Raw genomic sequence first — 71568 nt, forward strand, 5'->3', positions numbered from 1 at the left:
GGAGACAAGCAGAGCTAAGGTAAGGGAGGGCGCAGTGGCAGACTGGAGTATTAATGCCTGCCGTTGTGTGTTCTGCACAACTGCAGATGTGGCCCAGGCTGCCAACAAGGTACTAGCCATTCTTTATCTCACCATCTTTTTGGGAGGGGACCTTAAACCCATTCCAACTCAGATCAATAGGTTTCTGCACATAGATATCTCCAGCTTTACTTACAGTGTTAGGACTGGTCACATTCAGCAGTGATGGAAGTTACAGAGTGCCCAAGAACATCAGCTTGAACATGAGAAGATTGTTTCTGTGGGCCCTTCTGCATCAGTAGCTCTTAGTCAGTCTGCATCACTTAAGGTATCCAGGGCCTTCACAGAGACCCTTTTGGTTTTAAAGCAGCAATAAGAGCTTAATGCATATGGATAATAGGTCTCAAAAGGACATGCAGAATGTATTAGAATAAATGCGTTGCTGTTAGTAAAGTTTTCAGAGAAAGCATTTCTGTGGTCTTCCTTTTGTATCCTACAACTAAACCGTCCCATTTATGTTTGCAACAAAAGTGTAGGTGAATGTTTAAGTACCAAAAATGCCTTTTCATTGGCTTGTGTTAACCTTCCATGTCTTGTGTTCTAGGAGTCTTCTCTTTCCTATGTTGTAAGCTCTGATGCTCCCTTGCATTACTAAATTCACCAAGGCCAGGTTTGCAGTTGATGGAGTCTGCAGTTCTGCAGCTTGCAGAACTCCGCAAAAGCAGTAGGCCAATGTTCAGCAGTACAAAGAGAACTTTCTTATCTTTCTTCCTTGTTCTGATTCCCAAATGTATACACCAGCAAGCTCAGTGCACACACTGTCCAGTATTTCCTATTAAAAAATAGCTTAAGCTTATAACTGCAAATGGTCTTTACGTGATGGTGTAGTGGTAGTGTCCTCTACCATTAGACTTAGGCTTTCAGAAGAACTGGCCTGAAAATAAGCTCTTTTTGGATCAAGTGTCCAGAGCTGAAAGCTAAGTCTGCCACTGTTGCAAGCCCCAGAGCACCAACTGTCTTTGGTGGCAGCAAGTTCGAGCTGAAATTGTAAAAGGTTGTTCTTAAAAACTCCAAACTTTCCACATTATTTTATTTTTGTGCTGTTTTAAATTGTATGGTATGTGATGGCTGGCTAGGAAATATCTGAGTTGTGAGTATGAGGTTGTCAAAAAGCATCAATTCATCTTTTGCTAGACAAGAAGGAAGTGACATAGCAGCTATCAAAAAAACTCCCAAACCTGTCCTCACAGAGTGTCCTTAAAAGAACCCTTTTCAAAAGATAAAAATCTGGTTTGTATATGTGTGAAGAATTTTCTTTTCCTCTCCTCCTTACAGAGGCATTCATTACGTTTCAGTGTGCCCAGGTTGGTTCTGTGCTGGACTCCTGCTGTACCCAAATACCTCTGTCATCCCCAGTAACCAAGATTCAACTTGAGTATAGCTTTATTGATGTACATGGACCAAATCCTGTCATCTAACATGGGATGTTAATGCAGTCCCAGGGATACGTGACGTTCCTCTGGATTTGCGTCTGTGAAGTAAAGGCTGAGCCTGACTTTGAAGGTGTTCCAGGCTCCTTTCTGATGTCGGCAACTATCACGCTCAGCAAGGGTGGGGTTACCTCCTTGCTGCTGAAGGCAGAAGTCACCCACTAGTCTTGGCTGAACACCTAGCAACCCTTGAAATTTCAACCCTTCAGTTAATTTTATTGAAGAAAGAAGTAATGGGCAAAGTTGAATCTCTCTTTGTGGAGCTGCTTACAGAGCAGGGTTGTGCTGTGCCTGGGAATGCCGTGTTTGACTCCTATGAACAGGAGCAAATTCTGATAAGGCGTTCTGCCGAACGAGCTCTTAAAATGCTTATGCTCTTATGGAGTGCTGACTGAAAATAGACTTCATTTTCTGCGAACATGAATAAAATCATGAAGGGAAATGAATAGGGTAGTAAAATGCTCTTATACGTCCTAGATTTCTAATGGAGAAGATAAAAGAGTCAGTGTATATATGTGTGTAGAGAGACCATAATTTTCTCTTTTTTATTTTTTTTTTTATTCCTGGTGGAGAGAAGAGAAGCTCGTATTGCTTTCTGTTACTTTTTATGTTCTTTTCCTGGAAAACATTTTGGATATGGAATTGAGGAGAAAAAACTTTTGATGGATTTCAAAACAAACAACAAAATACAGAAACTTGTTTTTCTGCTCCTTTTTATAACACATCTCAAAATGAAAATGTAGTCAAATGAAAGTGGAAAGAGTTTCAATGAAAACTCATTTTTGAACATTTTTCTTTGGGTCTACAAAGGCAGGGGAGGGCTACTTCTATGTGAGGAAAATACCGCTTTTATCCTCCCTTCAGTTTTTGAAGGGGAAGGTCTTTGTAGCATTTACCACACAGGAGGGAGTTATTGCCCAGAGCTGAGCACAACTGAGAAAATAATTTTGACCTGATACATAGAAGTACTGTCTAGACAGAGAGCATTTGAAGTGCTTAAGGGGAAACTCAGAGTAGGAACCAGTTATGACAAACTGAGCTTTTGAAGTGACAAATAGAAGCAAACATGTATAAACTTAAGATCTGATAAAGTAAATGTGAGATTTGCTGCTGACCAAAACGAAACTAGAATACAGGACCAGCTAAATTAGAGTGTGGTTTGTTTCTGCTGCCCTCCTCTTCCAAACAGGAGCCAGAGCAATTGCTTGTGGGGCCACCAAACAGGAGCCAGAGCAATTGCTTGTGGGGCCATGCTATGCAACCAGAAAGGTGAAACCACCTTTTTTTTTTTTTTTTACAAACCCGAGTCTTTCTTGTTTTACCTGGTCCATTCTGCAGTCTGGATTGGTCTCACAAGGGTTTTCATCAGGATGACCCAGAGGTTAATGAGCTGCTGTGTGTGGGCAAGAAAGGACCATAATGTACTAAACTGGGCTCTGCTCTGCAGGTAGCTGAAGGGAGCTGTATTTGTGGGTCCTGAATATGCCATTTTCGAGGGTGTTTTGCCTTAGCAAAGCTAAATGCATACTTCATGGTGTTGTGGGTTGTAAAGACACCAAGAGAAATGTTGCCTGCATCTGGACAAACTGAACTGAAGAGTGATTTCTGACTGTCAGTGCTTCTGAAATGTTAGAAGTGGAAATCTGTTATTGGGATGAGAATCTTGATTACAGAACAGAATTATCAAAGGCAAAGCCCTGTAGACAAACTGGTCATTTGCACCCCCACAAAACGTCATGAAGTTTAGAAGATCACATTCGAATTCTTGATCTGTATCAAAGCATTCTTGGTCTCTGCTAACCCAGTGAAAAGCCTATGGCACTGACACAAGCTAAGGGAAGTTATTGAAATACTGGAGTTTCTTAGACTAGAGAAAATAATTTCACAGATAATGCTGATTAGAAGAGACTCATTAGAAGTTTCAGGAGAAACTTCTGTTGCTGGGGAGAATTGGACGTGGATCTCCTTGATCCTAGTTCAGGGTTTTTATTCTAAATTAACCTTTTAGAGTGTCTGTTCATGTTATACTTGAACTACTTAGGGAGTAGGAACACTTGTCACTGCTAAAATACATTATTACATGTGCTTTCCATGTATCTTCCATCATATTTAATCAGATGTGGCATAATTCTTTGAATGAAGGGTTTTACAAGTACATAGCATGATTATAGTTGGTATATGTGTAATTGTTAACTATTATTTATCTATTTCAATTTCCTTCTGTCTGAATCAATAACATAACAACGCTTTTATGAAATCTCAATTAATTACTGTGGAAGTGAGTCAGATGTCATCTTCCACTCCAGCATTTATGACTGACTAAGTTAAGAAGGACAAATAAGCTGACTAGACGCAATACTTGGGGTGAAGAAAAGCTCTCCTATTCCCATGATCTAAAAATACTGTTCCTAGTTGTATTTGCAGGGGGCATACCACAGTGGAGGTCCAAGGTGACACCAAGAGGGCTTTGTGGCTCCAGAGTACCTTCAGCCTTGCTGCTGTCCTCCCCTTTTCTCTTGTTTCCTTAACTGCAAAACGTTGATGATCCTGTCATTGTGGTTTAGCTCTCAGTTTTGCCTTCTGAACTATTTAGGCCCCAACTGGCAAAGTGTTTTCTTCAGGCAGGATTTAAAAAGCACATAAGCCAAAATCCAGTGATGTCAGAAAGATGAGGAAAGAACATGCATAAGCAGGGATTTTGTTTATCTTTAAATAGGCACACCAAATCAGAACTTTCTTTCTTTCTTTCTTTAGGCCCTAGTGTTTTGGGGTTTTTTTTTTCTAGAATGTCTAAACCTACAGTAAGACAAATAATAAATCCTCATGATCTTATTGAAAATGACAACATGGAGCATGCAGTAGATACTGTTCTTCCCTAACTTCTTTTGGACCACATTTTTCTGCTGTACATGGTATGAGGACTATTTAATTTTGAACTACAGTAAATTATTGAAGTCCTCCAGTTCTCATGCTTTTTCCGCTATCAGCTTTAAGACTATGTGGATATATTCTACATAGTGGGAGATCTTACATCCAAGCTTTTTGGTCCCTTTACTTCTAAGGGGGCTGGAGCAGCAAAGTGAGAGGTCAGCATGAGTCTGGAAGCATTAGGTGATCCAGTGCAACATGCTGTAAAAATATTATACTATGCTTGTCTGAAATAATTTGATCTCTCTTTTTTTGGGGGGAATAGATGTCAAGGAAAGATCTTACTTCATTTATTAGTCCAAAGGACCCCAGAATAGTTAACATCGTCTAAAACCAGGACTTACTGCCACTTAAATGACTACTTTGTTACTCACAGTCAATGACCATAAGAGTTATGCATCATTTAAAGCATGGTGATGGTTTAACAGAACCTGTTTCCTTCTGTACTGTCCCATCTTGGCTTTCAGGGGAATGACTCCATCATGTATCACAGGACAGGGAATGACCATAAACATGGCAGAAGAGAAGATGATGATATTACAGGCTTTAGCATTTCCAGGACATTTAATTCTCTTTGGATACAGCAAGGACATTGGAGGTTTAATCCTTGAAAGTAGATTAAAATGAAGGTAAATTATGGGGCATGAGAACTACTCAAGGAGAATGTCTTTGAAGAATAAATCTCAAATTGAAATGTTTGTAATATCTTGCTGAGATTTACTCAAGGCACAATCAAACATAACAACAACATAGTATTGCCAGTTGCAAAAGAGTATGTAAATCATATGCCAAGTGCAATGTACTGTATTAACAGGTGTTCTTGGGTTGTAGCTATAGTCCTGCACCAGAAGTGATGAGAGATAAGAAGGAATGACCTGAGAGACTTCTAAAAAACTTTTCCAAAACTGTATTACTTCTGGGCAGGTCTTGGTAACAATCCATGGCCAATAATCTGATCCAACCAGAATTACAGGGTTACCGGCATGATGCAAATCATAATTTGCAAGCAAGGTATGAATGCTTAACAAAATATATGTGATAAGACTAGATAGCAGTAGCATTAAAATGTGCTTCCTTTTGAACCAAATAGTAAATACTTATCATGTCTGACCTGATCTTTAGTGTATCACTATGCATGCCTATACAGCATGACACATGATGCTGCATAGGCATGACAATATGTTGTAATGAGGCACTGTTCATGAAAGTTTTCACTTCAAGTATAGTGAAGGTGAAATTGCTCCTAAATGCAGTTGAGAGCTGCTATTACATCATGCGTCAGGACAGTGTGCAAGGGGTTGCCAGCAAATACACCATAGGTTTTCTTCTGCTTCCCACCATGACAAGAGAAACTGTCACTTTCTTTTTTGTCTTCCTTTGTCTTCCTTTGCCTTCCTTTGTGTGCAATACATTTTTTGCAGACAAGCAGAACTAAGCAATGGGATTTCCCTTTTTAAATGTTACTATTTATTTTTCTTTCCGTCACTGATTGTTAGTAGGAATCCCAAAAATTCACACTGGAAACATTACAAGAAAGGGAAGAATTAAATCCTCTGAGTGCTAACAGTTCCTTCTTACATTTACTAGGATGTAGATGCGATGTAAAAATACTGGGTTTTAATCTTTGTTTTCCACAATCGTTCATGACTATTGGCTTTCTTCCCCATCATAAACACTAGATCTGTTTCTGGAACATCTTTCCCTGCCTAGAGGGGTATGTTGGAGACACAAAGCACCCTCCTGAAAAGAATGCAGTCCATATACATAATAAAATTCTTCATTAGCCCCATTTATAACTTTGGTTATAGTGAATGATATCATATTTGCTTGGAAGGAAAAAGTTTAATTATCCCTTGCGTTTTGCAAGGAAAAGCTTTGCAAACTTCTTGTAATTACAGGCTGCTAAATATTACCTAGAATTGAAATTTTTTCTTCTTGAATGTACAAAAATTTATTTTCTGTTTATTGAAAATTCCTGTATTATTTACTTAACTAAAGACTCGAATGCTTCTTTTTGTGTGGGTGAGGCAGAGGAAAAGAAGAATTTTGCACCCAGGGTTTTTCCCTTTGAAACGTGGGAGTTGTGCGTCATTGCACACCAACATTAAAATGAGACCTACACCAGCACAAGGCCAGGTTCAAGCCCTTGGAATGAAATCCTACGTGTGAAATCTTATGGTAGAGCCCTTGTCAACTTCAGCAAAGACGGAATTTTATCCTGAGGCTTTACCATCTCCTTCATGGTCATGACCATTACAGCTTTAAGACTCAAGGAAGCATGTGCTTTTTATTCCCCCTTATTTTGAATGATGGAGTATAATTACAGTTCCTATGCTCCGGATTCAATTTTTCCTATTTTGCAAAAGTGCTAAGACTTCAAAGCAGAGAAGATTCATGGGTAGGGCTTTCTACCACAGAACTGCCAAAGAAAATGCCACTTTTCGAAAGGTTGGTTTCTGAAAAGGCATTATATGATTTTAATATTTTATTCTGCATGTTGTTGTTGAAGGTCTAATCCTCCTACAAATTCCCCAAAGCATTTTTCTTGCGGGGTGGAGGGGGTTCACTCTGGAATGCTTTTTAAAATACAGATGTATATGAAGGAGTATTTAAACTTGCATTACCCAAGCAGGAATAGGAGTTAATTTGAAAACAGAGTGTAGCATTTCAAAGCATGGAATGAGGTAGATTTTCAACCAGAGCTTACTCTTCACCCTATAAGTTGCCATATAGGCGATCTTTCCAGATCAGAAACCTGTAATACACCCAGATCTAGTTAAAAACTCTTTTTCATGTGGAATCTGATCTTGCACATCTTTTTCAAGTTGGTCATGAAGAATTAAGCCAGACCCATGGTTTTCGATGTTAAAAGGGCTAATGCAGCAGAATGAGCTGCCCTGTCTGGCCCTTTGATGGGACATGCAATAAGCACTCTGGACATTTCTTGGCTATCCCTGTACAGCTGAGAGGACTTTAGAAGTCCTTGTGCAGATGGTGGGGAGCAGCCTTCCCCGCTCAGGTCCCACAGGCCCCTTTGACCAACTTACGTGGCTCGTAAATTTAGGAGCTGAGAGTGTTATACAGCTTCTTATCTGGGAAAGAATGATATGCACTATCTGCTTCATTTGATGCCCTTTCATTCTTCTTATGCAATACCTAACTTGATTGGGTTTTTTCTTGTACAGGCGTTTATGCTGAGATTCAGCAGGGCGTGCATTTCTCCGTCCCCGTGGTGTAGATCAAGAGGAATTTCTTTCCTGGGGAGTTGTTCAGATTCGGGCCAGTGTAAACAGGATAAGAATCTCCCTGGATGACACTAGCGGATTTAGTCTGGTTTTATGTTTGTAGAGCAGGGGAGCAGGGATTTTCTTGGAAGAAACAAGCAAAAGTCCTATTTCAAAAGCTTCAACAGCAGTTAAGCTTTAATAATACAGTCCCTTCTTTGCTTTGCTATGAATATCTGCCAGAAGAAAGGAAAGGATTTCTTTCTTCTGAATCCCAAATGCATTAATCTCTGAAGTGACTGGTCAGCACAAAGTTTAAGTGTCAGATAATGATATCTGGAGTAGATTTCAGTATAATGGCTCAATATTACATGTTGTTGAGGAAGGGGGGGGTGTTTGGTTTTGGTTTTATACATTGCATCTGAAAAATCCTTCTTCCTAAAACTTCACAGTTCTACTGTGACAAGGGGCGGACTTTTTTTTACTTGTTCATGTAGTGATCTTGCAAGTTTTATTGCTTTGTAGTTTTTTATAAAACCATTTAGGTTAGAAGGGACCTCAGGAGGTCTCTAGTCCAACCTCCTGCCCAAAGTAGGGTTAGTGATGAGATCAGACCAAGTTGTTCAGGGCTTTATCCAGTGAGGTCCTGAAATCCTCCAAGGACGGAGTTTGCACAACCTCTCTGGGCAACCTTACCCACTGCCTGACTGTCCCAAAGGGGTATTTTCCCTCTTCTATCCCTGTTTCAATTTGTGGCCATTGTCTCTCTGCTGTGCACCTCCCTCCTTATCTCTTCTCAAAGATTCTGGATGCTTGCTGTCAGGTCCCCGAAGCCGTTCCTTCTGGAGGTTGAACAAGCCCTGGTCCCTCAGCGTCTCCTCACAGACCTGTGTGCCAGCCCCTGCCCCTCCCCTGGACTTGTCCTAAGTGTCTGTCCTCGTTCTTGCCCTGGGGCCAGAACTGGATGCCATATTCTAGGTGCAGTCTCATGAATGCCAACTAAAAGGAAATAATCGGTGTCCTTGATCTGCTGCCCGTGATGCTGCTGGTACAGCCTGGGATGCTGCTGGCCTTCCTGGCTGCCAGGCAGGCTGTGGCTGGTGCCCAGATGGCTGCTGACCACCACCCTGAGGTCCTTCTCAGCAGCGCTGCTCCCCGGCCAGGTGGTCCCCAGCCAGCACTGAAGCCAGGGGTTGTTCCTCAGAGTATTCCTCCCCAGCGCAGAAGCAAGCCCTTGAGCTTTCTGAAGACCATTTCTTTAAGGACTTAAAAGCTTGGTGATCCTTTCTGAGCACAAGAAACCTGTGGCCTAATAACTGTGATGAATTCCTTCCAGCGGTCTTTCCTCTCCTTGGGAATAGAAAGGTGGTGATGGCGCTTCTGTGAAACACGTGCACCCCAGTAATGATCTCCGTGGGAGACTGAAATGCACAACAGGGGCTTCTACTGTACATTGTGTTTCTTGAATCCTATTAGGGAAAGCAAAGCAAAGTGTTACTTCTATTTCTAAAATGATCATTAGTTGTTAAAGCAACCATTACTTTCCAGAAATACCATGGTGCTATCAATAAGGCAAAAAGTACTGCAAAAAACCACACTTCTAATTACTTAACATAGAGATGAACTCTTATATTCTGTAGTTGGCATCTACACTTTATTTTGAAGGAGTGGGGGCGCTGCTTGGAAAGGAATAAAGAAGAATGAAAATCTGAATTCTGACCTCAGTTACGCCAGCTAGTATGCAGGGGAGCTTGGATCCAAATCTGTTTCAGGAAGGACTTTTAAGATTTAGCTTGTTAAATCTGTACAAAATTAATTACTGTAACAAAGGAAGAAAGCAAGCCTTGTAGTGATAGGACAATAAGGGTTTTATTCCTGTTTTTTCACAGAATTTCCTTGGTGATCTTGACATTTTCAGGCTGTGTGACTCGGTCAAGCTTGAGCGCCTGTGGGTAGGCACCAGACATTCAAATGCAGAGATGCTTCTAGTAAGCAGTCTGATTTTGAGAGAGTTTGATCATCAAACCTCCCAGTTCTCAACGGAACAGAGGATGCTGTGCTCCGCTTGGCCTCTTAATTTATCCGATGTGCTGCGGTCTGACCGGATCTCCCCGAGTAAGCCGCTGTAACCTCATCTATGCTTCATGCTTTCTTGCAGAAAGGACTGATTCAACATGCTGTTCTGCCTTAAAGCCAGACAAACAGAAGTTGAGCCTCCAGTCCTGTTCACTGTTTTCTGAATTGATTTTTCAAGTTTCTGAATCAGTGGGAACAGTTAATATCTTGGAAGTTCCCACTGCTGAGTGGGAAACTCAACTGAATGTCAGCAATGTGAGAGAAAAATAAGAGATGACATTTCACCTTCTTCTCAAAGAAGTCAGCCTCAAATCGACTACTTTTTTTTATGTCCCCTGCTATCGGAGGAAATCTGAGCAGGATTTGAAGAGGAAGACCTTTATAGGGGAGATCATATCACATGTATTGAAGCAACCTGGAAAGCATTATGTATTTTTAATAGTTCTATGCTGACAATGGTGGGAAGTAGGCTGGAGACAATGGCAGCTTTATAGAAAGACATAGCCTGTTACGTATTTTGATATTTATTTCCCTCAGTCATGTGCTGGGGTCTCTTGTCTGGTAGTGGCAACCACGTAAACGGGTAGCTACTCAGGCTCTGTCTTCCATGATGGACAACTTTGTCATTGCTCCAGGAGGCAAAGAAGGGTTGCTTTTTCTGAGAAAAATTAGGCCAACTCATTTGAGTACCAAATATGGCTTTCGAAAACTACTATGGGATAAATAGCTTCAGGGCTTACACCAAAAGAAACTGCTTATCAGTTTTGAAGGTTGTGATATAGCATTGAGAAGGATGTGGAGAGTAATGACTCTAGGGCCACCCTGTTTCACCATCTCAGGTGTTATGGCATCACCAATCCTTGGAACTGAAATCAAGATGAAAAATGATGGCATTGGGAAAAATGAGCGCTTCTGTTTTAAACCACACTGTGCCATGGTTTTGGGTTGTATTGTGGTAAATTTCTTTGTAGATCTTTTTATTCTATCCATGTGGTTTACTTTTTAAAGGGAGATAATTCTTGCTAGAAATCGTCAGAGAAGCTAAAAGATAAATTAGTTGGTGATTTTCAGCACTTAGAATTACTAATATTTTTCTGCTGTAACTGTCATGTGCTGCTATTATATACTGGCACTTCTCAGTAGAAGATAGCAATGCAAACATGTATTTTAACAAGTCTCTGCTGCAGCACCATTGATTGTAGCCAGCTATTGTTCTCCCAAGTTCTGCCTCAGACAGGGAGTGAGAAGTTTCCTGGGATTTAGGTCCAGACCTTTTTGACGGGAAGCTGTGGAACAATTAGGAGGCAGTTGAATCTCTCTACACACACACACGCACACACGCTTTTTTAAAATTAAAACTGTGGAGAAGAGGAAGTTGACTTGTTCTACTCAGCTGCTGTGCAAGGGGCTGGCTATATATAAAATAGTTATGTTCTTAACTGCTTTGGAGACAGGTTTTTTTCTGGCGTGTGGTGGAATCAAGCCACTCTAAAGACAGAAGTTGCTCAACTTCTTGCTTGAAAGAAGGTGGCATTTGTGAGTCGAGGCAAGGCAGGAACAAAAGCTTGCCGCTGCCCCACCTGCCAGAAGGATGGGCTTGCGCCCGTCCATTACCTATTGGAAACCATGCCAGTTGCAGCTCCCCCCAGGCAGATGGCTGATATTTATGCTGTTTTGCCTTTGTGCCTCTTGTTTCCTTTCAGGATAGGAGGGTACACAGCCCTAGCATTGATTTTTCTGTGCAGCTAAAAAGACAAGAAAGCTACTGTGCTTTTGAAGCTTTAGACTGTCAGTTTTCTTATTCCCTCTAGGTCTTCCCAAGGTCTCTCATCTCTTTTTCATCTATGCAGATGCCCCTGTCTTCCCTAGATCCTTCCTAGTGACTCCTTTTAGGAAGGAAAAGAAAACTGAAATTCTGGTCCCATTGAAGCTTTTCGCTATAAAGCTCCGATTCTGTGGTTAATTCTGCATGGGCTTAACTGGCATCTGTGTTTAATTGTGCTGACACATAGTTGTGCATGGGAGCGATCAGAGGTCCCTAGTGATTTGCACTGATGAAGCTGTGTTTCTGTAGTTACATTACTCCAAAATGTCCAGAGGCAGAAAACCTTCTAATTCTTATGGGGAATATCTTCAGGGCTGAGGGAGAAGGCGTCTCCCATTGCCTTTAGTCCTCACAAAGACTGTTCCCCCTCTATTCCCGTCCAGTCCTGCCAGCTGAATTATTAGAAATTTCTTGCAGCAACTAACAAATCTTGCTTTGCATTTGGGACCCTGGGAGCAAACAGTATCCTTATAATATTAACAGTGCTTTTAATTCCAGATCTTTTTGTTCAGAAGGTTCACTGCACAAAAAGCATTATGGGGTTTGATCACAAGTGCTATGAGAAAGCAATTGATATGCAAAGAAAACAGATCCTCACAAAACCATTACCATATATGTATTTTTTTTTTGAAACAGGGCATGCACTGGGAATATACACTGACAAGCAGGTTTCCAAAAGTAAATACAATTCAAAGAAATTTGCACATAATAGTGGAATGTGCATCTCTTGGATAAAAAACATCTAGCTAACTGTATGTACCTCTCATTTAATCTTAACTTTTTTAGTAGGCCTAAGTGCAGTAGTTACAATGGGATAACATAAGAACTAACATAGGATGTTCACTAAAGATTGGAGGAGAAAAAATATAAGTACTAGTTTAGCAGCTACAAGTTACCATTCTAGGCATTTTTTGTCACCTCAGCTGAGTTAGGGTAATGGGAAATGAGACAACTGAGAAACCTAAGCGGTAGGAGAGGAAAAACAAGCCTTACTGTTTTGCAGGCAACAACTGAAGAGAAGCATCTTGATCAACAAACTAGCCAGTAGATGCAATTTTTACTTAGATTAAGATAAGATTGTATTATCCTATCTCTTTGCCTTATATAATGCAATCACTTAATGTTAACGATGACACTGTTAGAGTCTGGCATAAAAGAAAAGTCTGGCACCAAGATGGTGTTCCCACAGCAATGAACCTCTGTTCATGCAGAGTTCCCATCTACAGAGGCTGTGAAAATCTCTTTGACGGTTAGTCCCTGAACTGAAGATAAGTAAGATTTTCAGCCCTCATTGGTAAATTCCCTACCAGAGTTCTCCAGAAACCTTTTTCTTTTATCTTTAGATATTTATGATTTCTTCTTTTGTTACTCTTTGGTTCTGCTTAGACAATATGTACTTTCCATAAGAAGTCTGTATTGCATCATTCTTTGCTTACTCATTGTATTGCATCTTTGTCTTCTTAAAGTCAAATTCTTTTTAACTATTACCATTAAAACCTAGTCCTAGGGGAGAGCTCCTTGAACTCTCTCAATTTCCAGCTATTTTCTGGGGCCAGTGATCGTATGCACAACTGCAAATGTCTAATACAATTCATTTCTATTTGTATTAGTTTCACTGAAGCAACAGAAGAGATGGTCTTGGACTAAGGACTGCATTGGGCTTGTATAGTGCTCACTAGGGGTAAAGCTGTGCTGGGGAGCCCTAAAGAAAACATGCACTGCATTTACAGTAGTCTTGCAGTAGGAAATTGCAGCAATTTCTGCTGCGTAGCCTCTGCTTGCAGCAGAAATTGAGGACTTGTACTGTTGACATTGACTGTGAAGACCCTCCTTCTCCCACAAGATGAGCTGGGTTGGTGTACCATGTTGCGGTGTTTGTTGGCTCTGTCCCATGGGACGTGACAACATTGTGTGCTGAAACCAGGAGGCTTCTGTAGATTTTTTAGCTGGTCTAATTTGGGCCTGACTGTGCTTGAAATTTGGGCTGGTGTCCAGTGGGATCAGCACTGGAATACAATGAGCTTTATACCTGCATTGTATGGAAACAAGAACCAGACAACTCCCACTGGCTTTGCATCCCCTTTTCTCCCCAGTGAAACAAACAGAATATCATTAATGTTGAAACCCAATGGATTTTTGTGCTTGGAGCATCTATGCAATCAAGCCCAAAGGTTTTTAACATGGGTAGAGGTTCTTTTTCCAGCAATCTGTACTAAAACCACTGTATGTCTTTTGCTTCATTCTTCATGTTCCTCTGAGGCTTCACAGTGTGTTGAGTCAACGCTTCATAGTTGAGAGTCAACCCTTGGTTGAAGTATTTCCCTTATTTGTTAAGGGAAAAACTGTCACTTTCCTATGCAAATACAAAAATTTTGTAGATGCTTTGTTAGCCTCCTTAGATTGAGAGTGATAAGAGTTGTCCATCAGATCTTGCCCTTTATTTGCAAGAAGAAGGTGCTATGTTACCTTTCATGACCTTTTTCAGTGTGTGTTAAGTTTACATGAACTAAACCATATGTATGTTAGAGGTACTCTGGTCTTTATAACATGACAAATAATAAAAAGGGCTTTAGGGAAAATATTTATCATATGTCTGGCTGGAGGGAAAAAAATGCATAAGGCCACCACAGTAATTGACTTAGAACACTATAAAGGGAAATATCTTTTCTCATAGAGAAAAGAGCCTTGATTCACACATGAGCTGCACCAAGTAGAACTGATGAATATAGCACAATAGTCCTAACAGATTCACTACAAGCCCCGTCCTGAATAAGAAGAAAAAGAAACAAAGAGGAAGGGGGCAGGGAAATGGTTTCCTTCTTGCTCTTGGGAAGAGTTAGAAAAATAGAGTGCTGAGCAATATAGGGGAAAAAAGGGAAAAATAGTTGCATATTATTCACGCTCCAGTCGTATTTGGTACATTCACACAGGCACATTAGGCATGAAAAGATCTCTGAAATGTAAATAGACATTCATTGTGTGATTTTACTTTATTTTTTAAGGAGGAAGGGAACAGAACGAATGGACTCCCCACTCCGCTGTTTCTCAGAAGGAATCCCTTCTGAAGCCATTCTGATGAAAGCATAATTAACCTTGTTTTCGTTAATGGGTCTTTGCTTTGTGGCTCAGATAACGAAAAATGGGGGAGAGCATGGGCCACCCTGGTGATCAAGGAAATCATAAAAATTAAGGATGAGTTTGTTGTGCACAAACTGAACTACCAAAGGTATGATGGGCTTGAATTTAATTCCCGTAATTATACTAATGATGCAGAATATGGCCAGACTGAAATAACTCAGGTAATTACTTAGCATATTGCTCTAGTTTCTGCAATGGCAGTCATTGTTTACATCTCTAATTATGCTGTGTAGACACATCAAATCACTCACGCTTGTTTTGACTTGAAGTATTTGAAGCAGCAAACACTGATGAGCTGTGTCTTACGGATGCTGCTATGTGAATGAATGCAATTCAGTAATACTTGTTCATCAGGCTCAGGGTCCAATCCTGCATGTCTTTCATACTCAGCATTCCTGTTGCTGTGACTTCCTTATGTATTTATTTCACTGAGCACTTTTCCTTGCCTTGAGCAGGTGTTGAAGGGCTCCATATTCACATAGCTAAGCACTTAGCGTTCCCTTAATTTTAAGTCCAAGACCCAGCTGAACTGCTTATATATTTTAAGGGAGAGTTACCACTGGTTAGGATACAGCCAGAGTTTTCAGCATCTAAAACAAGGCCAATTGCTTATCCTGGAGTAGTGTAGGGAGAGCACAGGAAGAATTTGTTCCAATTACTAACAACACTAGCAAAAAAAAAAAGCACAACTTGAAGTTATTATCCTCAGCCTACCATTTTTAAACTAGGTGATTTTTCTTCACAATAATGAGAAAAAAATTTGGAAGCACATTAGAGCAGCTTCATGCTTTAAAAAAAAAAAAAAAGCTAAGATTTCTTAGCATGTGCAAATGCAAATCTGTTGTGCATTTACAGATCTAGTGGACATATGCAATGTGATGTTCTCTAAAGGTTGTATACTAGTACATGTGCCAAGTACTACAAATATTTCAACCTTTAGGACAACCTCTTCCTGCAGTCCTGGGCAAGCTGCTTTCTCTGCTCTGTGGCGCTGTCTCCCTTTCTGCAGACTCAGAATAATAACACTCATCTTTCTGAACACTTCAGGGCTTTCTATTTCGATGTGCAATACAAATTTGCAGTGTTAGGCCATACAAGGAATCATTGCAAACCATACTGAAGGCCAGTGCTGTGGACCTTTTATTGCCCAACTGGCTGATTGCATTAGGCTAAGAGCCTGAAAATGCGGATAAATTTTGTCTTGCATATTTTTATGCCTTTTTTTTTTTAGTAACCTGCAGGTTTATTTGATTTATTTTGCTCTGCTGGAAACATATACTTTCAACAACAATATATACAACATATACTGGAAGATATACTTTCTATGTTGTCTCCAGGAAAAAGGCTCATAAAGGGTAAATTGTTCCACTAGAAATATTCTCCTATTAGACGAAGCTAGTTTACCCTTTGGCAGGAATATACCTAGCATTCAACTGCAGTTACAGCTCCTTGAGCATTTATAATACACTTTTTAATGGCAAGAATTTCAGGATCTTCTATTAAATCAAATTCAATGTCAACTCTGAGGGAGAGGAAGGGGTCTTTCAAGCACTTTTTTACCCAGAAAACATATTGCAGATTCTAAAAATAGGTTGTGCATACATTAATGGCTGTGTTATGAGGTAGACAAAGCTGGAAGGATGTTGAGCACGTTTTTAACTCCCATTGGCTCCAGGAGGGCTCAGTACTTCACAGAATCAGCCTGAGGGAGAGAGGAGGAGAACAAAGTGAGAAAACACAGTCCCAGCAGTACTCTGGCTGTGCATGCAAACCTTTTGCAGTCAAGCTGCCCCACAGGAGCGTGAAAGGATGTTTCAATCAGTAGCTCATTTAATCAAGGGCTCCCTCTCACCAGAGGTGTTCAGAAGGGACGATCTTGTCATATGGACTAAAGACTAAAATATGAGGACGCACGTCGTGGGAGAACAGAAAAAGAGTGCCCACTCCATATTGTTTGCAGGTATTACAGAGTTGTGGACTGCTTTTTAAAGCTCATTATCTTCTTTTCACTGTTTGTGTAAGTGGATAAAACGTCAATCCCTCTTGCTTTCCAAATTATTTTTGGTACTGTTGATCAATAGGTGAGCATTTCATTTATTCCAACAGCGCACTGGCAACAGGGCAGAATGAGCTAACTGGGCATCTTTGCAAAGGCTCTGGTCCCCTGTGTTTACAAGGCTGCTAGCTGAGGCTGGAAATGTGACTCTGTCCTTCACTGTAGAGTTCAGGCGGTCCATGTTTTCACAGCAGGAAGGATTTTACAAAATCACCAGGCAAGAGGTCTTTGGTGACTCCAGGCTTGGGAGCTGTGACTGCTTTTTGACTTGTTAAGTGGCTTCCTGAAATCTTCGGGTCTTGAACACTTGTTCCAGTTAGAAGGAGCAATTATTAACAGAGCCAGGCACCTTGGATGCAATTTTTACTTACTTATAAGAATGCAGAAAGTCAGTTTCCTTAAGCAAAGGAAAACTTGAACAACCAGAGAGCCTCTTCCCCCAAGGCAGGCATTGTCTCCCTCCTGCCCCTCTCAGACTCCTTCCAGGGTGGTGCACCAAAGCTATTCAGACTCCTTCCTCAAATCAGCGCTTTCCAACACTTGAGTTTTGGTGGCAGTATCAGCTAAGGGAAATACCTCCCCTCTCTGCCCCCAGCTGGTTCTTCCTGCTCCATGCCTCAATACTGTGGTTTTAACCAAGATCACCTGGCAGGGGTGCTCACTGCAGTGCAGAAAACGTAACTCTTTGGCAGTGCTGCCAAAGCCAGGCTGCCTTCAGATCACAGCCTGCCTCTGTCCTCGAGCTCCGACTTGGCACTTCCATGAGAATCATCGCCTTTAGGTGCGCCTGCCCCAGAGAAACTCTGCAACACCTCTCACTTCTGTTTCAGCTGGAGATGCGTATTGGCTGGTTAGTGGCTGCTGATGTTTCAGCAATCTATTTCCTTTAAAGAGGGTAATGATCTAAACTGAAATAGTGAAACCTGCCAACTTCACTGGTCACACTCACAAAAGACACCGTGTATTTTTTCCTTAAGATGAAAACTACTTTCTTTATCCCTTGTTTGCAGTAGTGGATACTCCTTACTATAAAGCCTATTGCCACTAATAAGGGGCCAAGAAAATGCATGCCTTCCCATAGTATTTTATGACTGCAATGAGACAGTAAGATCACAAAAATGCCAGGGGATAAAATACACATGCACCTGGCATCTTTATTCTCTAAGGTGCAATGGCCACTAATTACTTTTGTCTCAAAACTTAAATATGGAAAATAGTAACCCTACATGTCACACAAGAAGGAATAAAATATGTTTCAATAAAAGCCTTTCTTTAAACAAAGAAAGGCAAATACATGTTTCCCATTTTCTGCTGAAGAGCAGCTGCTGTGCAGTGCCTCTGCCCATGCTGCATACACATGAAAAATTAGACAAACGCAAATGCCCGCCCTCTGTGTGCTTTTAAAAGTGCACGACAGATACAATTTGTAGAGCAACAATAAAAGGTGCTGATAATAAAAGATACGTTCATCTGCAAGATGTCTATGTCCCTTGGGACTATCCGTCCTTCCTGCGCATCTATTTTACATTCCACACTGAAGATAATCTTGTGAGTCCTGCCGTCCTCCTCAGCACACCACTAGCCTAATGCAAACATTTATTTTCTACGCGTGAGCATTTTCTGCCAAAACTTTTCTGGAGCCACACAATAACAGATGATTATTACTAACCCAACATTCATGAACAGCAGTTGTGCCCAGATTTAATGGCTGGCTGGCGTTACACTGCTCTAATAGGGATGCTCAGGACCGTACCTGAGAGGTGAGAGGACATATATATGCGTGTCCTGCTGCCTGAGCTGAGAAGGAGGTTAAATTGCAGTGGGCTACCGATTCGCTCACAGGCAACGGGTGGCCACACCAGAACTGCTCAGTGGCAGGATTTAAAGCTGTGCCACAGTTTTACTTTTCACTCCAAAAAGGGGATGTTGTACTTCGGTACTTACTGGATTAAGATTCCTTTTTCTGGAACAGGCTCGTACTCATGGGGGAAATAACGAACTGATCCTGTATGTGCAGCATTAGGCATAGGAGTACTTCTACCTTTCATACTCCTAAAATTCAGGATCTGGCATCAGTATGTCAGTTTCAAGCCCTTTAGATGTAGAATTTTTGGCATAGACTCATTTTCCATGAGCAGGCAGTGACAGGCACATAGGGTTTTGTGTGCTTTGAATATTTTAATTAAGTTGAAAGCACGGCACCAGTCAGACTGAAAAACAGAACCAAACATAAAATGCTCGAGCCTACAGGACAGTGCACACTACCCTTAGCCCAGCAGAAGCTGAGGACCCCCAACAAAGACCTTGCAGAATCCAGCTGAAGCCAGAGCTCTGACAAGATGCTGAGAGCCTCGGAGGTCTATTGAGTGACATGCAGTTTGTGGGCAGACTGACAATGGCAAAAATAATTCTATTGCAAAGGCTGAAAATACCAGTTGGAATCAGCAGAAGTCAACTGTTTTCCTTGCTTAAATAGTTAGATGTAATGCAAGGCTGACATCTTTAAAAAAAGGGGGTTACTCTCTCAGTTCTCTTCCTAGAAGTTTCGCTTCCTTAGGATATGTGGTTATTTTGGGTTACCACAGCAACTGTCAGAAGAGAAGGCATTTTATTTTCTTGTTTTGTTTTTACATGGAAGAACTGGGAAGACCACCGTGTACTGGAACAAGAGGAGGGATTACAAAAGCCTGCCCCAAACAAAGGGAGCTGTGTGGAGATCTTCCTACAGTACAAAGGTTCACAACAATTCCTTTCCTGTGAAGCCACACTGACTACTCTGAACAGCTAATATGGGGTACTCAGGAGATGTCTAGCCCGACAGTGATGTGAAAACCCTTTTTGTGGTGATCCAAGGTGAAGTGGGTGGGCCTCTGCCACACGCTTTGGTCCGGGCAGAGGTACGCAGCTCTTCTTGGAAAGCGTGTGCCTTTAGGTTGTTTGCTTTGTCTGGTTTTGTATTGTAGCTACGGGCCCAGCGCTGTTCTCAGTGAAGTCAGTTTGGCAGGAATCGATGCTGAGCACCTCGGGATCTGCTCTGACATCTCAAGTATCACCAGCGCTGTTTTGGAAAATTCAGATTTCTCTAAAGAAATGTCTGCAGGTGCTGTAGAGCGAGGCTGCAGTAAACAGGCACAAGCCTTTCTGTTTGGAGAGATGGGGTCAGTTGTTTGCATTCTTTACGTATGACTGTGCTTCAGAGTGAACCAAAACCAGTTTTGTTATGTAGAAGTTATATCAAGAAGATACACAGTTATGTATTTCAATAGGGAGATTGGGACATCATTGCATTTGTTGGTTTGGATCTGGTTTACCACAGAGGCATGTGGCACCTGAACAGTTTAGGCAGTTACTAGCAACACGTTATCTATCGAAAAGACTGTGATATAGTAATTTAATTATGCACTTTACAGAAAACTATTAAGTAACTTTCATCTCTCTGTCCCCCCCCCCGCAGTGCTTATTTGTGCTGTCCTAAGCTGATCCAGCTGTGATGTTGTCCAAGCACCGCTTTTCAGCCAATACCCATAACAGTGGTCTTGTCTCTGGGCTCTGCTGATTTTTCTGAGCAGCTGAATGGCACCCAAATTGTTACTGTGTGAATTCCTGGCCTCCTGAGCCACCGATGTCACACTGGTGAAAACTGGCTTAAATTTGATAATAGGTAGTGCGAGTGCCAACGACCCCTGACCTCCCCAAATTATACAGACAGGAAGGGTTTCTCCCGCCCCGGGCCATGGCATGACCCCGGGAAGTCGCCCACCACCTCCCTCCACCCCGCCGAGCCCCTCCACAGCAGAAAGCCCAGTGCCGGAGGCCACTGCCTTCAAGCAGAGACCTGTCACAGATGATGCGTCCCACGTCACTGCGTTGTTCCTCGCTTCACCTTCAGTATGTGCACCTTAACCCTGCAGCTTCTAGGGATTTTCAGGCATCCAGGTACCTCCCACACACTTCCTTGCTTTACAGTGTGTCTCCGGCTTTACCAGATGACTGTTTCTGACTGCTGCAGCCCGTGCCAGCTCTCCCAGTGCCCTGCTCTCTGTGCGTTAAGACAGTGCTTGGGGTCCCCGTGGGGAGGAGGGGCTGCATTTGCAAGCGCAGGCCTCCCCATCTCCCTCCCGTATGCGATGCTGCTGGAGGCTCCCTCAGGGATGGTGTCCCACCAGACTATTAAGAAAAGGCCGAAGGAGCCGCGGGCACCGGCCGCGTACTCCCTTTCTCCCGGTTTTCCTCTCTGTAACGGACCTCCCTCTGCCCGGAGATGCCGGCACGGCTGCTTGGGTCTCCGTTTAGTCTTTCCAGGGCACAGAGGAACGCTTTTCAGCCGTGCGCGCTGCTGGGGGCTGACAGCCTCACATGCCGCAGCCGGAGGCGGTGTGAGCCTCCCTCCTCTTCCTCCCTCAGCTGGCCGGGCTGGAAGTTTTTTTTAAAAAAAAAAAAGGCAAAAAACTTCTGGGGTCACTGGGAGGGGAAAAAATGTCCTCGTCACGTCTGTGGCGTCTGCGAAATCGTCCCGAGAAGGAAGAGGAGGATCCCGCCGCGGGGACCGCGTGTGTTTGGCGGAGGGGGTGGGCGCTGGTGCGGAGCTGGGGCCGGGGAGGGCGACAGCGGCCGCGGGCAGCCCCGCTCCCCCCCGCCGTGGACGGGAGGAGCTCTGCCTTCCTGCGGCGCCGGGGGAGAAGGGGCCGAGCCACCCCGCTCCCCGCCTCGGGAGGGGGTGAGAGCCGCCCTGTTCCGTGCCGGGCACTCGGCGGAGCAGGGGGTAGGGCTGCCCGGGCCGGCCCCTCGCCGCGGGCCGCCGTCTATGAGGCACCGGCGGGCCCTCCCTCCAGCGCCGGGAGGCGGCTCAGCCCCGGCGGGCAGGGCCGGGCTGGGCCGGGGGGGCGGCCGTGCGGCGGGTGGCACCCCCCTTCTCTCTTCCTCCTCCTCTTCCTCCTCCTCCTCTTAACTTGGCCGCGGCGGCGCGGGGCAGTGCGCTTCGCCCTCCGCCGGCGGCGGGGAATGCGCGGGCGGCGGCGGGATGGCCTCGGCCGTGTTTGAGGGCACTTCGCTGGTGAACATGTACGTGCGGGGCTGCTGGGTGAACGGGATCCGGCGGCTCATCATCAGCCGGCGGGGCGACGAGGAGGAGTTTTACGAGATCCGCACCGAGTGGTCGGACCGCAACATCCTCTACCTGCACCGCAGCTACTCCGACCTCGGCCGCCTCTTCAAGCGGCTCCTCGACTCCTTCCCCGAGGACCGGCCCGAGCTGTCCCGCTCCCCCTTGCTCCAAGGTTTGAGCAGCCTCCGCGGGACCGGCCCTCGCTGCTTGGCTGGCGGGAGGGCTGGCTTTCAGCCGCTGCCGCTTCCCCGGGGGTGGCGGTGGCGGGGCGGGCGGTCCCGCCCGGCGGAGGGAAGGGGGATGAGGAGCCGGAGCCGCTGCGGGACCGGACGGGGCGGGGGGGGGGGGAGGGCAGGAAAGCTGCGGGGGTGTTCTGCGGTCGGAAACTCCTCCCGGGCTCTTGGTTTATGTTGTTTTTTTTTTTTTGGTAAATAAACGGTGGGGGCGAAGGGCTGCCCCGCAGCCGAGGAAGGGGGAGGCGGGGCCGAGCCCCGCGGTCTCCGGGCTCCCGCAGGAGGGAGACCCCAGCCCCGCCGCTGTCCCCAGCTCCGCGGGGACGGGGGGGGGGGGGCGGTCCGGGCCGGGCTGGGGGAGCAGAGGGATCCCTGTTCGTCCTGCCCCTCCCCGCTGCCTCCGGCCTCCCCGAGGCTTCCCGAGGGAGGGCTGGGTGGGCTGTCGGGAGAAGGGCTGTAGCTGAAAAATCTCCGCATGTTGGTATGTTGTTTGCCACAAGGAGAGGGGGGAAAAAAAAAAAGAGGCAGCAGCGCTTGCCAGCGGACGGAGCGACTCTGGGAGCTGGCATAATTCCTCGCATAACTTCTGCAAAACAGGGGAATTGCACCAGCGGTTAGAGCCGTGTTTTCTCTTTTTGTTTCCGAAGTGGATTAACCCAACTCAGGGAATGTTGCCCGTGCTCAGGCCTCTCTGTGCAGAAGCAGAACGTACCTGTTAAGCTGTGTTGGTTTTAATTTGTTTAAGGTTTGGGGTATTTTTTAGATACAGTTACGTGTTTTGCTCTAAAATATTTCAAGTGTGTAAAGTGGTGTGGAGCAACCGCTCATCTGAAAATGGATGTGTGCGTAGCACTTCCAGTCTCCCCAGTTGTTTGAGTAACCACATAAATGATTTGATTGAACAGGAACGGGGAGAAGCTGGTATTTTGTGAATGTCTTCCTCTGTGAGAGGATGGAGAAGTTCTCCCCTGCTCTCACTTCGCCTCACACCTTGCTAGCGTGACCCTCCCCTTGCAGACGGTCTGCGTTTTGACATTCTCGGCGCCGGTTCACCCTGCATACCGGTGTAAATCCACCGGACTTATTTCTGGGCCCTACCTGTGTGACAGCGGGCTCTGTTCCCTGCGCAGCGCCAGCGGGTTTCTCCCGGGCTGACTCGCCAAGGGTGTTTTCTGATGGGTGCTTAAAGTGAGACAGGTCTTTTTCTATTGTCCTGCCGCATCCCTAACCTCTGGGGGGGGGTGTGTGTGTGTGTGTGCCTCATTTAAAAATGCTTATACCTTTCCCTCTCCTTACCTTCTTTGCGCCGCGGTGGTGGGAGCCGCAGCCCGCTCCCCGCTCCCCGGCGGCCGTCCCCCGGCCCTGGGCTTGTCCCCTTCCCGCTGCCGGGGAGGTGTCAGCTCGGCTCCGCCGGCGCCGGGGGAGCTCCGCCGCCTCTCGCAGGCCCCGAGTGCCCTCTGCAGACGGCGGGGATGGGCGCAGGGCTGCCGGGGTGGCGGCAGCCTCGCCATCCGCTTGCTGCCCGCTCCGGGGTGCGGGGTGGGAGATGCTTGCGGGTGCTGGAGGGGGGCTGTCTCCCCCCACTTGGGTGCGGGGTGGGAATGGGGGAGTCCTCTGGATGTTCCTGCAGATCCCCACCCCCCACCTCTCAGCCCTGCTGTGTGCCCAGCACAGCGTGCTTATACAGTGTCTCACGCGATTAGGTTGCTGACCAGGGATCTAAAATAGTGTGAAAATTTATTATCCAGTGCGGGTGCCCTGCCTAAAGTACTCTGAGAGTGATTTTTAGTAGTGCTGAGCAGCAGTAAATTCTAAATAACACGGCCTTTAAGTGTATATGGCACCTGGGCTCCGGCTTTTGAGGATGCTGGGTAGGTCTGGATCGAGCCTGCCCGTGGCCTGCAGAGCACAGCACCTGCCAGGGTCACTGTGACTAAAATGTGAGTTCCCAGGGCGCTGGTAGTCCTTGTACTTCTTGGCTTTATGGGACTCTGAAGAGTAGTTTGGCAGCTGGGCTGGGGCGTGTGCTGGGTCTGGCTGCAGATGGACTTGGTCCTTGCTGGCCCTGGCCTCCTGCCCCTCCCAGCACGCTCCCTCCCCATCACTTAGGCACAGGAGCCCCTCAGCATCCTAAAGCGATTCTCATTCCTCAGCGCCTCTCTCAAGTGAGCGTGGCTCCTCTCCTGTCTGAAGACCTGCCACAGCTTTTGCAAAATATTAGTGTTTTCACATCTCTCTGAGGCATCATTTGTGCAGTTGGAGCGAGATGGGAGTATAGTCCCTTGCACTATCTTTACTTGCCATTAGTGCATGAACAGCTGGGAAAGGGTAAGCGTTCTCAGCCTGCAACGCTCAATTCCTGCCTAAGACCTGGAGCCAGCAACCTTCACTTACCCTTCTCACAGGAACAGGCATACTGACTTCAGTAGAATCAGGAATGAGCAAAGCATCAGTCCAGGATTTGAAAAATCGAAACCCAGTATAGGCAGATCATGATCTGTTCAGCTTGGTGAGGGGGTGGGGGTTAACTTTGCAACAGAGGCAGAATAAAAATCAGGAGCAGTTTCTAAGCAATCACAGTGCACTTCACAATTTCAGTAATACTCTATTTAAAATTGCGTTGCTCCTGCTCTAAAGAAAATTACTTTGCAGAGTGTGCTTCTCCGCATAGAGAATGCTTCATCATACCAGCGTTTTAAAGTGACTGGCCACAGCCTTGTGTAACTTCACGAAGTTGAAACATAAAAATCTCATTTAACTAAGTGACACTGATGCAAAGCTTTGGATGTAAGAAGAGATTACATGGGGCATGTCCGGCCTTTACAAAACTTATGGGGTAAGCATGGTTTCTTAACGTCCTGTTTAAAAGTAGACGTCCTGCTGCCTACAGTGAAGCTCAATATACTTAACCCAACAAAAACGCATGACAAAAGCACACTCTTGTGTGTGTTAGCATTCAGACATATACCTTTGTGTGAGTATTTTTGTATACATACAAATGTATATGCATATGTATGTGAGTTTGTATATATGTGTGTGTTTATCTTTGGCTTTCTGAAAGAAGGTGAATATTAGCTGTGCCTTTTATCTGGAGGAAGTGGTAAAATGTTGCAAACCAAATTTGCATTGCATTGAAGGACTCCAAAGTCCCTACAGATTTGCCTAAGGAGCATTAAAAGGGCTAGCATTATCCTACAGCTCAGTCAAGCTGCAGTACGTTACATTTAAGGGATATGGTTGAGGAGTGAAAGCTTGAGCTATTTGATGTTATTAACTTTTTAAAAGAAGATTTTTCTTTTTAAAATGTCAGCAATATTAGAAAGAGTTGCTTGTTACCATTATTGCTGGTTTCAGCAAACAGCTCATTCTGAGCAGGAGCGCACTCCTTTTCTTGCTCAGCAACAGTAAACCATCCTCTCCTTTCCTTTTTCCACCCCTCGTCCCCTTGGACTGACTTCCACAGTGCTCTCCCTCTCCATATTTCTCGGAGCTGCCGAGAACTTTGAGATTCCAGAGGAGAGGATGGGAGGTATAGTTTTCTGCAGTGGCTGTTCATCTTACCCTTTCTTTGATATGAGAAGAGGGGAGGTCCCTGGGGGGAGTATGGCATTCACAAAATCTGGTCTTGTCTTTGATAACTAATAAGAACGCGTGGCAAAGTGCACTCTCTGCATCTGGAGTGTACTATGATGCTAAGGGCCAAGGAGGTTCAACAACACAAGGCATCTTACTAGTAAGCTGGTAAACAAGGTTAGGTATCTGCATACCTGCAGGGTGACTAAATGTGATTCACTGTGATGTTACCAGTAAATTGCTAGTGTTTTATTTGTGTCTGAAATGTGCCCGGCCCTTGCTCTAGGCAAATGCACAAAAGAGGATTACAGAAAACCACAGGCTAGTTCACTCTTAGCAGAGCTAGAACACAGCCTGATGTTACTAAACTGTCTGTTTCTATATGCAAAATAAACAACTTTTGTATTTAAATCAGTCTTCATGAGAAAGGCAGCACTATGGACTTAGAAGGTGACTTAAAATTGACTATTTAGAAATAGTTGCAACAGACCCAATAGACACTGGAAGTGAAGTATAAACCTGGAAAAGTACTCTTTTTTACCCTGCTATTTTCTCTAATTATTACTTCGGAGAGGTTCTCATCTAAGATTTATCCTAGAGCTTGATCCAGCTTCAGTGCAGTCAGACACCTGCCTCTGACTTCAGTGTGGGCAGGATCAGCCCCTTATATGCTGGACCAGGAAGCCAGAAGAGCGCGTTAGCAGCCTTTCAAAGTGGGGATTTGGTTTGCCCTTGGAGTGGCAGGGTGGTTTCTGGCAATCCTCCTCTGCCACTCTTTTATTGCCTTTGTCATCGGAACAGAGGCTCAGATGCTTTTCCAATGTCGCTGTTCATATTGCACCTACATGTAGCGCCTGGTCCCGCTCTGATACTGTGAGCCATCAAGTCAGAAACTCTCCTCAGTCTTACAGACTTTTTTTTCCTACTAGATGGGCCCTCTCTTCCCAAAATGCTCATTTTCCTCCCCCTTCCTTCTTTCCATGCCTCCTCTGACTCATTCTGCTCTGTCGTGGCCTTTTTTCCCCTTGCTCTCCTTTCTGTTGTTTTCGCTCTGCTTCTCCAAGTTGCTTTCCCTGAGCTGCTTTCTGTTCCCTTTCTTTGCCTCCAGGTTTCCCTCACCAGCTTGCTGCCATCCATGGTTATCTGTGGCTCTCCAGAACTTTTCTGCTCCCTTCTGCCTTGCTGGCAGCAGCTGCTCCCTTCAACCTCTGTCCGTCCATAGAAGTTCTCCAGTAGCGGTGGAGATTTCCTGTAGAAACTTTGCGTCTGTAGCTTGCCTCGTAGCGTTGAGGTAGTCACTTGACCTGCAGCAGACCCTGAGCAGTCCCTCCCAGACGACTAACACTGGGCTGTAGCTCTGAGGCTTGTGCCTGCCCTCCGGCGTGGTTGCCTCATGCGGGAAGCAGATGATCGGCTGTTTTCTGTGTCTGAGTGGTTTCCACCAGGAAGCACATGGGAAGCTCCTCCAGGGCTGCCATTGGAAGGACTTGCACAAAGCAGAAGGCAGTTCCTGAAGAGCTGGCCTAGGAACATTATGTTTGCTTGCAAATGTTGCATTCATAACTTAACGGTTTTCTATATGCTGCACTATAGTGTTGTTGTTGTTTACAAGACCATCTGGGAGTGTGATTTATGAGAATAGGGAGCTCTACAGAAGCAGCATAGTAGTTTCCACAGACAACAGCTGTTTCGGTGCTGTGACAATACAGATAAATACACTTCATCTATTGTGCTCTTTTCATTGTTGACGTTGTCAACAGTTCATTAGCGGAGCTTGCTCTGAGCTTCTGTCTGGCAAATGATGCGGCTCTTGGTTATCAGGCTCTAGCAGCGCTGTATAACCAAAATTAAGTTTGGGGCTTCTGAGTTTGTTTTTTATTAGCTGAATTTCATGGTTCATTGGTAATGATGGAGATAAATGAAGCTGGCTATGTCATTACAAAGCTAGGCACAAGTTGCCTTTTTGTGGTGGACCGAGGCAATGTGTCAGAGAGGCTTTTGGTGGAAAGGAATGGAAATGAGGTTGTTTGTTCATGACAGTTCTAACCTGATAAGAAACCAGCACTAAAAATGGTTGTAGGTGTTTGCATTTTTCATCAGGCTTTGACTGCTTTGTTCGCTTTTATCTTGCATTTCTTTGACATCTTTTTGTTTCTTGTGGCTCATCAGGCATCAAGACAGGGAGCTCTGCGGTGAAAGCGTGCCTGCTGAGTACTGTCATCAGGAGGTGCTGTCTCCCCTCCAGAGATCCTGGGAGATCCCATAACTAATAATACATGTGTGGAAAACCCATCCACTGGAGGGTCTGGACTTTTCAGCTTTAAACTTGCCTCCTGTGCTTTGCCCAGGCATTTGGGTGTGCCAGGGTCCTCAGGTGGTCATGGTCACAACCCCTGCTCTCGGGAATTTCAGTTGGACAGTTGTTTGGATAGGACTTTGCTCTGTCTGTATTTTTACATCTGCTGCATATGAACTGCAAAAGAAGAAATGGCCTGTATTAGAGCTAGGTGTGCGCAGTGCGGACAGGCTTTTGCAAGCTTTCTATCTTTCTGCATCTAACCGATTTCTCTCAGTATCTTCAATATGCTCGTTGCTACCTAGTGGGACTTCTAAAAGTATGGAGTGACTCACATGCACTTTGTGTACTCATGCCTCTTAAAAAAACCTGTCCCTATTTTGATCCTCAACATCAAGCTTAGGAAGGGCAGCAGAACGTGTAACAAATTTCAAAAACCCACCTCCCTACACCCCTCCAGCAACTCCATCATATCCTTTTAGCTGCTCCCTGAGTAATGCCACCAAGATGTATCTTGTCAGTGATATTGCATAAATAGTAAACCCTTTGTAAAGGCTTTAGAGACTGTAGTGACTCTTGACATATGAGATGAATGAATTTCCCCATGAGGGGAAGGAGCAAGTGTGTCTGCCCCAAGAGAGGGGTGTTGTAGAATTGGCAAGAGGCATCAAAGAGGAGTTGCTAGAGCTGCCAGACTAAGACCAGTGCTGTAGCTAGCTCTGGGATCCTGTCCCTAGTGATGAGAACCAGATGCTGCAGAAGACAGCATGAATAACCAGCAGAGAACAGAAAAGTGACAGTCCTGGTCTCTAGTAATTGGAGATCTGATATCCCTGATTGCCTCTAATTATCTGCCCTTCTCTGGATCTTATCAAGTCTTTGGACTTACGGGATTCCTGTGGTGTTATTTCAGCAGAGTTATTGTAGAAAAGTTGCGTGAAACAAGCTTTCCCATCTGCTGGTTTTTTTCATTTCCTGTCTTTACATAACACTAAGTATTCCTTTGTCCTTCTAACAGCCTTTTATCCTATTTTCCTCCATCAGAGAGGAGGCAGCTCTAAGTGGGAGCTGTTCTGGCCTCCTCAGAGTGCAGTCTAAGATGGCTAATGCCATAGTTCCCAGGCAGTGAGGTTCAGGGAATGTGTATCTGTGGGGAGGAGGGATGCTATCAGAGCAGCTGCTGGTGGGGGGGAGAGGCACTGTGGCCATGAAGCAGGGAAAGATGCCAGCTGAAGTGGTATTGAGAAGAGACCAGTTCAGCAGAGAGAGGAAATGGGAAGCAATGCAAAGGAGCAAAACAGCAGAAATCTTTGGGCTGAGTTGCCACCTTTCAGCCTTGGTCCACATCCCAGCTGGGTAGCTTTAGTTCCTGCATGATTCTGTGGAATATCAGTCCTTGGGGATATTCAGAAGTCACCTTGACGTGGTGATGTGATAGATCAGCAGTCTGATCTGACTTTGGACTTGGTCCTTCTTCAGGTGAACTAAATGACTGCCTGAAATCTCTTCCATGGGACATTATTCTGTGATTTTGTATACTTCCTCTCGTGGCTGGGACCTTCCTGCTATTGCTCTATCTGCATCCTGAATTGTGTGTGTGTGTGCACATGGGTTAGAAGATATCTTGAGGGAAAGAAGGAGGAATGAGGGTACAAGATAGAAAAGATTGAGCATTGCAGTGTTAATGAGTACTGTAACTTGGGAAAAGGAGCATGTCTCCTGTTGAAGCCATACAGTCTGGTCAGGACAGAGAGCAGAGTAGCAGTCTTCTGTGCAAGACAGCTTATGTGTCTTCCCTACAGATTTGAAATCCCTAACTGCTGCTCATGGGCTTGTGCAAAGAGGTAAGGATGGGATCAAGATCTGAATCTATAGGCCTTAAATCTTTCTTGCAGTGTGGGTTAGCAGACCACAGTAAGATTTCTCCCTCAATTTATTTGCTAATCCTTTTTACACTTTGATATCTACTCTGCAGTCTTCCCATAGGGATGGAGAGAGGATTAAGTGAGGAGGGCTCAATGCAATATTTTAATCTTCATGTACATACTAAAATACACAGCGTTTAGGAGTATCGCCATTTCATCTTGCACACATATTCAGAAAGTACATCTTGGCTTCTGCTCTTGCTCAGCCTCCTATACATATTGAACTGATTTTGAGAAAGTTGGAGATCTCTTGGACATTCTTTGCTCCTTTCCTGACCACAAGCCTGAAGTGGAGTCCTTCAGACTGCAGAAATAGGGTTTGCCCACAGTTTGAGATCATGTGTACATAGTGACTTGTATATAGCAACACATCTCCAGAAAAACAGACTTCTATGTGTCATCATTGAGAGATGGCATATGAGACATACTTGACTTAGGCATGAACTTACTCTTCCTTGGAAGGCACTAGAGGATTGTTGAGATGATGTGCTCATAGTGGACACCGACTGTCAGGACTGCATTGTGATTTCATTACGAGACATGGAGCACATGCTGCAATTCCTGTCCCGCTTCGTTTGGTAGAAGCATGCGGCACGTTATCTGCGGTTGTCAAAATGTCATTAGTTGCCAATTTGGTGGCTCACACGGCAGTAATAGGACAGGCCTACCGAGGCTTGTGTGTTGACATCAGGAATTGGCTCCCAGTTTGTTCTCCTCCTCTGCTGAGCTTGTTTCCTGCTCGTTTGCAGCTCTGGGCCCCTCTCCCACGTCGTGAGCCAGTGTGCCAGGTATACAGCTGCTGGCTGGCTCTCTCAGCCTCCTGCAGCTGCTCTAGCACCGGGGTCCCAGAGCAGGAAGGATGCTGCAGGCCTTTGGTGCTGTTTGTGCCATGTTTTTCCAGATACGTGTTGCTATGCGTAAAGTTGCGTGGTCTCAAACTGCAGGCAAATCCTTTTCATACAGTCTTAAGGGCTCTGCTTGGGGCTTTTGGTCAGGAAAGGGGTAGAGAAGATGTTAAAGGGGTTGCCTTCTCCTTTCTTAAAATGAGGTTGCTGACTACGAGGGTTGCGCACACAGCAGAACCCTGCTAAAAGTGAGTATCTTGCCACCCTGGGTTAGGTGGTGTGCCTGTATTGTCCCTCTTGTCACCCAGTGTGTGTGCTCCCTTGTGCGGCGGGTGAAGAAATCTTAGAGGTTTGTGGTATTTGGCAACATGGTTTGTGGTAAAAAAGGAGCCAGTGGGGCTCCAGTTTACCTCAAGCCCTATAAACCTACGTGTTTATAGCATTTAAAGCACTTGAAATGATAGTTGATTGTCCAAGCACAGTGCGCGTAACAAGATAGAGAGCAAAGTTTTCCTGGGAGGAGTTTGTGCGTGTTTTCCATTAGCAGTCAAACAGGGGCCAGGGCAGAGGAAAAGGCATGAGAACAGCCTTTCACCATGACCTCACAAAGAGATTTCCCAGCTCTGAGCTCAGCTCTGTTGCATGACTGAACAAGTGGAAGAAAGCACAGCTGGTTCCAGGCTACTGGTTGCTTTATTGGTGTCTTATTTTTATTTTATAGCAAACTGTCTGAATAAGGGTTCTTGGGGTCTAAAAGCCCCAGATGGAAAAATAGGTATGTATTTATGGCCCGTGGGCAGAGAGACAACAGCCTCAGGACATATTGTAGCTGCTGTATGGATGCTGCATACATAGCCGGTGAGTCCCGTGCACTCCAGATACATCCAGCTTGGGGTGCATCGGTGTCAGGGTTAATGAATGTTGGAGGTGCTGGAGTCTGTCTGCAAAGTCAGCTGGCATGTGCCTCATGTCTGTCCAGGCATTTCCAGCATCTGGAGATCCTACATCGGTGTCTGGCCTGTTTTTTTTTTTTTCTTTCTCTCTGCCTCGTGAAAGCTTCTGAACAGGATAAAGATCTGAACAGGCAGGGGAGAAACCCCCATGAAGTGAAGAATAGAGACAGAAAGCTCAGGTGCAGTTCTGTGGCCCTTCTTTACACAAGTCCTGATTCCTGCTTAAACTCAGTTGGTCTACTTGCGTGAATATGTAGTGCCTGGGTGAGAAGGGTGTTTCAATCGGGCATTCTAGCCTGCAGTCTCTTGCTTCTTCTGCTAAGGCTGGTGTTTCCTGAGGCGAAGCCTTTGACAAGAGCGCTTCAAGGAATTCCCTGCTGCTTACCTAATTGTGCTGGCAAAGCAAAGGCAGCCCTGTGTTGCGGTGTGGGAGAGGAAATGAGTTGCAGGGGAGGGTGAGAGCATCTTAAAGCAGTTTTGCCACCAAAGACTTCACCTCGCGAAACCACAGTGTTCCTCACGCACGTATGTGCTGTGATTGATGACAGCAGCCAGTCAGCGAGTGCTGAAAGGGAGTGAAAGGAGGGACTGGGGCCTCCACTCCTCCCGGCTGCTTGGGCAGGCAGTGTCTTGCTCCAGGTAGTGTGGCTGTGGGGTTGTCAGCAATCCCGCAGGTTGTGGGATCATAGGCTACAACTAACTGAAAACCACGAGGGCATCTGTTAACTCTTAAAAACAGACTTGTAGAATTAAGATAAATGAGGGCCTTACAAACTTTGTGGCTATTGCAGAAGAAATTACAGGGCTCAATATATATATAGCCAGTCAAGCAGTTTCTGCGTATTTGGACTGCAGACGTATGAAAAGGAAGGCTTTAGCCCAGCCAAACTGAATTCCCTGTACGGGGAATTCATGTAAGGTCAGCAGCTTTACACCCCAAAGCTGTGCATCTGTAATCATTAAGCATGTATATAGGAAGCTGTCCAGGCAGACGTATCATTTACTCTCCTTCCTACGCTGTCTGCCTTTTGGTTTTGATATTATTAAAAGCTTCAGTAAGACACAGTTTTTATCGTGTCAGATGTTACAAGTCATCTGTGCCAGTTTCCAAGTCAGAGCGTGGGTTTGCATGGCTGGTGCCTTTCCAGGAGTTGGAAGGAGGAATATACCAGGGCTGGAAATTCCTGGTGAATGCAAGAAGCTGTAAAACCTCCTTCTGGGTGATCTGTGACAGTGTGACAGGCTGATGGCCTTGTCCGACTTCTCTTGCTGAAGCCTAAAAAGGCCGTGTGGAGCTGCAGATGCTTTCCTTGATTACTAATGAGAGAAAATCCTAACTGCTTGGCTGGTTTTCCTCAATGAATAAATGCCCAGTGTTGTTGGTGAGGTGGTTTTTTTCCTTCCCCCCGCCCCTTGGTCTGAATACCTTCATTTGTTTGAGAGTATTCCTCTTCCTGGTAAAATACTAGTTTCAACAATAAATGCTTATTTGGCAAAGGGTCCGAGGTTGAGGACGGAGTTGAGAGGGAGCAGTTGAATGCTGAATCCCAGGTGGGTCAGCGATGACGTGTTTGCCTGCAAGGTGGGAGCTGCAGTCGAGCGGTCTCTGCTCTGACTGTGTCAGTATTTATGTGGACTGGAGCAAGACCAGCAGAAGTGGAGGCACCCTATGGCAGCCGGCACCGGGGTGGCTAGCTCTGTTTTCTCTGATGTGGGCTACAGCGGGGCGACAGTGTGTTTCTAATATCGTAGGTGGGTGTCTGAGCCGTGGGGCCATTGGCAGCTTCTTTTTAGGGAAGATAAACCCCACGTTTTTTGAAAGGTTTGAACTTTATTCAGATGTGGGATGGGAACATATTTGTGGAGGGGTGAAGCAGATCCACCCAGGCCTGCTCACACCCAGTAGTTAGGAAGATGAAGGGTGCTGGTCTGCAATTCAGGTCTGTAACATCAAGCACAACCCAGCTAATACACAGTCCGTGGACCCATGCAGATGAGTTACTTCATGTTTACAGCCTTTCAGAGAATTTCCATGCAAAACTACCCGATTGTAGTGTACGTCAGTCAAAGCAGGATATGCTGCTGCTTTCCTTACATACCTGCTGGTACACTCTGCTCTGCTGTCATAAGAGGGTGTGAGCAGTACTGGGGTGAGGTGGTAGTGATGCCAACAAAAACAGGCAAAATGAGGGACTGTCGAGCAATAGAAAGGCTTATGCAACCAGAGTACTTTTGTGGGACAGCCATCAAGGAAACCTGGTTGCTTCGGAGACAATCTCTGTTTTATTCAGAGCTGTAATTGGAGGAGAGCTGACAGCTTCAAAGTCACACTTTTGTCTGGAAAGTTTGTATGGGATCATATCTCATCGGTAACAAACAACAAGGGTTGATGCAGACTGAAACTGTTTGTGGGTGTTGTCCTCACACTGTGCATGTTTGATGACTCTTTTTGTACGTTTGCCTTTTGCATAGGGAGATGGAGATGCCCTTAGAGTTTAACACAATTTTAGTGTATTGAAGTGGTTTCTCACAGACTGCTTTGCAGATTTTTAGTTTTGATGGTTTTGATTTATTGAGTCTTTTTCTGCTCCAGCTTTTTGTAATTTTTTTTTTTACCAATGAAGCTTGTTAAATTTAATAGTCTCTTAGGTATTTCATTTTCATGCGCGTATTCTGTTCCTTGGAAAAGCTGCCCAAATGTAGAGGTGAAATGATGATTGGGTTAGAAAAAGTGGGTTACAAAAGTCAGAAATAAAAGGGTTGCTAGAGGGATGCAAGATTTTGAGATTTACTTCTCCTCATATTCCCTGTACGTGCATATAACCTGTTCTGTATTTCCCCGAGTCTGCTAGAAGAGAGGGAAGTTAGAGATGTCCTGCAGGTTATAGATACGAAATATGGTATTACAGTTGAAGATCCCTATACTGAGCAACTCAAAATTAGAAGCATTGTAATGCATCATTCTGGACACTGGACAGCAAAATTTCCATTTTAATCCCTTCTGCAGCACTGTGATAATTCAGTGATTAAAAAGAAAAAAATCCAAATAGTTGTTTTGCACTTGAAGAACATGATACTGAGAAATCTTTCTTGGGCCGTTCACTGGGGTGTACATTCAGAGAAATACAAGACTGCCCTCAAATCCTTTTGTTTAGCTTGTGTTTAGATTTTTCCTCTCATCTGTGGGTTGTGGTTTTTGGGTTTCTTGGGTTTTCTTTTGCTTTTTATTGACAGAAAAAAGGATGAATCATGGATCTTGGAAGCAGAAAACAGGCTGTTTGATTATCACTGCTGGGAATGCTGTAGTGAAACCGGGTGAGGGAGTAGGTGGTTCTACTTCTGCTCGTCTTGCAGCTCCTAAATATGATCATAAACAGCTGAATTTGTGTCAGGCTTGCAACTCTGCTTGTAACTACACCCACCTCAGTTTGGGGTACACGCTTTGTCATCAGTGTGGGTTGAAAGATGTTTCTGGGAGGCATCATATCTGAGGTCGTTCCACATTTTCTTGAGTGGCTGCTTCTGGCTGCTGAAGTGTGTGTGTGTACATGAAAGTGTGCTTTTGTCTATGCTCACGATCTGTTTACTTTGTTTCCAGGGCTCATCACAATAAAAGAAGCCCATGATATAGAAGCCAGACTTAATGAAGTGGAAAAGCTTCTGAAGACTATTATAAACATGCCCTGGAAGGTGAGTAAGCCAAGTTCCACGTTTAGCCCAGCTTGACTCCTCCTTGATGATGACACGCACTCCCATGCAGATTAGAAAGTGATGGGCTTTGCCAAACTCTAAAAGAAGCAGCAATTTATTGAGTATCTTGGAGAAATGCTGAGTGCCAGAACCGTGTAATGACATCTCCAGGCTGTTCCTTGTAATAAGTCTTTCTGTTGTACTGTGAAGGGGTGGAAAGGGAGAAGCAAACTACGGGTAAAAATGGATGTCTGTTTCTTTTTCTCTTTTTAAGTATTCAAGATCTGAAGTTGTCCTCACGTTCTTTGAGAGATCTCCTTTGGATCAAGTTCTAAAAAATGACAATGTCCATAAGATTCAGCCGAGCTTTCAAAGTCCAGTTAAAATATCAGGTAAGAGTTGTTAGCTTCCTACATTCGACACAAGAATTACAAAATGAAAATGACTTTATTTGCTGTTCCCCTTAGTCTTTCTCCACCAGCAATTAAAGATAGTTCTCCATAGTCTGTGCTATAATATAAAACATATAATTAGCCTTGACATAATATGCAACATGCATTCAGGCAGTAAAGTGGCAGATGAAATTGAAGGCTGATAAATGCAAAGAAGTGGATGTGAGGAAAATGCAGTCCTCACTGTCGTCACTTATGATAGTGTTGTTACCACTTAGGAAGGAGATTTTGAGGCAATTGGTACAGTTCTGTGAAAATGTAAGCTCGGCGCCAAGCAGTGAGCAAAACCAGCAGTGAGATTATTAGATGTTAGGAAAGGAGGGGAGAACAGAAGAAAGGAGCACCACCCCATCTTGCATATGGTTTGTGCGATTCTGGTCTTTCCATCTCAGAAAGGATATAATAGAGTTGAAAACATACAAATAAAGGACAAGGATTCAAATTGTTGAACAGCTTCTCTAAGAAAAAGGTTAAATAAAGAAGGATACTTCAACTTGGAGAAGAGATGACAAAGTGGCGATATGATGGAACTCTACGAAGCTGTGAATAGAAGGAGGTCAATTACCCTGTAATTCTCATGAAACAAGAACTATAGGTTATCCAATAACATTGATAGACAACAGGCTTTAAACAAGCAAAAGAAAGGTTATAATATTGCTTTGTTTCCATACGGAGCACAGTTAAGGAGTGGAACTCATTGTCATAGGATATGGTGGAACTGAAAGCATAAATGACTTCAAAAAGGAATTAGACAAGCAAGTGGAGGAAAAGTACATTGACACCTGTCCCAGGTGGAGACATAGGAAGTTTCTAAACCACAGATTTCTGGTGGGTAAAATGGAGAGCACTATTACTTTATCCTTGCCTATCCTTTCAGCCTTCCCCCTCTTCACCTTCAACTGACCGTTGTGAAAAGGTTTGTGAACTTTTGGTGTGCCTGTGTGCCTGGTTTTGTATTTCTATACTGAAACGTTTCATTTCAGCTTAATGGCAACTGCTGGTGTTGTGTCACTGGAAGAGTTTATTTCAGAGAGTGAAATACTACATAGTCTTCCAAGGTGCATGGAGTGTTTAGCATGAAACTGGTATCAGTTTTCTTAGGTACTAACAGTATATCAGTTGAAGGCCAGTCAGCGTCAACATGCTAAAGGTGTAAACAGTGTGTCTTAAGGATCGATCTGATACACAGGGTAGATTTTTTGTAATTGATCCTGAGCTCTGGTTCTAAGAAAACTAGTCGTCTGTTAAATAAATATTCTTTTAATTAAATGGTAAATGGTTTACGAACCCACCAATAACTCTTTAGAGTGTACCGTGTAACACAGAGCCTCAGTGAGAAGTGTGGTCTTGCCAGCCCATCTGGGCTGGTGCCTTCTTGTAGGGCCCCCTGAGCCCAGGTTGCAGTGCAGCACAGGCATTGTAAAGAAGAGCCCCCGGGGCCCTACTGCAAAGGGGAGTGACATAGGTCTGGCTTCCTGGGAGCGAGAGACAGGAGCCAACATGCATGTGTCACGCCCCATCTGTGGCTAGGGAGGTAAAATTCCTCATGTGTATGTTCTTGACATTAGTCACCTTCCAAAGGCTGAACGTGGTTACTCGCTTTGCTCCTGAATGCCAGGACATGCTCTCAGCACTGACCCTTGAGAGCATATTCGCTGGTTTTGTCTGAAATATGTTGCTACTCTGTGAGACCGGAACTGCAAAGTAGGTCCTAGCACCTGCCCATTATGATATGAAGGATCCCCAAACTATACGCTGTAAAAATGTTTCAAAGGGTGGCTTCTGTCAGTGATACCTCATCCTTTTTGCAAACAGGTGAATATCAAGAATAAATGTATTTGGAATTGCATTGGTTGGAAACTGCAGTGTTGCTCTGGCTTGGGGCTTTTTGCTGTTTGGAAGAGTTTCATACCATTTTTGTGAGGGTGTGTACTGCCTTAGGGTGCACATACCCTGTGTGTGCATGACTGAATATGTCACATGGTGGGTACAACAGAGAGAAGATGGTCAAGATGAACCTAAATTCAGAGTGAGGGTGTCTGGCTGACGGACAGAGGCTAGCAGCAAAGGGAACCCTCTTGCCAGCCTTTATGTAGAGGAGCTGTAGAAACCACGTTAGCTGAATAATAACATGTTTTGTTTTAATTCTAAATTAATTTTGGTAGAGATGAGTCATACCTAATTAATTGGAGAAAGATTTTCTTACCTATGCAGCTATCCAAAAGCATCTTGTGGTAATTAGTTTTATCATTTATGTGATTGCTGCAAAGAATTTAAGAACATAGGTGGAAATTTGATGATAATTAATATTTGCCTCATCTGAATGTTGCACACTGGAAATGGTTTCAGTGTCTGGTGGTGTTGTCAGTAGATGGCAGTAAATGTTAACGTCTAAAGCAGTCCACACAGCAATGAAATGCTGTAACTCTTGGGGCATGTCAAGGACGCTAGGAAAACACTGTGGTATTCCTGTTAGTCATAGTGCAGCTTTCTACATGGCTTGCAGACTTAGAAAAGCAGGCAAAAGAAGAAACAAACTGTCCCCCACATGGTCCTGTTCAGAGTGGTAGGTGATGGGGAAGAGAGAAGGGGCAGCCCTCTTACATGAAAGCTGAATATGAATTTATGGTGTAAATCTTATTCTGCAGTACAACGTTGGTTCAAGATGAGTCATGACTGAAGTGTGATTCTACTGGGATTCAGTGGTTTTTACCACCCCCAAGCGTATTCTGCTAAAGTGAGTCGCAATAAAATACGGACTAAAAGTCAAAGGTTACTTTCTCAAGAAAAACAGGGAAGTGAGTTCTGGCTTTACCTTAATGTAGGAACATGTAAATGTATGCTTAAAAAAATTACCTCTCTTCTTTCTCCTCTCCTGCTTGAAGTGTAGAGTTGAGATTAGTCTGTTTGAGGCAGGGTCTTAGGGGTTCCCTCTGCCTATGTTTTGTGCCTACCATATTTTCTGCCACAGACTAATTTCCTTTTGTTTGTGCTGATAATGCAAGGCTGTAATACAGGGTCCTCATACCTTGAGGCAGATCATGAGTCATGCCACTTAAGTCAGTGCTGATTTATAGAAAGATGTATGTTCATTTTGTGGTGGCCCTAGCTTCATCTAAGATTATGTGACTGAAAGAAATCCTTGTGACTTTGCCTAGTTTGCCTTTCCATGTAGCACAGACGTGGATTGACTTCTCATTCACATCAAATACTATTCTTTAATTATAAACTCTCCCCATGGTAGTAAGTCAGTGGAATCAGGTGTAAATTTTAGTTATTCTGTATTGGAGGCTTCTTACACAGTGAGAAAAAAATAAGCAGAGTTGAAGGCAGTGTCAAGATGGTATTGCTTTACATGATTTAAAGATGGTGGTTGAAGTAACTTGGAAGGTCACTTTTTATTTCCTTTTTCCTGTCTTTTTGATTTTTTGCTTAACTGTCTTAAGCCTGGGACTGTCTAGGAAAAATACAATTATGTTTTGGTAGTGGTAGGTTGCAATATATGGATGGGCTGCCATTCTGCTAAGGGTGATGGGAATTTTGCCACTGGCGATAACAGGGCTGAAACTGGGCCTTGCTTCAAATGCTCTGTGTCATGAATTGATTGTGTGGATAAAATTGCATAAGCACTGGCAGTTTGCAGATGTAAGAAGCTGTGAAACCAACTCTTCATTCCTGCTTTCATGTGCAGATTTTCAATGTCACACGCACATCTTGGTTCATAACCATGTCAACTACATATGATATGCAGTTGTTTTCCAGCTTTTTTTTGGATTTTCATCTTGTTTTCTTTCTTCTCCCGACAGAAATCATGCGATCAAATGGATTTTGTTTAGCCAACACTGAAACAATAGTCATTGACCACAGTATACCCAATGGAAAAGAGAAGCACCTGGATGTAGATTCAGCAGAACACTTGTAAGTGGGGTTTGTGCTTGAGTAATGCTGTCAGCTTCGGATAAACTGTAGCTTTCCCACCCCCCTAGCAAAATGTTATCCTCTGTCTAGGAGCAAGACTGGTACAGCTGTCGTTCTGTCCGGTTAAAGATTACTGGGCCTGATTGCTAACGCTTCACAGCTCTTTCTATTAAAAGGGATAAAATGGCTGTCGGTGAGAATGATTGACCCCAAGGAGCTCAGTCCTCTGTGTATGGAAAAAAACAGCTGTGGTTGTCATAGAGGTCCTGCCAGGTGAGAATAGAGTTTTTTCTTTCTCCCATGAGAATGAGAGCTGGTTTGAGCCCAAATCTGGAAACTCAAACGTCCTTACAAATGGAATATCGTACTACGAAGTGTATGCTTTATTTGGGAAGCAAAACACCATCCTCAGAGGAGGGGAACACACCCCTGAACGTCATCAAAGGAAGCTCAGCAGCTGCTCAGGTGCTGCAGCATGCTGGTACTTGGTGAAGTATGTGTATTTCATTAGGGGAGAGGGAAGTTAGACTAGTCTTATTTGCAAATTCTGCCTCCTAATGCATGTAGGTATTCTGGGGTCAGAGACTTGTAACCAGAAGGGCTTTCATGTAGGTCTTAAGTCAGTGACTGTATTGACAGATGGGTATTGATGGAAATCTGCTTCTGCAGATTTCTGTCATAGCAGGTGATTGATATTTCAATACGCCTCAGGTAGTGAAGCATTTGAATATTTTTAATGAGAAACATTGACCTACTTTTTCATTAGAGCAGTCAAAATGATGGAAACAGAGTACTAAAAGCCTTATGGAGGCTTTATCTTTGAATGCAGCGCTCTGTCTTGCAAAATGTGGTGAACCCAGTGTGCTCAGCATCCGTGTGGTATAAATAGTCCTTTTATGCATGGTTCTTGGAGAATTCTGGAGTCCTTTTCAAAGGAAAGGTGGTAAATAAATGCATTCGAACTTATGCTTTGGTTTTGTTACAGGGGTGCCTTCCCCTGCCAGGACTGTTTGCAATTCTGTCTTTCAGGCCAGCAGCAGAGGCTGTGGCATTGGACATGCTGCCTTTTTGGCAAATTCACTCCAGTACTAGATGTGCATTTTCAGGATGGTGCTACCATTGTCAGAAGCATCTTGTGGTCCACGGAGGAGACTGTCACAGCTGGCGATGCAAAAGCAGCACAGAGATGGTGAAATTAGATACAGAATTTTTCCAGGAAAATGAAATCCTACTCTTTACAGGAAAATAAAATGCTTCTCCTGTGTTTTTTAGTCTTAGATGGGAGGAGATCTGTTCAGGTACTGCTTGTACATAAGGTGATGAGAGGAGCTGGGCTGTTGTCTCACACCATGTTTACACTGGGGTTACTCCTGTGAGTTAACGAGAAGCATCATAGAATCATAGAATCATGTAGGTTGGAAAAGACCCTTAAGGTCATTGAGTCCAACATAACACTGAGAAAACCCAACACTGCTAAGTCCACCACTAAACCATGTCCCTAAGTGCCACATCTACACGTCTTTTAAATATCTCCAGGGATGGTGACTCAACCACTTCCCTGGGCAGCCTGTGCCAGTGCTTGATAACGCTGTCGGTGAAGAAACTTTTCCTAATATCCAAACTAAACCTCACCTGGCGCAACTTGAGGCCGTTTCCTCTCATCCTATGACTTGTTACTTGGGAAAAGAGACCGACATCGACCTCACTACAACCTCCTTTCAGGTAGCTGTAGAGAGTGATAAGGTCTCCCCTCAGCCTCCCTTTCTCCAGACTGAACAACCCCAGTTCCGTCAGCCACTCCTCATAAGACTTGTGCTCCAGACCCTTCATAAAGGTTGGACTTGGTGATCTTACAGGTCTTTTCCAACCTTAGTGATTCTGTGATCAGCTTTGTTGCTCTTCTTTGGACGTGCTCCAGCACCTCAATGTCCTTCTTGGAGTGAGGAGCCCAAAACTGAACACAGTATTCGAGGTGTGGCCTCACCAGCGCTGAGTACAGGGGGACAATCACTTCCCTGCTCCTGCTGGCCACACTGTTTCTGATACAGGCCAGGATGCCATTGGCCTTCTTGGCCACCTGGGCACACTGCGGCTCATATTCAGCTGGCTGTCGATCAACACCCCCAGGTCCTTTTCCTCCGGGCAGCTTTCCAGCCACTCTTCCCCAAGGCTGTAGCGTTGCATGGGGTTGTTGTGGCCAATGTGCAGGACCCGGCACTTGGCCTTATTGAACCGCATCCAATTGGCCTTGGCCCACTGACCCAGCCTGTCCAGATCCCTCTGAAGAGCCTTCCTACTGTCAAGCAGATCAACACTCCCACCCAACTTGGTGTTGTCTGCAAACTTGCTGAGGGTGCACTCAATCCCCTCATCCAGATCATTGATAAAGATATTAAACAGAACTGGACCCGATACTGAGCCCTGAGCAATGCCACTTGTGACTGGCCGCCAGCTGGATTTAACTCCATTCACCATCACTCTTTGGGCCCAGCCATCCAGACAGTTTTTTACCTAGCACAGAGTACATCTGTGCAAGCCATTAGCTTCTGTGTACCTTGTTTCCCTCTTCCTGGCAAATGTGAGCAGCAATTCTAAGGTTAAAATGACAAAGAAGGTTGTCTTGCAGCACAAAAAGTAGGCCTTTGTGAAGGATGGTGTGTCTGTCAAGGTACTTTGGGGAAAGAATAGCAAGGGCAGCAGTTCAGGCATTTAGGAATCTGCATGTCCATAGTAGTTTGCAGAGTTTATTTTGGGAAAAAGACCTGCTGGTAACAGCACAAAAGCATTTTGACTGTTGGGTGTCCTATACAGCTGCTAGCTGTAGTAAACAGTCCGGGTTTATTGCGGTTGGTTTCCTATGAGTACTCTAGAGCAGTGTTTTGCAGACTTCTGTGCCCATGCTTCCTTTTTGGCAGCAAGGAAGGGCTTTCTGCATAGCCACAGCATGTGAATGCCACTGCATTGTACCTCACATGCTGCTTGTAGTATTCTACCAGTGAGGCTGAAGAACCACAAAATCTGTGGGGCCTTCCAGTTTTAATAATCTAGTTTTATACAATGGACAAGAGAAGGAGAGCAGAATCTGAATAGCCTTCTTGACTCCTCTTCTGCTTTCTTTGTTTTGTCTGCCCCACTGGTATTTCATAATCTGTTGTTTCTGGATTACTAGCAATTCGTAAGACAATACAATGTGATCTGTGAAGTGTTTGCAAGATACCAAGTCAACTCCCTTCTGCACATGTTCCCACACATGCAGGCAAGCAAACAGCCTGGAGGGAGTAGAGGAATGAGGGTAATAAACATTCAAAGTTCAGTCTCATTTCTGTTTCGTTGTAAGTAAAGAGCATAGCAACAGCACTGCAGGAGGAAAATCATAAGTTTCTGCTCAAAAAGTGTTGTGGTCCTCATAGTTTAAAAAGAGGTGAGAAGGACCAGGTAGGAGTGTGGAAAAGAGAGCTGTGTACGTACATTGCAGGATGTGTAGACCATGCTATCCAATAACCCATGATGCTTCTAAAGAAAGTTTTGGGGAGAGATGGGAGTGGAAGACTTATCTGTTTACCCTACCACTCTTCTTTGGGTTGTCTGAAATACCTGACTCTTAGGGCTCTCTAGGGTGAGGTTAGAGGGATGTCTGCAGTTGCCTTACTTAACTAAAGGAGTCTGATTAGTTCAAGTGTAGGTGAGATGCAGTTTTAAACCAAATTATTTTAAAGCTTCATCTGTTCATCTGCTATTCAGAGAGCTGAAGTATGCCAGCCTAAAAAGGTGTTGGAGACACGTGCTATAATCAGAGCTAGGTTAGGGTTTCTTTTTCCATCTTGTGCAATTTTTCAGTTTCTATTTCATTTTTTTCTGTCAGAATGAATGAAAGTTCTTTCAAAATATTAAAAAGAGACAGTGTGAGAAAAAGAGACAGTGTGAGAAAAAGAAACTTGACAGTTCTTCAAGTCCCTTGCTTGAATTGAGATGAGATTTAATCCTTGGCCTGCAGTGACTGCCTTTAACTGCTAGGCTATCTGGGAAGAAGTAAAATGTTTTCTTACTGAAGAAATTCAAGCCTCCTTGGAACGGGAACGTGTGAAACTGAGCAAAGTGTATGTTTTAACAAGTTGATGCCTTCTGATTGAAAGTAGGCATGAGACAGTGGGTAATCCTTGCAAAAGTTTGGGTTATAACACAATAGTTAGGAAGTGGGAAGGAAAATACCAAACCAAGTGAAACTAAATTTGGGAATCTCTTTATATTTGGTTATTCTTTGCTTGTCAAAACCTAAATCTTGTGCCATGGGGAGGACAGTGAGGCTCTGGAGGAAGGACACTGTAGTCATTGTTTCCTATTTGTGTTAGACATTTGGCCTCATACAAAAGCCAAACTCAGAGAAGGTACCTGTGAAGTGAAAGGGTGAGAGTCCAAGTTCAAATGGGAAACAAAGGCAGTTTCTTTTCCACTTTTGTGTGAGAACTGAGGCATTTCATGTTGCTGCCATGTGCTGTGAGAATAAAATGGAAAGATGTGGACCTCAGCTGCGTGATTCACTCTTCCAGAGCTCAGTTGCTGCTTCCTTCCTTCCTCACTAGTAGCTTTGAAAGTCAGGGGTAACAAGATGATTTGCTTGCACGCACCACCGTTCTCACTGGCCTATGGTTTATTCATATACACATGGGTGGGGGGAGGTGTGGATGGGATCAGCTCTGAGTACTTCTGTGAAGATTTTCCCTTACCACAGTGAAAGCTCTTCTAGACGTATAGAAATCTCATTGTAGCGGTACCCAGAATTGCCTGACAAGAAAGGCTATGTCCCAAGAAATCATTCATTCGTTAGTAGGAGGGGAGCCCTGGGGCCTGAAAACAAATTAGAGAGGGAATGAGATACTGAAGCTTTGGAAAAAGAGTTGGGACTCTAGATCTTTGTCTTGCAAACTGAGCTTCACAAAGCTGAAGCTGCAAACCAGCATTAGAAACACTTCTACTGCAACACTGCTGTGGTGTGAAGCAAGTTCACGTATTACATTTACTCAGAACTTTAACTTGCAGTACCAGCAGAAGCATTCTTGCCTGCAGCCCTTTTTCCAAGTAGTTGCCTCACAAATGCATTTCCTCAAAATTTCCAGGGGTCAGTCTTCAGATAGCCTAGCCTTCTCCTTCACCCTCAGTACTTTTCTTCCAATTCCTTTGACTTTGATTTTCTAAATGAACGTTAATGACTTAATGCCTTTTGGTGTTTTTTTTTATTTCTCTTTAGGTTTGAAAGTGTTAGTGACTTTACCTCAGAGCTAGAAGACAGTGATGATCCAACAGCTTATGTCACCAATTTGACATACTACCACCTGGTCCCATTTGAGACTGATATTCTGGACTGAGGCTGCTCAGTGATGCAGTCAGCCAGCATCCAGCCAACCTCTTCATCCATAGGGTCTGCTATCTCTGGCGTTGCATCTCTGTGAATAAGGCTGTGCGGGCAAGATCAAAAGCAGAGAAGCTGCAGCAAGTACGCCACGAAGCTGTTTTTGTAGTCTGTGTGTTATGGAGACATCTTGTAAGGAGGTAACTGCTTCGCTGATGACAACAAACTGGTTTTCCATGAAAGCAGAGGCCTCCTGTGGCTGAAGGAAATCTCTGCTATGTCTGTGGGAATTGCCACTCTGACGCCGCCACCGGAAACTCGTGCAGTAGTACGCTGTCACCCGTGCTCCTTGGCTTGCAGTGCCAGTTGAGGCTTCCTCTTCTAGGATACCACCAGAAACTTCCCCAGATGGCGTTACCACACTTTTTATGCTATGTAAGCGAAAAGGCGAGGAAACCAGCTGAATTTTGTCAGTTCCCTCTACGGTTGCTTAATGGAGGTCTTGTGGGTCACTTGTTGCTCAGCTCCCAGATGACTGGTGCCTTACACGAGATGTCAGAAATACCATTGAGTGCCTCCAGGAAACAGAACATGAGCTGACCGCTTTACTTCTTTTAATCATGGGTTTTTATATAATCACTGAAGAGGTGACTACTCTTTCCTGGAACAGTAAAGCAGACAGCAGCCAGCATTGCAATGGACTGCGCACAATGTTTGGGTGCCTGTATGATTTCAGAGATGTGGAAAGCCGTTGGGAAAGCTGAGCTGCCCTGCTAAAAAGGGTCAAGGCTAGGGCAGGCACTTGGATGTGATTTTTTTTTTCATGTGGACCAGCAAATGTGAATGGTGCTTACAGTTGTTTACATCAGAGAGATAATTCCCTATGCATATTTCTACTCAGAGGATGGGGAGGGAGACAATGAGTTTTATGTTGTGTTTGGACTGAAAAAGAATGATAAGCTATAGTGTGTCTACAGTGATAGGAAAAACACTCTGTTTGCTGCCAGCCTGGCTCAAGGAGTCTGTCTAGCTTTCCGAGATCCGCCTGTGGGGCCGGGTGCAAGTCTTGTTGTCATGTAATGCCATGGATTTCAGTGGAGGTAGGACACTGGGAGCAAGAGCAGGATTGGACCCTGCAGCCTCTTGACTACTGAGTAGTACAACGTTAAAATCTCCTCAGGGTCTCTCTCTTGCGGAGTGCTCCAAAATCCCAGCTTTCACTGTGAGTGCTCAACACTCGCCAACGTGACCTTTCATAGAGCTTTTTGCGATCTGTTTGGAAAAATGAATTTGAATGGATAGAAATGGGAGGGAATGCATTTTGGTTTTGTTTCTTGGTAAAGGGGCTTGCTTGGTCCTGAAGAAGTTGATACAACTCCCTTCTGCTGACTTTTCATTTCTATCTGTATAATAACAGTCAAACAGAATTTGCTAATGTAAATAATAAATTATTGAGAATCCTAATTCTTTTACACAGTATGTTTTTAAAATACATTTTAATGAAATAAAATATAACTCACCTTCAGCACACTTCTGCAGCTTAAAACAGCAGCTTCCTTTTTTTTTTTTTCATTTGAGAACGCTTTCCCAGCCATGCCGAATCCTCTTTCTTTTTCTAGTAGTTTTGGAAACATGCTGAGTTTTGGCAATTCTTTCTGTGCTCCCCATACTGTAGATATGGTGTGTACCCATGTGAAACCTCTCCGTTTAACTGTTGACCTTGTGTATGTGGTTTAATGCCGCTAAGTTAAGTGGAGGAATTCTGCATTTTCAAGACCATAAATGAAATCAAATCTGGCAGTTATTCTTTTTGAAGATAAAGCAAATTCTTGTATGTTAAATTTCTGGAATAGAAAGGGATAAGTTCTCACTCATGCAAAGGCTTTCTGAGCAGCCTCTTGAATTAGAATTGGGAAGGTATTTTGTTTGTTTTACTCTCATTAGTTTTAACTCTTCTGTCAGTGCTTTCAGTTAACCATAATGGGGTAGAAATAGCATCTAGTAAACCTGTGCATTGGATTGGGAATTGGAATATTTGATTTCAATTCCTGGCCCTGCTCTCAGCCTACTATGTTGCTTTGGGTAATTCTACTTCATCTCCCTATCCCTGAGTTTTCCTTGAGTAATATTTTGAAAAGCACCAAGTGTCATTGGCTTTTGATACAATATAGTCCCCTGATTAATTTGAATTTTCCTATGAATTTTTAACCACATGATCACTACTAATCTTTTTTTAAAGTACGTTAAAATATATGGATTAAAAAATAAATAGACAAGTATTGCTAATCTTTAAAATACACAGCCACATTCCTCATATGAAAACCAGCAAAGCTGCATGCATGGTAAAGTCTTCAGGGAAGGGGGAGTCTAATGCAAAGGAACTAATCTGCAAATGGAAGTTGCACCCATTTCACTTGGATTTTTCAAAAGCTGTTTTGATCAAGTATTTTCCAGATATGTTGTCATGTGATTAATTTCTCTTAGCTGAAATATGTTTATTTGATAAATCAAAGGAGTGCAAATGACCATGTGTTTTACTTTGTCCACAGAGTCAATTTTAAAACCCTTCTTTGGTTAAATCATTGCAACTTTCTCATGTGGATCAGGTCTTTACAACTGGAAGAGGTTCAGAGTATGAATTATGCATATAGTCAATTCATATGTACAGATACCTCACTGTTGAACAAAACAAAACAAAAAATCTTAGTTTGAACACATGATTGAATAGAAACACAGAGAATTTTCTTTTTTGTTTCTTTGTCTTTTCAGCCAGTTCTAATTATAGACTAGTAACATCCTGCAAGAAGATAGTCTAAACTTATTGTCTAGTTATCAGTCCATTAAATTTTGTCTTTTGATGTAGCAGAATGCTCAACTTTTTCAACTGTGCTTCAGTTTCCATTCTGTTTGGTAGCATGTTGTGGTAACGTTATAAAAAGAGCATCGCTTACAACAGCACATGGGTTAATATAGTCATTCTGAACACTTTAGGTGTGGAAGGGATGTTGGATCCAGAGGATAGGCCTGCAGTGCAGCAGTTTAAACATAGGTAGTTATGAAAAATCTGAAGTCAGAAGAGAATGTTTTGCCATCAAGGCAGAATAAGGCCTTGGTGTAAAGCTTATGGTTAAAAACGTGGTTGGTTAAGCCAGTGCTGAAGAGTAAAGATACTACCCAATCAATATAATGTGATAAAGAGCTAACAGGTATGACGTAAAAATGTATGCAGAACTACACATGCTTGTGAGTTGTGAATAGTGTGCTAAGATGTAACCCTATTACTTGTTAAAGATAAAATAGCCCTAAACTTATGTGTTAGTGATGAGAGAGTGGACCTGGCCCTCTTGGAGAATTTTTTGGGGAGCAGAGAACCCATATGAGCAGTTCTCACTCTGCTGAGAAAAGGAAGGATCCAGCTGAAATGTTCACTCTTGCCATGCCCTGGTATTGTCTCTCTTCTATTCTGGGCCAGCGGTTCTCCAGCTCACGTTTTATAATACTCTGAATTACTCTGTGGGGCTGGACTGGCACCCACAATGCCAGAGGGCACAAGACCACTGTGGAGCAGACACTTTTTGCTGTGTCCTGCCAGCCCTTCATGCAGGGCTTGGGCCACTCTTTTTGGCTTCCCGGTAATGTCCCCGGCATTACACAGGAGTGAGAGGAGACCTGGGCTTGTGGTACCTGCCTCAGCTGAAGCATCAAGTGCTCAGAAGCAAATAAAAGATGGCAAAGTGGAACCCCAAGTACTCAGTCTGGGGGTCAAATGTGTTTCTTCTCTTGGAGTGATGCTCTTCCAAAACAGCCTTGCAAACATCTGTTGGGAGGCGGGAGGGAAGCATGCATTTTTTTCCTTCCACAGAGCCCTTTTGGGGAATTTTTAAGCCAGGGGATTTGTGTCACAACAGAGCCCCTCAGAGAAGAAAATTTATTTTTCAACAAAGCAAATAAGTAAAAGCATATCTTAGCTACTTCCTCTTCTTTCATCTTGGTGACTGCAAAAAAACATTCTTATCTTCTTGCAGCTGCTTCTCTTTTGGGGGGGGGGGTGTAAAGAAAAAAGGTCTTGAGAAACAGGGATTCATCTTGAAATCTCTCTGCTTTGGGGATTTGCCTTAATTTTTGGCCGCGGTTGGTTGTCACTGGGCTGCTGGCACTCCTTTCTGGATCCCATCTGTTGGAAAGAGCGTGTGTCTGCAGAGATCATGGCTGCCTGGTTGCGCCAGAGCCCTGGCTTGCTCCTTGGCTGAGGTGGCGGGGCACAAACCGATCCCCAGGCAGGGGCAGGGGGTCCTGGAGCATAGGCAGGCTCTCCCCTCCCTTGTTTCATGGTAGCTAGTGGGGAAGTGGCCATTTCCATGAGCCGGTCCTGCTGAAAAGGAGTAAGAGGGTGGGTTTATACATGAATTGTAGCTGTGGTGGTAGGCAGTTAATGCACGTCTATCTGTATGGGGACGCTCTGCCCATTTATGTGGTTTTATATAAACAATCCTCGTGACATACTGAGGCCATAAACACACGGACGAAAGCTATCGGCGAAGCACAGTCCCAGTGTTGCTGCACAGCGACTGTCACGTTAACTGGAAAGAAATACCTCAACAAGCAGGCTGAGCGTGCAAGGCGTCCCCTCCCTCCGGCTGCTGGGACTGTGGCGGCAGCCACAGCTGCCTTGTGAGTGGCCTTCGCTGGTGCCCGAGCGTCCTGGCTGCAGGGAAGGGCATGCAGGGCCTGAACGGACGCTGGGCTCAGTGCCTGAGGGAGGCCCTCGTGCCCAGCCTGGCGAGGTTTGCGGGGAAAGGCTCACTGCGGCTGCTGCCAGGAAAGCAATTTATAAATCAGGAATCAAACTTCCCTTACAGTCCTTTGCTTAAGTTCTTAATAAACGCTGCGGTAACTGGTTTTCCCTTTCGTTGTTTGGGCATGTTGGGTTTTCTTCCCTTTCTTCCTGCAGTTCCAGTTTCTCAAGCTGAATGTCAGGGTGCTGTGAGGGCGGGTGGGGGGGGGCTCCCCATGGGGCTGTCAGGGCAGGGGCTGACAGCCGGGGCCTGTCCCACTGCCCTGCTCGGAGCAGGGTACTGGGGGCACTGGGGCAGCCCCGGAGGTCGGGCATTGCCCTGGGGAAGAGTCAAGGACAGGCTGGGATGTGGGTCCACTGTGGGGAGCTGGGGACCGGCCCTGCTGTGGTGTTGTTGGGACAGGGGCTGATGGCCTTGGGGGGCTGACATGGGGTCCTGGGCCGTGGGCAGGTGGGGAAGCCCAGGAGCGGGCAGGGACAGCCAGGCCTGTGGGTGCCCTTGGGGCCTGGGTGCCAGATGCTCAGGATTTTTGTCCTGCGTGTTTTGGAAGTACATTTATTTTTGCCACAGTTAGACAGGTACCCTGATATTCTGGGGACATGAAACCTGGTGCAAAATTCAGTTATTGTTGCATTGCTGCATTATTGCATTCAAAAATAACCCCAAACAAGCAAACCCCAGTTTTTCATCATTTAAGAAAAATGTAACTGAAATAAAATTCCATCTCTTAGATTTCTCAACAAGACCTCTCCCCATCGTAGCTGGTAAAAACCCCCATGCCCGGGTCTGCAGGACCCTGCGAAAAATATCACGGGCGATGCGAAGTGCTGCCGTCCATCTCGGTGGTGTGCTTCTTCAGAAATCTAACAATAAACATGTAATTTTCAGCTTTATTCATTAGTTACCATCTTATGATTCTAACAGAAGTGAGTAGCACAAGGATTTTATTTCCAAACCCCTCCACAATGCATAGCCAATTCCTATGTAAGCCACGTTGTTAAAAAGCTGGTCTTTATTTTCCCTGCAACTTTGGCTTCTCCCTTTGGTACACTGCGTGGGAATCATGTGTACCAGTCCCTGCGATTAGCTGCGTGAGCAGAACAGAGTTGAGGTACACTGGTATCTAGTGAAGGAACAGGAGGTATGTGTCTCTTGGGAGGAATAGTGATGACAAAATAATTTGGTTTTTATTTTTCAAGTCATGAAATATGCTGGCCTTACAAAGTTGCCAAATCTTAAGAGAGTTAGGAAAGAGAAAATGTATCACACTACGCTACATCTTGTCCACCAGTCTTTCTGTTATATTTTTGTTATAGTGAGTATTTTGAAAAAGCTCAGCCTTGGACTCCAAGGCCATTCTTTATAGCAACAATACTCTATAGCTCAGCATCAAACTCTTCAAAAAATATATATGAATGTTTTCTAATTGCTTCCTGTAATAATGTTCATTCCTGTTCCAGTCAGCTATGTCTGAACTCCCTTGCCCACACATACACAAATTATTCAGGCTATTTTACCAGTCAGCTTTCATCGGTGTAATTGCTTTCTAATGGAAATATTCACACACTGAAGTGCAGTTCCCAAGTTTTATAGGACGCAGAGCATTCCCATTTTCAGTGTTGTCAGGTACTTTCTTCTTGCTCTCAAACCATTCTCGTTATAATTAACATTGTTAGTAACACATACATTGGGGAATTTAGGTAAGGGAAAAATACCAAGGTAATATTACACACAATATATCTAGATTTAATAAATGGAGAATTTGCATTCACCTGAAAGTCCACAGCAGCAGTGAAGATGTCGAAATTGCTTTTGTGGATGCATTTAACAATTGAATTGTGTGAATTCAGACTTCCTTGGGGTTTCCCAAACCCTGTTATCATGTCTGTATTTCTTACAATTAATGTATATAATCCCACCGTGGTCTGGTGAGAGAGAGAACAGTTTGAACTTTCATATCACAGAAGGGGAGATGGAACGCCAAGATGTGGCTGAGACAGGATTTTGCAGTACTTAGTTTTTGTCCTAGCAGGACATCTAGTCGGCAGATGCCTTGCACCGTGGGATGGGAGCTGCTACAGAGATTTAGGTTGTTGTTCTTCACTTGAAAGGCTGCTATTAAGGGAACCTGCTCAGGTAAGGATTTAGAGAAAAGCTGCTTATTCTGTAAAAATGCCTTTTCAAACTTTGCATAGGAGTAAAATCTGTCTTCTGCTGCTTGGTGAGGATACCTACATGTCTGAACTGAGGAGCTGGCTGGTTTCCAGATCAGCTGTCAGCTGCATGAGGGCTCGGTGCTGCCAGAATGGGCTGGATTAGACCCCAGCCACCGCCTGGGCTGCAGAGATGCCTTCAACACCCATCTTCTAGTCCTCAAATTCTGCTAAACAATTTTCAGAAACTTTTAGATAGAAATGACAGCTGATACACTGGCAAGAAGAAAACCCAAATGTGAATGTTGAATCTCGATTAAAAGCATCCCAGCATCAGCTCTGTGTGTGTTTTTTCAAGTGAACTTCAAAAACTAGAGGATTCTTCTCTAAAATCTTTCACAGCATATGTAAGGCCTTGTATGTCCCTCTGGTACAGCTATCTCTGATACAACCTGGCAAAAATCAATACTTGGCCCCAGTTGCAGCATGTGTTTTTATAAGGTCTGTGAGCCACCCAGTGTCCTTTGACTCCCCTGGCATCTCACAGGAGGCTCTCAACTCCTCAGAGGCACTGGTCCTCTCTACAAAGCTCTGTGTCATAACCTTAAAATGCCTCCAGCATTCTGCGGGGCTCCAAGCAGCTTTAGTAATTTCCATTAGTAAGTTAACTTCATTTAGCATTGTAGTTTAGTTTGGAAACCACCTACAAGTAATCATGACCTCTTGTTTAGCTGTATCACCTTGTGGTTGGAGATAGAAATAATTAAATTTACCAGAAGCCAACTTTGCTATGTAAAATAAAAAAAAAACACCAGCACCACCACCAGCAAAACAACCATTGTCCTTTGTTTTCCCCTGTAGCTATTAAAATGAAGTTGAACAGAATCCATGACTTCTGAATGAACATACACTCTTTTCAAACCAGAAATTTCCCGAATTTTGCCAATTTTCCCTTTGTCTCATGGGAGCTGGCTACAGTGGTTGAGCACAGTGATACCACATGCTGCATTCAGCTGTCTTGAAGTGACCTTCAGATATAAAAACAAGCAGTGGGTGTATGTGGAAGGGGGGGCAGGCGGAGCAGGGATGGCTTGGAAGGAGAGGGATGGAGAAATAAGGGAAGGATTGTAGTGCAAACAGAGGAGATCTCCAGGGATAGTTTCAGTCTTGAAGCTGCAATAAGTCATCTTTGTCAGAGTGAGGGTGGGCTTGTGTGCTCTTGTACTGGCAGTGTCTGGGAGCTGAACCATGCTGTTCCTCACCTGTTACCCTGCAAGGAATGGTATGAGCCCTGGTTGGTTTTGTTGAAAGGAGGTGATGTCTGCGTCTGATCAGGAGACGTTGTATAAAATGAGTATGCTGAACTTTTTGGAAACAGACATTTAGCAGTGACAAAATTTGTTGTGATTGCCCCTTTAAAGCATCGCACAGCTAATGTAAAAGGTTTAGCAATTCAACTTCTGTTTCAATTAGTCCCCCATGCATCTTACACTGCGTGCTTCCTTTCCATATTTTAGGGCTAAAAATGCACATGGCTGCAGGTGTGGGGCTCAGGCAACCAGGCTTTGGTTGCCCTGACCACCCTCACCTGAGAGTCCACACACACCCTCTCACCAGGGGCTCTACTTAAGCTCAGCCTGGGGCCTTTAGTCCTTTCCTAAGATGGGCTACAAGAGTGGCTGCCCTTAGTCCTACTCCTCTGTTGTTGTGGGGATTTTCTGGGCTGCCCTCTGTCCTGGTCTGTACGTTGCTTGATGCTTGCTGGATGGCTGATGGGAGCTGTTGCCACTCTGCTTGGCTCACAGTGAGTTGCCCTGTTCCACTTATTGTGATAAAACTCATCTTTACAAGCATTTCCTGATATAAGCATGAACTTTCCTGTTACAGGGGAGCACTTCCCAGAGACGTCTAAAGAGACAACGTGCTTGGGAATATATTCTTTGTACAACATGTGAGTTAATAGTTGTCGTGGTTTAAGCCCAGCTGGCAACTAAGCACCACACAGCCGCTCACTCACTCCCCCCAGGTGGGGTGGGGGAGAGAATCAGAAGAGTAAAAGTGAGAAAACTCGTGGGCTGAGATAAAAACAGTTTAATAGGTAGAGCAAAAAACACCGCGCGGAGAAGCAAAGCAAAAGAAGGAATTCATTCACCACTTCCCATCGGCAGGCAGATGTTCAGCTATCTGCAGGGAAGCAGGGCTCTATCATGCATAGCGGTTGCTCAGGAAGACAAACGCCATTACTCCAAATGTCCCCACCTTCCTTCTTCCTCCCCCAGCTTTATATACTGAGCATGATGTCATATGGTATGGAATATCCCTTTGGTCAGTTGGGGTCAGCTGTCCCGGCTGTGTCCCCTCCCAACTTCCCGTGCACCCCCAGCCTCCTCGCTGGTGGGGTGGGGTGAGGAGCAGAAAAGGCCTTGGTGCTGTGTGAGCCCTGCCCAGCAGTAACTAAAACATCCCTGCTTTATCAACATTGTTTCCAGCCCAAATCCAAAACACAGCCCCATACAATCCAAAACAGAGCCCCAGCTGCTATGAAGAAAGTTAACCCTATCCCAGCCAAAACCAGCACAATAGTATAGTTAGCTTGGTCTGGAGAGTATAGCTGCTTGATGGCTCAACTGCTATAAAATACTGATGTGACATTGCTACTCATGAGGAATTAATGATGCTCTGGGTTTTAGAATAAAATGATGAAGTATGTTCTCATGTAACTTCCAGAAATAATCACTTTACAGGCTTTGAGACTGGTTACTGGAAGATTTTCTTGTCTTCCTCTTCTGATTCCAGCCTGTATTGGTAGAGACTTTATCAATGGGCAGTTCACTTGAAATGGCATAGTGGCATCCTATCTCTGTAGAATGAGTAAATATCTCAGCTGGGCAAACAAGCTGGCATTGTAGTAATCATAAAATTGAACCCATAATGGCCATATACTTAGTGACTCCAGGTGGTAAATATGATCGTTGCAGGAGGAAGAGTGGAGGTATCCCCTAGCAGACGGTACATAAAAGTCAGGGGTTTGATAGGTGGGACATCACTATGGAGTCTGCACTGTCACTGCTGGTAGTGTTGAATGTGCAAGCAATACACTTTTCAGAATGAACACTGTTGATCTCCTTTCTACTTAATCACTACTGAAGTGCAGATGGGAAAATTATCATGACATCCTGGGGTTTGGTTGTGAACAGGTTAAGGGGGCTGGGAGCCCCACTCCTCAAGTTGAGACAATTATAGGCATATTTAACCAGTCTGTACTGAGATGCACAGAACTGCAGTTTCTAGCCTGTAAAAAGACTTGTGATTATATTTGTCTCCTTTGAGCTTAACCCAAGAAATGATGAAGGAGGCAAGCCAGCTGCGGAGGATGGGTGATTAGATACATGACTGAGGGGAGAAAAAGCTGGCTGATAATGGGTGTAAGCAGATGTTACAGGCTGGATCGATGGGCTGAGGCCAACCGGATGAAGTTCAATAAGGCCAAGTGCCGGGTTCTACACTTTGGCCACAACAACCCCAGGCAACACTACAGGCTTGGGGACGAGTGGCTGGAAAGCTCCCCCGCAGAAAAGAACCTGGGGGTGTTGATTGACAGCCGGCTGAATATGAGCCAGCAGTGTGCCCAGGTGGCCAAGAAGACCAACGGCATCCTGGCCTGTATCAGAAATGGTGTGGCCAGCAGGAGCAGGGAGGGGATCGTGCCCCTGTACTCGGCGCTGGTGAGGCCGCACCTCAAATGCTGTGTTCAGTTTTGGGCCCCTCACTCCAAGAAGGACATTGAGGTGCTGGAGCGTGTCCAGAGAAGGGCGACGAAGCTGGTGAGGGGTCTGGAGCACAAGTCTGTTGAGGAGCAGCTGAGGGAACTGGGGCTGTTTAGCCTGGAGAAGAGGAGGCTGAGGGGAGACCTCATCGCTCTCTACAATTACCTGAAAGGGGGTTGTGGTGAGGTGGGTGTTGGTCTCTTCTCCCAAGTGACTAGTGACAGGACTAGAGGCAATGGCCTCAAGTTGTGCCAGGGGAGGTTCAGGCTGGGTATTAGGAAAAAGTTCTTTACTGAGAGAGTAGTGAAACATTGGAATAGGCTGTCCAGGGAGGTGGTAGAGTCACCCTCTCTGGAGGTATTCAAGGAGCATGTGGATGTGGCATTGTGGGATGTGGCTTAATGGGCATGGTGCTGTGTGGTGTTGGGTGGGTTGGTTTTTGGTGTGTTGTGTTTTGGGGGTTTTTTTGGGGTTGTTTTTTTTTTGTTGTTGTTATTTGGTTTTTGGTTTTTTTTTTTTTTTAGGTTGGACTTGATGATCTTACAGGTCTTTTCCAACCTTAGTGATTCTGTGATTCTGTGATTCTGTGTTAGCGAAACAGGAGCAAGAATGCCAGTCGAGGGATATAGTAATAGGTACTATAGTGATATGTAATGAACTTGCTGGGCTTTGACTTAAGCTGTCTGAAGCATTTACATGGGAGGCAGACATTATTTTCCATAGGGCCACGGTGACAGACAAGATTTTTATGAAGCAAGAAACAGGGCAGAGAAATACATAGCTCAGTGAGTCAGGAGGGAGTTGTAGAGCAGTTGCATGGCCATGATAAATAGAAAACATGGAATTACCACTTTGGGTGGCTCTGAGATTGCAGATCCAGATTCAGGGTTTTACCCTGATCAGGGAGTATCAGGCACTGTAGTGCCTCCTAGAAGAATAGGTTTTTCACCAGTAGAGTGCTTTGGGTTAATGAGGGAAGCAGGATGCAATTGGAATTTAATGTGCAAGTTTATTAGGCATCTAAATGGCGATTCATTAATAGCGGTGAAGGAAGATGCATATGTTTTGTATTTTATATGCAGTTACATGCTCTCAGCCGGGAACCTCCCCTAACACATTCTGATTAGCCTGAAGAGGGAAAATATGGTCCCTGTGCATGGTACTGTTATCGTTCTAGTTGGTGAAGCAGCCTCTGACATAACACACATCAAATGGGACTCTAGGCTGCTGTGCTAAAAATAGCTGTGTACCGTTTACAACTGCAGCAGAGGCTGTGGTTACAGCCTAGAAACATAGACACAGATAGTGCTTATGAATGTTGAATTCTTGTTTAAAGGAGATGTATGGAGCACACATTTGGAAGAAGTGTTACTCTGAACAATTAAAACCTGTAGTGAGCTTTCTAGAGCATAGGAATAATTTTCCCAGGTGGGAAAAGCCAGCTTCCCACTTGGCTGTTGCCACACTTCAAAAAGTAGTGAAATTGAATTTCTGCTTAGATCAGGACTCGAGATGTCTCTGCTCTGCACACTCCTGCATGGTATTTAGATAACCAAGCTATTCCCAAATAAGCCACCTCTAAATCAGTGTCAGCACAAGGCTTGAGGCAGGATCTGCTGCTCAGTCACCCAGTGTAGATGCACTACCTTTTGTGAACCACCTTGCAGATTTAAGGTAAGGCCTGGTTTTAGATCCAGTGCAACAATTAAACCTTTTGAATGGCAAGGACCTGGGAGAAAGGATGTGACATGCAATGAGCAATACTGATTCCTTGGGGCCTTTAACTATGACCTGTTGCCCAAGTTTATGTAGTAAATGTTAAGCCCTTTCTGGGAGCCTTTTGGAGCCTTTTGGACCAGGATTCCAAGTCCTCATTCCATTTAACATGCAGAGCTGAGGAGTGTCTTGTGATCCATTGCAATTATTATTATCAATAACCTTTCCCATACTCTGGGTAGATGCAGTATGGAATTCCCTGTTCAGAAGCCAAGTTGGGACACCCAAATACAAGACTGATTGTAAACACCAAAAGTGAGGAAATTACCATGCTCGTTTACACTTTACGCTGTTAATGCCAGTGCTTCTTGATCTTAGAGATGACACTGGAATCTGATTTAAGATAAACATTTCAGGCAGCTGAGCTAAACATAAATAGATATGAAGAGAAGGGCGACGAAGCTGGTGAGGGGTCTGGAGCACAAGTCTTATGAGGAGCGGCTGAGGGAGCTGGGGTTGTTTAGCCTGGAGAAGAGGAGGCTGAGGGGAGACCTTATCGCTCTCTACAACTACCTGAAAGGAGGTTGCAGAGAGGTGGGTGTTGGTCTCTTCTCCCAAGTGACTAGCAACAGGACTAGAGGCAATGGCCTCAAGTTGCGCCAGGGGAGGTTCAGGCTGGATATTAGGAAAAAGTTCTTTACTGAGAGAGTAGTGAAACATTGGAATAGGCTGCCCAGGGAGGTGGTAGAGTCACCCTCCCTGGAGGTATTCAAGGAGCATGTGGATGTGGCATTGTGGGATGTGGCTTAATGGGCATGGTGTTGGGTGGGTTGGTTTTTGGTGTGTTGTGGTTTGTTTTTTGTGTTGTTGTGGGTTTTTTTTGTTTTGTTGTTGTTGTTGTTGTTGTTTTTTAAGGTTGGACTTGATGATCTTACAGGTCTTTTCCAACCTTAGTGATTCTGTGAATGTAGGTATGCCAACTTTTTTTAAGGGGCAAAATTTGTAGGGAGTTATGTTTTATTAAGAACAACTGATATGAATGGGGGGAGAAAAGGTGAAGTTTTTAGGTACAGATTTCCTTCATAAGCGTTACCATGTTCCTAAAAACTTTACACACTGTGTTTATTGGTTTAAACCAAAAAAACCCACAATATTGTTTCAGCCTCCAGGCCTGATTTTCCATGTATTCATATACCAGTATAGCAAGGCTTTTTTTAAAGCAAATTTCACCCTGAACAGTTTCATTACAGTAAGACATATTCTAATTTTTCATTTTTTCCCCCTGCTATTTGTATCCCTGTTTTTCTCCTTGCTCCTCTCTTTTCACTTTACCACTAAGAAAGGTGCAACAAAAGAGAGAGGAAGGAGAGAAAGGAAAAAACATACCAATTAAAATGCAGAGCACTGTAAAACTGCCTTAGTCTTCTTAAATGGAATTAGGAAAAATGACAAGGTATTTTAATATCACAGTGGGTTTTATGCCAATAAAACCTGGTGTTCTGACCTCCTGCCTTTCTGAGGTGCTCTCCTTGCGTCTGACCCCCTTGCAGAAGTTCATTTACAGCTTGCTGAAATATGACTATAGAGCTTAGATTGAGTTTTATTTCTAACTTTCTGTGCCTCTACGTGTACCTCAACACACAATTATCAAAACTGCATTATCATTCTTTTTGAAGGCCATGTTGATAATTAGTATTGTAGGAGAGATTTTTCTAAAGCGTAGTGAATGGAAGACTACGGGCCATCTCCTTTGTAGCTGGGCATAGTAAAATTGTTGCCAAAATACAGATTTTAAAAAGGAAAGCCTCCTAGCTGAGGCTACAAGCTGTCTACATTGACATAAGCCATTTAACGCATTATACTCACTAGTAAATTTCTGGTGCTTCAGAATGAAAAGCTGCTTTTTGCAAGTTTCAAAATGTATTGTTACAAGGCTTAGAAATGATATCTGATGCCCAATCTCATGTGCTGGTGCGTGTATACATGTTGAACACAGAGGAGGACCAAATTCTTTTCTGTAGTTCATCTTGTCCCTGCTCTGTAAATGAAATCTCTTTCTTAACTTGCTAAAGATAATGGCAAGCTTCCAAGTTTTCCCAGCTCCAGTCAGGGCTGTTGCTGTTGACATTTGTTACAGGAAGGGAAGAAGGAGTGTTCTTTTGTTCTCAGGAGGAAAGTGTAATCCTTTTTTAGAGCAAAAGAAACTAACAGGGAGCACTTAAGCAACCAGATCAAGGTCATGCACAGGGAATGTGTGTGGAGTATGCAGCTGCTGAGCCTCCTCTGCTAACACCAGGATAAACTGGAAGCCCCTGTTTCTCCTCCCCTCCACATCTGCCTCCAAAAAACATTCCTCATGTTTAGTCTTCCCAAGTTCGAAATGTATTATGAGAATGTAATATGAATCCAAATCCAAGGATCAGCTAAGTAAAGGCATTGGTCCTCCTTCCAGCCTGTCTGCCAGGCAGCAATGGGTCTGAGGCTGCCCCACAGGGGAAGGGGGGCTGGGAGTGAAGGTGAAGCAAAGCAGGTAAGGAGAGTGCCCTCACGATGGGTCCCAGTCCCACAGTGCACAGGCAGAGAGCTGAGCAGGTCAGATGACAGTGACCCAGGGCAGCCAGGAGTCCAGCTTGCCAGATGAGTCCTTAGTGACAAGCAGGTCCAAGACTAGCAAGTTAAGTCATTGGGTCAGAGTCCGTGTTGGTGCGAGGCAAGGGTGGGCACAGGGCCACCTACAGGATAGCTTGGGCAGGGACCAAGGGCAAGGGCTTGAGCTTAAATGCCCTGGAAAGAGCAGAGGCTCCCAGCTCTGTTCCCAGGAGTCAGGTCCAAGGTCACACAGCTGCACCACATCAGAGCTGGCCTTCAGCAATGGCTATCAAGGCTCTGGGAGCAGGAGGAGAAGTTGCAGAGCCTAACACCAAGAACAAAAAGTCCACCAGAAAGTTGGTGGGGCTGTCTAATAGCCATGTGGACAAGACTACTGCAGAGAAGATAATTATTTGTGTCTGGTTGCTGTAGAAGAAGCGGGGGAGATTCCCTCTACCATTATTTTTAGCAGTGATTCAGCAAATGATCAGCCTAAACTTTGAAGTAATTATGGAACAGGTTGAGGTACGAATAAACAAAATGAAAATTAACTGATTGCCAGGGCTGGTGCTAATAATCTAAGCATTCTGGAGGAGCTCAAGGGTAGACTGAAGAATGATCTGCTGAATTTGAGAGATGGATAGTAAGATAGCAGATGAAATTCAGTGCAGGTAAATGTAACTCCTGGGTAAAAGTAATCCTGGCCTCACATATAATATTCTGAGCTATTACTTCATTATTGTCACTTAAGAGTGAGACTGTGGATTTATAATAGTTCCATGAAACCAACAGCTTAGTGCTCAGTAGCAATGGAAAAAAAGACATTTTATTACTTTCTGGGAAGAAAATGGAGATAAAGTCACTGCAGGTTCACCCCCTCCGTGCAGTTCTGGTCCTCTCATCTCAAGATGTATTACAGCAGGAGAAAGTCTGAAGAAAGGCAATGAATGTGAGCAAAGGTATGAGAGGATCTGTTCAAGGAACAGTTAAGGAAGCTGAACTTTACGTTGTCCTTATCAAAAGATGGATGGATGATATGATAGAGAACTACAAAATCATGAGTGACAGGGGAGGGGTGCATAGGGATGAATTGTTTGTTATTTCTTCTGGCATGAGAACAGGGGGCCATCAAGTGACACTTGTAGGCGGTAGGCTCAATGCAAGCAGGAGATGGTTGTTCATGTGGGGTGAATGAGGCCTGTTGTCCTGCCTGCTGAAGGATGGTTTGGAAAGGAGCCTGGAAAAGTGTTTGGAATAGACCTTCTTTGAGGCTTACGATCTAGACAAACCACAACAAGCTCAGGGAGTCCCCTAAGGCTGGCGAGAGTTGGAGATGGGGAGAGTATTAGGGTGCAAGTGCCTCCTGAGTGGTACTTACTCTTCCTCATTTAAATGCACTGTTGGAGGCAGAAAACTGAACCTGGTGGACCAAGGTCTGCGCAGATATGACTCTTCCTTTGTTGTTGTGATTTTACACAGGAGCATACCTTTGAAGACAAAAATCTAAGTTACTTTTTTAATTCAAAGTGTATCTGTCCTAGGCGTGATGCAAGGTTGTCATATGCTGCCATGAAAATTCAGTATTGAGTCCTTTGATCAGCCAAATGTTCAGAAAAGCTTTGACACTGCACGTGTGCAAGTCTTCACAAACTACAACTGCGATGCTAAAGAAAAGCATTAGACAAAGTCCTCTGTTTGTTGTCCAGTGAGGAAGGTAAGCAGCCTGACTGCTGACCCTCCAGCATCAAGAAGCTGTGGGTTTTCCCCTGTTCTGCATATTCCCCAAGCTATCAGGAACACTTCAGACAGATAAGATGCTGTCTCGCTCTCTGTGTACAGCCTTCTTAAAATGTTTGTTCCTTTCCATGCTCCTGCTTTTGTGTTTTGAGGGAATTTGCCACGAGCGGTTTCCATGGTTATGGGTTATGGCTGCTCTTGGAGTGAGAAATCTGCAGAGAGTAAATACACAAGCCAGTGCATCCGGGACAGGGGAAATGTGCTTTGTATCTGTAATGGCCATTCCACCCTAGGTAAAAGCCAATGTGAAATTGGAAAAATAGATGTTATTCTTAACCCCCTTGTCTTACTGTGAAATGTAGTGCTCTCCTTTACCATTACGTCTTTTAAGATTGCTGAAAGCACTCTGATTTCTGTGGTCTCTGGAGTACTAAAGGGCAGGAAACAGGCTATCTTGCAAGATATGCTACTAAACGGAGTTGTGCAATCTTCTTGTGTAAGAAAGAAAAGTGCTTTCTCTCTCTTATTCAGAATTGTACACTTCCATTTTGTTCTTTCCTTCAAATATAATGGAGGAAAAATCTGGAGTTTTGGGACAGATGGCATGGTTCTCTTCTTGCCTTTACATTCCTTGGTAGCATTGGCAAGTACTGGCATCTCTGACCAGCTCTGTACAGCACTTGGTTTGTTGAACCTAGGAATAGTGTTGGACACACATACAGGAGTGCAGGGCATGTTGTTACTATGCACAAAGATCTTCTTATGAAGAAGCTGTGTTGTCACACACACAGGTTGCAATAAACGTGAAGCAAGCCTTGGTCCCATGACCGTCACTGAAGAATTCATTGCCTCTGTTACAAAATTTGAGGAAGCCTTCACTACAAACGCGGAGGATGAGTTAACAGGCCTTTCTGAATAGGACAGAGCAGAGCCTCTGCACACGTTTGTAGCCTGGAGTGAGGAGCTAGGGGATAACTAAGCCACTCTTTACAAAAAGATTTTAATTGCCAGTCAGGTAACTTTGGGTAACACTCTCCTGCAAGTCCTGACTGTAGTGAAGAGAAAGGGGAAAGAAAAAGCAATAAAGGAAGAAAAATCCTACATTAGAAACTAAACTTGGTGACTTTTCTTGTTCTGCTCCTCCACAGTGTTTAACCATAGTTCTTTACCACTTTAACATAGAATTGTTTATTTGAGCAAGCATCAACAGAATTTCCAAGGCAAGTGCAGCTGCATCTCATGGATGCTCATAAAAGCACTCAGGGGACTAACTGATGTTCCAGGGAGGACTATCAAAGGTTTTATTCTGATTTGTTTTTTTTTTTAATTGTTATAAATCCTTCATTTAACTGCAGTTAAAAATGACCCTTTTGGCTAAGTACACCCAAAAAGCCACCCAGTTTTTAAACGTGTTTTTCTAATAAAGCCCAAGTTGCAGATGTCGTTTTGTTTGCAACTTCTACAGTACAGCTCTGCAGTACTCAAGAAAAATAGAATGAGTTTTTGATGGAAGAAGTGGCTAACCATTTAGGGGAGCTTACCGAGCAGTAGAACATTGCAAATGGCCATACCTATTCAAATCCCAAAGCAAGACATTTCCAGACTTCTGTATTTCAATAAAATGATTAAAATGAATGTCTTGCTATTTATAGAGGGTGGCAGCTTAACACCATAGGATATTCATATTTAATAGACTGTTCTTGTAATGCTGCCAGTGCTGAAGAGTTAAGGAACTACTTGCTCCGATGGATGGGTTTCAGCCAAGCATTGCCGCTGATGCTCGGCCACCACAACAGCCACCTGCCAGCCGTGAGACTCTCCTGACAAGGCAGTGGCCCCTTGATGGGGAGCATTTTTGACAGATATTTATTGGTGTTCTTAATCACCTGATAGAGATGTCTATGGTGGTCACTTCTCACACTGCTGGCAGCCGTAGGCCACAGCTCTATTTGAACCAAATTTGGAGGGAATTGGGACTGCTCTGAGATATGCAGTAGTAATTGTATGTGTGCCTCTGTCCACTAGCATTTGGCTGGCTCTGTGGGGTTTTATCCCTTTTACTTCATGAAAATAACCTCTTACAGCTTTGCCTTCATCTTTGAGATACATGCAGCAGCCCTGGAAAAATGTGGGGCTGTGCTAGCTCCAGAAAAATCAAAATGGACCTCTAGGAATCAGTGATTGGAGGGGAAAAAAAAAGCAGGTCAGCTAGTGACCCAGAAACACTTCTGCGAAAGCCAGTTTAGGTCCAAGCAGTATTTGTGGTTGATTTCTCTTCACCATCCTACTCTGTTGTGAGAGGAACCTCTGCCAGCTGCATGATAAATGAGATGACTAACATCTGCCACATACTCATTAAACATCACACATTTATGATAGGCAACCCTCTGCCAAATCTAGTGCTAATTAGGATCTGTAATGAGTGTTAGTTTCCTCCTAATTAATATAAGCAGGGTAGAAGTTTCAGTAGTACCTAAGTGACTGAGGAGCTCACATCTGCTTTTCCAAAAGCAGCTTAGAGACAGAGAAGCATTTCATTGGACTGAAATGGCATGCAAACAGCCGTACCAGTGGCTACTTCTGTAAATGGGGACACAGGCCTGGCTGCACTGGGGCTGTCGACTGGCTTAAGTGTGTTATTCTGCTACAGTGAGTTTGGTTATCACTGGGGTAACATGATGGGTTTCCTTTGGCTAGCTCCTTTCTTCTGCTTGCTCCCTCTCCTGAAGCACAGACGACTGTATTCTGGAGAAGTACTGCACTTGAAAACCGAGTCACTATTCCAGAATCAAATCTCTCTCCTTTCAAGAGCGTCGACCCAAATGAACCTGCAGTACTTGAGTTTCTCACTCATAATCTGCACTCCAAATTCCCTGTGGCATAGGACTGTGTTGTTAGAAGGTCTTCTGGTTGTCTAAAGGCAAAACTGCAGAACATAGTAAGGATAGCTTTATTTTTTCATTCCTTCATTTGTTGTTCCTCTGACCCTCAGTTCTCTGTGCCACTACTTTTTGAGTATGAGGATCCTTATAATTCATTTGAAAGATGGTCACTGAAGCACTAGAAGATCAAGGTTGCAATGGACGTCTGCAGCTGTATGGTAAACCCATTGCACAAAATTCTTCAAGTCTGTCAAGCTGTGATCTGGTCTGCACTGGAAATTACGTGGAAAGTGGAAAAAGCTCCCTAATTTCATTTTACAGAAAACATTTTTTAAGATGCATCCAATATTGAGTAGAAGGAAACCCATGGACAGTTAGTACTAGAGCATGTACGGTTGTGATTTAGAGCATAACACTGCATTAGAAAACATGAATCCTGCTTTGTTACAAACAAGAAGGAACTGTGTCTTTTCCAGCTGGCCTAGTATAAAAGATCTGACTTTTTCATCTGGCACAGAAAATAGTTAATTTAAAAAAATGCTTTAAATATCCTTTTTACAGAATTCTTTTCAAACATTCATTTTTACATGTATGTGTGCAAGCTGAAAATTGCCCTACTCAAGAGTCACAGCTCCATAAAAACACAATTTCCTTTTTTCTAACTGAAACGTTTTTAAAATTGCAGTTCCAACAGCAAATATGTAAAAAGATCTAGGTGTATAGAATAATCTGCAGAACTTAAAAATGAAGAGCTGATAGAAAGAGAATATGAATGCATGACTGCTCTTGTTCCATCGACGTGCCCACCTCTCTCCCCTGAAGCTTGGCTATAAATCTTTGCAGGGTCAGTTCAGCATTTTTCCAGTTGCAGCAGACAAAAAGTTCTGTGCAGCTTTCAGTGCAGGGGCCCTTGGACAAAAGCCAAGGTCTTGATCCAGCTCGTAGTGAACCAAGTGGAAAGATGCCCATTAATGTGAGAAGAGCTTTAGGTGTGACTTTTGGCCCATGACAAAAGATTTTAATGGAGCCTTTTGTGGTAGCTAGGTTTGCTCTGACTTCTTTGTCTATATAATAACTTTGTCTTCTAATGTGTGCTGTTCATAGGCTATCAAAAGTACCCTTTTTGGGGGGATGGGGAAGAGGTATTTTTAAAATAACTCCAAATATTTAGGGATTGAGAGTTCTGTGTGCATAAGCATATAAAAAGCACAGTCTTTAGGGGGAAATAGTGGAGACAGGACTTCTAAAGGCACAGGTCAGACACAGGCTCAAGGAGCAGCTATTAAATAATGAGAAAACCTGCTCTGTTAAAGCCATTAAGGATCAGTACTGTTGTTGCAACATATGGCCAAGGATGCAGCTCAACAGTGACAGATATAAAGGTCTGACTTTGCCAGAAAGAAACTTGCCCCTACTCACCTGCCAGAACCCATCCTGGATCTCCCTTTGCAAGGCACAGCCTCCATGTCATGGCTCAAGCTGGGGAGAATGCATGTATTTTGGAAGATAGGGGATCCCCACAGGGTGTAACTTTGACTGTTTAACCTGGAGCCAGTGAAATGAAGACAAGCTCTAAGTCATATCTGAGAGGCAAGATTGTATTTTTCAGGAGAAGCTGGTTTCTGTGGGAGGAGAGATGCTAGCTCCTGCTGGACCCCTGCAAGTGGACATCCTGTTGCCTTACCCAGCTGCAAGCTGCTTCCAGGTTCCTACAGCTGCTGTGGATCAGGCTGCCTCCTCTGCAAATCACTGCTCCAGTCAGCAGCACCTTGTCCCTGTGCAGGATGGTTTGGTACCTGCTGAGCTCCTGCAGTTCCCATGTAAGGTTTTAGCAGCTCTCCTGCAGCAAGGGGGAGCACAGCATACGGTCTTCACCTCAAAGTGCTCTGCTGGGGTTGCCTAATGAAATGAACTCCTGGTCATCCCAGGATATGTACTGAGAGAGGAATATGCATTGCATAGGCCATGGGCTGCTGCTGGACAATGGAGGTAAATACTCTTTTGCAATACATTGAAGGGTAGAAAGACTTTGAGCTGTAACCAGGTGCTGAAGCAGAGCTGAGTATGTCTTGCGCTGAGTTGATTGTAGGAAGAATCACCAAACGTATTTCCTCCCACTGAGTTCAGCTTTATCATTTAAATTAATATATTTGGTGAGGGTCTAATGGGCTTCAGAAGCAGCAAGCAAACCCACAGAGGTAGAGCAGGGGACAAATGTACCAAAAATCGGATCAGCAGAGCTATTCCTGTCTGCTTTTTATTGGGTATTGTGGACAAGAGATAGCAATTGAGTTACTTGTAGAGGTATCCCAGCCTGTTTTGGGAAAAATAGTGAGCTTTTGTTGCTGTAATCCAAAAATACTTTTGGTAATAAGGATAACTGATTTCTCAGATTAAGCTAGGCATCCCATCAGATCTAGTGTTTCCATTTAGAAATAAATGCCAGAAAAAAACTGATGTGTTTTATTTTGAAGGCAAAGGATGTATCTCTGTTCAACGGAAGCTAAGCTACAGTTTTGATTTGATCTACCAGCATTAGCTGAGTATTTGTTCTCTAGAAAATAGGTCACAGCAAGAAAGGTAGTTAAATTTAAAAAAAAGAAAGATGAGCAGCAGTGACTGGAGAGACTAAGGTGTTCAATAGATGAATGGCACTAACTGACAAGCAGCCCTCTTTCAGTTGTGCATAAATATTAATGCCTTTCACATTCATGCAAGGCAGAGCCTTTTATTAAAACCTACTAAACAACAAAATTACAACCTGCATTTCTTAGGATGGAGGACTTTGAGCCTACTGTGGCTGCCTGGTAGGAAAAATGTAAAGCTCTTCTTGTAAACAGCCACTCTTTGGTCACTTGTGAGGGCAAGGAATTCCAAACCTGATCTATGATCTGACTTCCAAAATTTGACACATCGCTTTTCAGGACAGTAGTTCACTAAACAAATATAAAATAAATGCTACCATTGTTTCCTTGCTGCAAATATCCATTTATTCTGTGGCTGTATTCCCCATTCTAGCTTGTCCCCCAACTTTGTTTTTTGTTTTGTTTTGTTTTGTCCAGAGAAGGGCGACGAAGCTGGTGAGGGGTCTGGAGCACAAGTCTTATGAGGAGCGGCTGAGGGAGCTGGGGTTGTTCAGTCTGGAGAAGAGGAGGCTGAGGGGAGACCTTATCGCTCTCTACAACTACCTGAAAGGAGGTTGCAGAGAGGTGGGTGTTGGTCTCTTCTCCCAAGTGACTAGTGACAGGACAAGAGGAAATGGCCTCAAGTTGCACCAGGGGAGGTTCAGGCTGGGTATTAGGAAAAAGTTCTTTACTGAGAGAGTGGTGAAACATTGGAACAGGCTGCCCAGGGAGGTGGTAGAGTCACCCTCTCTGGAGGTATTCAAGGAGCATGTGGATGTGGCATTGTGGGATGTGGCTTGATGGGCATGGAGCTGTGTGGTGTGGGTGGGTTGTTTTTGGTGTGGGTTGTGGTGTGTTTTGTGGTTTGTGGGTGGTTTTGGTTTTTTGTGGGTGTGTGTGTTTGTGTTTTTTGTTGTTTGTTTGGGTTTTTTTTTTTTGGTTGGACTTGATGATCTTACAGGTCTTTTCCAACCTTAGTGATTCTGTGATTCTGTTTCTGTGCCGACTCTGTGAGAATAGCCAGGGCTCTTGTTTGAGTCCTCCCCTTTCCTGCTGTAGTGCTAGCGACACTCTCACACCCTCATCTGCCCCAAAGCTCCTCATCCTGGCAGAAGTATGTGCTCAAGTATACAAATGAATCACTGCCTCCAAGTAAGATGTGACGGGCTGCCACATCTGTGTTGGAAAGGTACTGTGAGACTTTAATCCTCCTGTGTCCCTTCAGTTTTTGTGTAAAACAAAACTGTCTGGCTTAGGACCACCCCCGAAAAGACTCTGTTCACCTTCCATAAGGTTGTTAGATGTGCTTTGGTCATAGCAAACACTTCTAGCCGGGAGAGAAAGATGGCAACTACTGTTTAAAAAGAAAAACTCTGTTTTCACCTCGGGTGAGGGTCTAGGACTTCAGGGGAAGGTCTGTGGACCTGGCGCACAGGGAGCAAGTGGAGGCGATGCTTTAAATTTAGTGTCTGTGTCATGATAGCCTGTGATTGCAGGGAGCTGGTTTTGATGATCTCAGTGGTTTCTGACAGCTCTGTTCTTTGCTTTTCTGCTTAGGTTTTAATTACTTCAAATGCACACTTACGTGGTACCAAAACTGAATGGGACGAAAGAGGTTTTTTTAAAGGCATGGTTCCTGTGGAGTAGTGGTGTTCTTACTGAGGGTGCAAGTAGCTCTGTTAAAAAGAGTCAGTGGAGATATCTCGACCGAGTGCAAAAGGAGTGTGTTACAAGCTGTACATGTACCTGGGGTCCCTCCTGCACTGCGTACCCTCCAGCTGTGCTCAGGCCCTACCTGCCGCCGGTACACCTGCTTTTCTGGTGCCCTTAAATAAAGGGGTAGCTGTTAGATGGTGAGAGACTCTTACTGCTCACTGCAGCTGTATTTGCATTCTGTGTCTGCTGTACTTCTAGCTGAAGAGTTACAAACTGAGCCCAGGCAGGAGGTTAACTGCTGGGCTGGCTTCTTGAGCTCTGTTTTCTCATTTTTATTATAACTATCATATTATTTTCCTTGTCATAAGAAAGGACTCTTATGATATTGAATTACTTCCTAGCTAATATATCATTATGTCAGTTGTTTAAGGAATGTAGTTTAAAACATATTAAGTGTTATACTCAATATTGTGATTACACGTTGTTCTTGTTTGCAGTTATACCATAATAATTACAATATGGCAATCTGGAAAGAGTCCACTATGTCATTCTTACCAGTGTAGTCCTGTTACTAGGGAAAATTTGTGTTTAGGACTGCCCTTTTCTAGTGTGTTGAAGGTATGAAACTCTTTGTAGAGTCATATATAAATATTTGAGTTACATGTATGTCTGTGTACATATATTTATATTTGTGTATATATGTACATAAATATTTAAATATTCACCAGCACTTCCGTATGCTGAAGAAGCTTTACACTTTAAAGGGAGAATTTGGATCTAAATACTGGGCCAGAACTTAAAACCACTTCATTTCTCTAACTCTGTCCCAAACATTGTGTTTCTTGGCTGCTTCTTGCTTTGCATTTGTCCCTGTGGAAGGGAGCATAAGACTCAATGAATACACCTAATGTGTTATTTCAAATATCATGCATATCAAGGCATGGGCTTGATGGAATTTCTCAAAGGTATTGCTTCTACCAACAGTGTTTGTGCTCTCACATGAAGCAGTGGCAGTATGCACTAAGGCACTTCATGGAGGAGCTAGCAGGTGTTTACCTAGACAAAGCTCTTCCGAGTTCAGAACCACGAAGGCCTGTCAATAGACTTAAGAAATCCATAGTATGGCTTGCGTCTGAGAATGATCTACAAGACCCTGAGGCTTGAACCAGCTATTATCAGTAAATTCTCTGTTCTTCCTATGGCCCTCGATGAAGGGGATAGGTGATATTTCAGTGCATGAATTTCTATATGACTGTCCAAAACTGAAATGCATGGGCTGATTCCATCTTAATTGTTTACAAGAGTTTTGGGCTTCTGTGAGTGTGGTGGCTTTCAGAGAAGCAATTTTGTTGACTGTTATGTTGCAATACTGGCTGTTGTTGCTGCTGATGCCTCACCACATAACTGCGCAGGTACCCTGGGCAATGGTGGGAACACAGCTGTAAATGAGGCAATGGTGAATCACACTCAGTATCACAGAAAGAAAGCTACCTTCTCCTCTGTGTCTATGCACTGGAGTTTCTTTAGAAACATTGCAGTAGTTCTAGCTGGTTTTCTGTTACTTCTTGCCTGTCATAAATCCCAATAGATTGGGGTTTAACAGCCAAAGTTAGAGGAAAAAATGTAACTTATCAAGCAACAAGCCTGTTTCTACAGTTCTCTGGCTCTTCATTAGTTTAGACTGGTGATGTTGTTAGTATGAAAGGAATCGGTCTTTGTGATAGCTTTAGGAGGCTGTGAATGTAGGGGGAGTTTTAAGAGGAGAAGCAATCATCTTGTTGCTTGAAGTAATCAATGAAATCATCCTTTTCATTCCAGCTGTTTCAATCTCATAAATGTGACATCATTCTGTCCATGATCTACCAGAAAGAGGTATTTTTTTGTGAGCATTAGTCAGTCAGAGGCTTTGCAGTAGGTCATGCTTTTATGTTGATTACTGCTGCACTCCAAAGCCTCATGTGCCCATGCAATAGCTGATTTTGCATGGCAGGTTATAACCATGAGGAAATATTTGCAGAAACTATGCTTTTACACTTATCAGGACTAGAGCTTCAGTGGTAAAAATAATTTGAATCACAATGAAAACCAATGTCAAACTGAGTGATTAAGAGGTTTGCAACATCCAATAAGCAAGATGGCCACAAGATGATGCAAAGGTGAGCGAGAAGGAGATACGGCCTGGGAAGACTGCTTCCACCTCTCCAGGCAGAGAAGTCAGTGACAACGGCAATCTCTGTATAGTGGAATCTGTGACTATATTGTTTGCTTGTCCCCAAAGCTGCAGTTGGCCTGGAAGTGGGGAAGGCAGGCGTAGGAATTATGATCTTGTATTCTGGTTTGCATCCAGTGGACAAGCACTTCATAGGGAAGACATAGGAGTGCTACAAGAAAGAATCCCATCTTCCTTCCCCTGAAGAGCGAAGAAATCTCACTAGACTCCAGAAATAAGCCACCCTCCTGTTGTCATTGGACCAAGCCAGAACAGCCCTTCTTTAGAATCAGTTTTCCTTCTTAATCTTGCCAGAAATTTTACTTCATGCAGGCAAAAGAGTTGGCA

At 44.2% G+C, this 71568-nt stretch overlaps 1 protein-coding gene across 1 annotated transcript; it reads left to right on the plus strand.

Annotated features, from left to right (window-relative positions):
- The first annotated feature begins 21775 nt into the window (after window positions 1-21775).
- Window positions 21776-46663, plus strand: PXDC1 (PX domain containing 1). Its single transcript, XM_059815236.1, has 5 exons — window positions 21776-22031; window positions 35283-35374; window positions 35649-35766; window positions 39633-39744; window positions 44990-46663. The coding sequence occupies exons 1-5, from the start codon at window positions 21776-21778 to the stop codon at window positions 45105-45107; spliced, it is 696 nt and encodes a 231-aa protein (XP_059671219.1). The 3' UTR covers window positions 45108-46663.
- Window positions 46664-71568: the final 24905 nt, after the last annotated feature.

Source organism: Gavia stellata, chromosome 3 (assembly GCF_030936135.1).
Source record: "Gavia stellata isolate bGavSte3 chromosome 3, bGavSte3.hap2, whole genome shotgun sequence".
Lineage (NCBI taxonomy): Eukaryota > Metazoa > Chordata > Aves > Gaviiformes > Gaviidae > Gavia > Gavia stellata.

Excerpts from the sequence above, each read along its gene's own strand:
- PXDC1 (XM_059815236.1), top strand. The coding sequence starts at position 21,776 with ATGGCCTCGGCCGTGTTTGAGGGCACTTCGCTGGTGAACATGTACGTG. Across the intron at positions 35,375-35,648 it reads TTATAAACATGCCCTGGAAG|TATTCAAGATCTGAAGTTGT; the intron begins GTGAGTAAGCCA and ends TCTCTTTTTAAG. Across the intron at positions 35,767-39,632 it reads AAGTCCAGTTAAAATATCAG|AAATCATGCGATCAAATGGA; the intron begins GTAAGAGTTGTT and ends TTCTCCCGACAG.